This window comes from Musca vetustissima, unplaced genomic scaffold (genome assembly GCF_032173495.1).
Source record: "Musca vetustissima isolate MV318-11 ecotype Yass unplaced genomic scaffold, APGP_CSIRO_Mvet_v1 utg79426, whole genome shotgun sequence".
In the NCBI taxonomy this organism is placed as follows: Eukaryota; Metazoa; Arthropoda; class Insecta; order Diptera; family Muscidae; genus Musca; species Musca vetustissima.
Genome location: NW_026885604.1, coordinates 1 through 68,315, shown reverse-complemented (window position 1 = coordinate 68,315; position 68,315 = coordinate 1). Strand labels below are relative to the sequence as shown.

Here is a 68,315-nt window from a genome sequence, read left to right as displayed (position 1 = left end):
CCCAAAATTAAAATGTGTTAGTATGTGTGAGAGAAAACAGAACAGTACTGAACAAAATTGTGTGTACATTTTTGTGGTCGGAAAAAATTATTGATGAATTTAATTTTTGTTATTATATAAAATAAAAGCATTATTAAAAATGTTTTTATATGAATTACAAAGTGTATATGTCATAAAAATCTAATAAAGTTTATAAAGTAGCATATACCGAGATAATAATCATATTATAATATTAAATACTACGATAATTATCAAATATTTAATTCTTTTAAAAAAAAGAAATTGTTCTGTTGTTTTTAAAATTTTTTAAACATACAAAACGCATTTTGAATAATAAAATAAAAATCCAAATATACTGAAACACTTTTATCCCTAAGTGTTATTTCGTTGATTTTCTAGTTCTGCGGACACGACGTCGTGCGCGCACCCCAGCATGTGTTCATTCGTTGCCTGTCAAACAACGACTGACTGAAAGAGCATAACAATGCGTGTGAGTAGGCAGCTACTTTAAAGTATACTGATGGGCACCTATGGCTTGTGCGTCTCAAAGAATATTCTTGTTCTTACCTTTTGATCATGTCCACTTTGCATAAAGGGCTTGACTTCTTTAACAAAAAAGGGACATACACACACGCATGGACGTTTAATGAAAAATAATTAAATTTTTAGAAAAGCCGACAATATAGAACCCCGAAAACATCGAAAAACAATCTTACATTGAATATTTAGCGCACGGTTTCGACAAGGAAACGAAAAGGAAAACAGAAGGATGCTGAAGAACACGGTTATGACAAAGCGACACACAATTTGTTTTCTTTATAAATACGAAACATTATTTGTTTCTAAATTCACTCGCGAAAGACGACCCACGAACTTGTTCCGACACAATTATAAAATAATTTTGAAAAACTATTATTCCTATTCAAACGAATTTTAAATGCTAGAAGAAAGTCCCGCAACCGCACTACACGACATTTAAAGAAGAACTGAAGTCGAGTAAATGCCGAGCACAATCAATGGGGCAAACGAATGGAGAGTTACCCCACTCTACCTAGGAAGAGAGCCAATTGGCAAACTCCATTGCATTACGCACTCATGCACACAGAGCTGTTGGTGCGTAGGATGCCATGAAATGTCACGTAAAAGTATAGTTCCAATTAGAACTCCCAAAATTAAGGTATTGCAATTTACTACAACAGCAGTAATGATAATTTAGTGATTTTTTGTACGATTTGACTTTTTAACATTCTTAAGAATAAACCGCTGGCTTGTATTCTTTAAAATTATTTTGCTAAGGGGCACCAATAGTCCTGGATTTTTTATAACGATTATTTTCAAGGCTAATTATAATAGGCGTGTATTTTTCAAAGCATTTTTGTAAAAAGCGTGGATTTAAAATTATTTATTTAGGCTTATAATAGGAGGCGCGTTTTTTAATCAATTTTTCAAGGCTTACATGAGGCGTGTATTTTTTAATGCGTGAACTTTTTTGAATTGCTTTTACAGGGTTTATATGAGGTGTGGGTTTTTTTAATGCGTGCATTTTTGTAATCAATTTTCAAGGTTTATATTAAGAGGCGTTTAGAAATAGGCGTGGGTTTTTGTAAATAATTTTTCAAGGCTTTTAGAAATAGGCGTGGGTTTTTGTAAATAATTTTTCAAGGCTTTTAGAAATAGGCGTGGGTTTTTGTAAATAATTTTTCAAGGTTTTTAGTAAGAGGCGTAGAGTTTTTTTTTATTAATTTTTCAAGATTTCGTGGGTTTTTTGAAATTAATTTTTCATAGCTTATAATAATTTTTTAATTAATTGATGGAGTTTGTTAATTAATGCGTGTTTTTAATATATTTTTTTATTTTAAATTAATTTTTCAAGGTGTGCATTTGTTCAAATTAAATTTTCACGGCTTATATTAATTTTTAAAATTTCTCTAATTATTTTAAATTAATCTTTTAATTATTATTATATTGATTTTGTTAATATTTATTTTTTATTGTTTTTCAATTATTTATAGATTTTATTATTTATGTATTCCAAAATACATTGTCATGGAAATCGCTGAATTGACATCACTGTAAACTGCAATAGGCTGGTAATTCTAATTAGAATTCTAATATGGCAACAGGTTGCTGTTGAATTGATTCTTTAAATTGCTGTAATATTGGTAATTATGGTCTTATTGATGTGAAATAAAAAGCATTTGAAAGGATAAAAAAGAAACCGCATTTTTTTGGATGATAAGCAAAAATATTATTTAAATTTATCGAAACAGGAAGCGATTTTTTTTAAACCTAATATTTTAACGATACTTATATAATGTTGTAGGATGGGACTTTTTCTGTAGCTTCCACACAAGGGGTCATCATTTTGAAAACTTGTAAATCTCATATGTAGCAAACTGAATATACGATTGCATCGAAACTTTTAACATCGTATTGGGCCTTGAAAAAATATTCTTAAAAAATCTACGTTTGCATTGGACCTTGAAAATTTTTCATAAAAAATCGACGCCTTTATTGAACCGTGAAAAATATTCTTTAAAAAATCAACGTATCTATTTTTCGTTGATAAAAAATATCCTTAAAAAATACACTCCTTTATAAAAATCCACAATTTTCGAAAACATACAAAATTCTTAAAAATGCACATATTCTATTTTAAAATCAGTGAGCGAAGCAGTATAATCGGACGGGGCCGACCATATGATACCCTGCACAACTTCCATGAACATCTAACTTTTTGTGGCACCACATTCTACGCATGGGCAATATTTCCGATGTTTGCACCCTCTTGACCCACTAGAGGTCAACAAATATTACTACTATTCAGTACAGTCCTTCTAATTACTTGTCCAGATTCCGCTCAACGTGGGTTGTTTTGTGATCGAAAAAATACGTTTTCGGTACACTTCATCCCAATATTATTATCTGATCATCACCAAAAATTATAGGCGTTGTCCTTGACAATACCTGGATACAAGTGAAAAATTTCAAAGCGATGAGCGCTATATTTCCGGCCTCTAGTGCGGTAATGAGTTACTAAATAATATCTGAGTACGTAAGCACCTGTAAACATTTAAGTGAAACTCCCACATCCGAGTACATACGACAATAAAATTGGTATCAATTTAAAGGTCAACCACTCCTCTTGGGTATACTATCAACTTCACGGGTGTATATGCTTCAGGGGTAAATCTATACGCTATAGGATACAAATTTTGTCATATTTTACACAAAAGTCAGGGTCCATTTGACCGGCTAAATATTGACCGATCTTTATCAAGACAAGCATGCTTATCCTTTGGCCCAATCCCCTTCTACATGCAAAAATTCACGGTGTTTGGGCCATAATTGCGGCCTCTGGAGCGACCAGAAAAACCGACAAAAATTAAGTTTTTGGTCCATTTTATCCCATAAATATTTACCGATCTTTTCCAAAAACAATAGGGGTCTTCATTGGCCACAACCCATTCTACATGCAAAATTTCGTGAATATTGATCCATAACGGTGGCTTGTATCGTGTGTACAAATTATAATGGACAGACGGACGGACGGGCACACATGTCTAGATCGACTCAGCTAGTCCAGATATGACGATCGGTATACTTAAATTAGTATATGTTTTGGAAATAGTTTAAATATATATCATAATAAATTCAAAACATTTTAAATTCCTCCATTTTGTTATTTTCTATTGAAGATGTGATGAACTTACCTTTTTAACAGTTATTTTTCTGTTCCTATTACACTCTTCATAAAGTCCAATAAGAATAGCAAGAACTGCAGTTTAATTTGCATTGGATGAGAATCCCATACGACTCTCTTTGATTGACAAACTCTTCAACACTTGCTTTCAAAGAAAATTTAATGAACCGAATTTACAAAACACATTTTTTTAGCAATAGACGAAACAATTGTCAACAATTTAAACGAATGATCACTTTCAAACCGACGAATAATAACCGAACGACAACAAAAACAGTACAATTATGCTCTATCATTGAACACACACACGCGAACTCGTAAGCAAAGGAATAAACAAAAACAAACACAAACAATTGAAGTTTCATTTGCAAGGCTCAAAAATATAACAAATTTTCAATGAATTACGAAAGGAAACACTTTTATTTGACAATTATATGGATTATAATTACTGGGACTACTATAATTTACACTTTTTTCTCAGTTAGAAATTAATTGTGTACTTTAATTTAAATATTAAAGTTTAACGAGTAAAATTCGCGACCGGCCACCGTTTTAAATGTTTGACAACTGAAGGGAGAGAACGAAATGACAGAAACAGTGGTGTCAATGCTATGAAAAATGTGAAGTGTCATTGTTAGTAAAAACGCCAACAAGACATATTTATGCGGTAGAACAAAGCGAAAAGTAATGGAATACAAATAAGTATTGGTAAAAAATAATACAACTTGTAAATTTATAAAAAGAAAATTCAAAAATACATTAGATTAACAGAATATTCTTGTATTTGGGTAGTTTCAAAAATTTCTACTTATGTATACGAAAAGTACTTAATGGTACTAAATTTGGTGCAAGTTGGATTTAGGTGAACATATAGAGCTGGAGGCTGCAAATTGGAAATTAAAATACCAACAGTGTCGAATTGATTTAATTTAGGAAATTCGTACTTATTGGTACGAACAGTACTAAATTTGGTAGAACTTGGATTCGTTGCTAATTTGTTGCGAATGGGTGCCATTCCTGGTAAGCTGTGATGTCTTTACATGAATCAATTTGAAAATAATATTATACTAACAAGTGATTTTCAAAAAAGTCAAGGTATTGTGGTATAGTATAATTTTTGTTCTAATTGATTATCTATATGAATTTATTGCTTTTATTGAATGTGAATTAGCTGGAGATGTATGCCTGTTAACATTTTCAACGTTCACGTTGAGTGAAACTTTAATTTTTAATATACAGTAAAAACTCGCTAATCCGGATAATTGATTGCAGACCCCAATCCGGATTAACGAGATTTCCGGATTATCGAGTTTTATTAATTGCTTTAAATTTATATTAATTTGGTGATAATTTAATTATTTGTATGTTTTTATTAAAAATGCAAATTATTCATTTCAAAAATATGAACTTTGAATATAATAGGTACCATTTTCAATTAAATTTGCAACGATTTTTTTCTTAAAATAAAAAGTAACGTATCTTTACAATCCGGACTTTTGAGTCAAATAGGTCAATCAATCCGGATTATAGGATACGCAATGGGTTGTGAAATGCAGTCCGGATTACCGAATAATCCGGATTGTCGAGGTCCGGATTATCAAGTTTATACTGTATTATAATGGAGAAGTTACTAAAATTCGCAGGCATCGTTTTTATCCCTTGTGATTTCGTAGAGGACAGATGTAGAAAAGAATAATGAGGTTTTGTCTTGTGGTGGCTTTTTTCTATACAGACTCAATGTATACCACATTACCTGTACTTGTGTTTAATGAACAATTTCTAGTTTTTTCCTAAATAGGTGAATATGTGGTGCAATCGCGTATATTATTTTTAGTACTTACTAATTATTTTAATGCTTTGGTAAAAAGATTAAAAAACATCTGCAAAAGAACATTTTTTGTTTTTTCTTTCAACCGAAAAAATTAATGTCATGAACATTTCAAATTTTGCTACTGATTCTCAACGTGATTTACATTACTTAAACATATCATCTTATTGTTTTGAGAACAGCGAACTACTGAGCATGTATCAGTTATTTCAAAAATTTCAGTTTACAAAAACAGTGTATCACTTACTCTATATTATATTTGACTTCATCTGTTGCCCAATATTTACCAATGCAATAATTTGAATTAATTTGTATTAAAGTTGATAAAATTTACAATTAGGTAAAATAGTACATTTTTTGCCAATTGTCGGCACCTTTTCCAATTGGAGGCATTAAACAAAAATTATATATTTAATTGATTTTTCTTGATAAATTATTATTTTTGAACGTTTCCATCAGTGTTGCATTGAAAAAGTTCTATGAAATAATTTAATTTTTGTTTTGTTTCATAATTGTTTAATAAAACAATTATGAAACATGATACTTATACTATTTGGGAACATGTTACGAATTTCAGATGTTAAAGGAGTTTAGGATTAATACCATGTCTTCTATTATGTAAAAAAAGATTTTTTTATGAATGAGTGGGTATTTAGAGGAATTATTTATTTTTTTTCTAATTTTGAGCCAAAATGATTGAAAAGGTGCTTATTAATCACACATATGACTACTATAGGAAAACCTTAAACAATGTTTGTTCCTACGGATAAAAATATAATACATAATTACAAATATTTTTTAATTATTTTATATTCTAAAGTGTTCTCCAGTTTGTCCTTTAAAATTACGTAAAAGATATATTTTATTATATTTACAAGTCTTTTAAAATCGACATGAAAACTATTTTTTTTTCTTATAAAACAATCATATGTTTTGAAAAAAAAAATGAAGAATATTGCCTGAATATATGTACTTAGCTCGATGAGATTTTACACCGACATAGGTTGCAATATTATTGGTAAGGTATTTTCCATATTTGGTTATAAGATATTTTAGTTATTTCAAGACGCCGCACAGGAAAGCCGCAATTTTAAAATATTGTTATTTTTTATTGATGGATATTCATAAATACATAAAAAAACATAATTAGAAAAACAAAAAAATAAAACAATTTTGTTTCAATATTTTATGGCCTCTTTTGTATTTTGGAAAAAGTGGTCTTATATCACAATTTTCGCTATAACTAATCAAAGAAAAATGATAAATTAGGAAATGCAATTAAAAACCAGTGAGCGGAGCAGTATAGTCGGACGGGGCCGACCATACGATACCCTACACAACTACCACGGAACTCAAATTAGAGGTAAACAGCACCTCTTCCTCACACTTTTCCGAATATTACGAGTATTCAGTACAGCTATTGTCCAGATTCCCTTCACCGTGGGTTGTGTTGTGATGTTCGGCTTTCATTTGTGGTCTATAGATCGACTCGAAAATAACACAAAAAATTAAGTTTTCGGTCCACTTCATTCCAAAATTATTATCTGGTCATCACCGAAAATTATAGGCGTTGTCCTTGACCATAACTGGAACCTCATGGAACATTTCAAAGCGATCAGCGCTATAGTTCAGCTCTCCAGAGTGATAATGGGTTACTAAATAATATACAAATACGGAGATACCTGTAAATATTTAGGTGTAACTCTTTCATCCGAGCACATACAACAATATAATTGGTCTTAATTTAAAGGTCAACCACTCCTCTTGGATATAATATCAACTTCTCGGGTATATGTCCTTCAGGGGTAAATATATATGCCATATAATACACATTTTGTCATTTTTCACACAAAAGTCAGGGTCCATTTGACCCGCTAAATATAGACCGATCTTTATCAAAACATGCATGCTTATTCTTTGGCTTGATCCCCTTCTCCATGCAAAATTTCAAGATGTTCGAGCCATTATTGCGGCCTCTGGAGCGACCAGAAAAACCGACAAAAATTTAGTATTTGGTCCATTTCATCCCCTAAATATTAACCGATCTTTCCCAAAAACAATACGGGTCTTCATTGGCCAGAACCCATCCTACATGCAAAATTTCGTGAAGATTGGTCCATAACTGTGACCTGTATCGTGTTTACAAATTATAATGGACAGACGGACGGACGGACGGACACACATGTCTAGATCGACTCAGCTAGTCGAGATATGACGATCGGTATACTTAAAGGTGGGTCTAGGACCAATATTTCGCGGCGTTGCAAACTTTTGGGGCTGCACAAAGCTATAATACCCTGACAACATAGTTGTGTAGGGTATAATTAGAGCATACTTAATGTGCTTTTAGGAAAAAAGAATTGTTCATAAAAAATAAAAATAAATATTTAATCTGTATTTATATACCCAAAATTTTAAATTAAAATCCGATTTTTTCTTCAAATTCCATAATTCCACATATTTAAAAAAGATACATTAGAAAATATTATTATATCTTATTGATCAATATTCATAAACAAAAACTTGTTAGCCATCATTCAATTCGTTAAAATAATCTTCATCTTCGTCACCATTATCATTTTCCTTTTGGGTAACTAAGTCCAAAGCAGTCTGAGACATTTGCTGTATTTTCCTTTTACAACTCTTCCTCTTGCTCGAAATAAATGGATCTGAACTTAAAAGAAATCCATTAAAGACGTCTTCTATTGTATTTTCCCCGACTGAATTTACTGGAAAAGTATTCCCAAAGTGTTTTGAAGTCCTTATTTCTGGCTTCCTGAGATTCTTCATTTAGCTGGGTTATTTTACAAATTCTTTAATAAGTCAAAAAATGCACCAAATCGGCAAAAAGTTTTTCTGGAATTTATAAGCTTAAAATTCATATTTTAAGAAAATATAAGCAGTTTTACTAAGTTTCACTGATAATTCAGTTGAAATCCAATACAAACATCAAAAATACCTCAATTTTGGAGCAATTTCCTTATTATTTTTTTATATTTCCAAAACATTTATCTAAACAAACAAATATTTTTCATATGCTCAAACTCCTGAAGTAGACGGCTCCATAATAAAATTTTCACTTTTAGAAGTCTTTATTAAAAAAATTATTACTGGAAATATGCAATTTTTTACTTTTAACCAATGCGCGCAAAAATAATAATAATTACTGAACTTTGAAGACACACTACAAATAAAGTAAACAACTAAGAACTTTTATTTTCGCAATTAGTGATGTAGAATTTTATCTTCTTTCATTCGGCATCAAAACGGTTATTAAAGTTAATTTTTGAATTCATATACATATAGACAAGCTTAATGTGTATTTATATAAAGGGTCCCACATACTATACATCATGTCTGTATGCCGATGAACCCCTTTGTATATGTATGAGATTGACACGTGTGTGGCCAACTCTTCAATCATTATTCCAAAAAATGGTTTTTTCTTAAAAAAATAAATTATTTTTATATTTTATCAAATTATATTTTATCAATATCAATCTGTATATTTTATAAAAATGTGCATTTTAAAAACACAAATTTTAATTTTATAAACATGAAAAATTTATTAACAAATTTCTATATGGAATATAGTTATCAAAACAAATTTTAGAATACCAATTGCTAGAAAACTTTTCAAATCGTCGATTCTAATAAGAGCTTAACTAAATTTTCAAAATCACAATTATATACTAAAAATCATGTTAGATCATTGTTTTTATTAATTAGGAAAATATATATCGCCATTGTCATATTTCAAATACATAGAAATTAAATGAATATATCGTTAGCTAAAATACAAAAAGGCGTAACTAACAAAAGCATAATTGTGTAGGAGAAGCAAAAAACTGTTTTGAATGAAAACTTTAAAAATTGCAAAAAAAAAAGAAGTATGCCCGGCAGGGTGATATTGCATATGACGAATAATAGGCTATAATTTTTTTACAAATTTAGTTATTTAGCTTAATGGCAGTCATAACAATTAAGTACAAATTTGAATTTTTAGTTTGTTACGCCTTTTTGTTGTTTGTTAATAGAAGCTTCTTTTTTGACCGCAGACGTGTTAAACTTTGTCAACACATGTATTTTATTGACATTCACAATATTCATTCAAAAAGTCAATTTTCAATTTTTTGTTAGTTATATATATATATATATAAATATATAGATTTTTGAACGAAATCAGTTATCTTAGATTGAGTTTTATTTCGCGTTAACCCATTATAATCTTCCCTGTAAGATGCCATTAATGATTTCAGTTCACGTTGAAATTTGGCAGCTCGTTCCTCGTCATGATCATGTTGTTCAAAATGACTACCTAATTTTGTAGCGAGATCAAGACCTTCTTTAATTAGAGATGCTTTCAAAATTGGACGATCTCTTTCGTCACTGTCACTATGTTCTTTATCATAACGAGTCTCAAGGGTGAGATCTATAATTTCATTTTCGCTCAAGCTTTCATCTACCAACAATTCTTCTACATCTGCTAACGATAGGTCATCGAATCCATACATAGACATAACTCAGAACACACACCAGAATTATATAAAATGTTGCCATATCAGAAATTCATGCCATGCAGGGTTGTTACTCTAATTAAGGCAGGGATGTTTGAGCAAAAGCATTCCAGAATTTTCTTCAATAAATAAATAGTTCATGTAAAAAAAGTAATTTTGTTTTTTTTTTTTGTATTCGTGTTATTTCAAATTATGTCGTGTAAAAATAGAAATATTTTTTCGTATTTACTCGTGTTATTTCAAATCCGTGTAAAAACAGAATTAGGTGTATATAGTCATTGAAAACAAATTCTTAAGAAAGTTGTATTGCTTCAAAAATTTTATTTAATAATTGTTCTTAAAAACAGAGATAAATTCGGCCTGTCCGAACTTTTTATAACCCTTTCCAAAATACATCTAGCTTTTGTGTAAGGAAAAAGTAAAAATGCCATATTTTATATTTTAGAGCCACCAACTCCGGATATGATGTTGCGGCTACCAACAAATTTAAAAGGAATCGACAGCATTGGAATTGAAAACCTTATAAAATCTATTCCAACAAATCTGAGGATTGAAGATGCCAGCATTCCCAAACAACAAAATAATACACAATTTAGCCAACAAAGCACCCCCATTAGGTGCTACGAAAGAAAGGGCTTCAATGTTGAGTATAAAAATATAACAATTGAGAAGGATGAAATTGCATGCATTTGCAATTGCCACAAAGATGGCAAATTAGATGAAATACTTTCAAGATTAAATCAATTGCAAACATCAAAATAAGGCTCTACGCAAAGAAGTGGATCGTCTCCAAATGGAGGCAGAGAGGGAGAAGAGTCAAAAGGAAATAATGGAAGAGCGACAAACGAAGAATGAATTAAGATTGAAGCAAGAAGTTGATGAATTATGCACCTCCCTAAAGACTCTTCACCAAAATTCTCTATACATGAAGGATGTGGAAGATAAGAAGGCGATTCATTTCTCTAAAATGATTTGTACAAATAGCACAAATTAAAGTACAATGCAAAAAACATTGCACAAAGTATTTACATAACATCACGAAAGTGCTACACCTTTTTGAGGAATGATTTGAATTTTAATCTTCCACATCCTTCATCATTGATGAACTGGCGTCCAATAAAAAGAGTTGAAATGGGCATCGACACCTCGGTTGTCGAAAACCTAAAAAATGTGGTGGCAACTTTTCCAAAAAGGCAGCGGCAAGTTGTAATTGCGTTCGATGAAATGAAGCTTAGAAAGGAATTAGAATATAACAAGGCCGAAGATATTGTGGATGGGTTCGAGGACTTGGGAGATGGACAGCGCACGCCAAAAATGGCATCGAAGGCTTTAGTATTTATGGTGAAACGCTTCTGTAGTAATTGGAAGTATATTATGAGCTTTTATGCCGAGTTTTATTTGATAATATTGACGTGCTGCATGACCTTGGATTGGACGTGCGAGCAATTGTATGCGACCAAGGTTCCGGAAATCAAAATTTGAACAACCTCCTGAAGTTAGACCCTAATTCCCATTTCCTTCATAAAAACAAAAAGATTGCGTTTCTATGGGACTACCCTCATTTGTTCAAGTCAATGAGGAACAATCTTTTCGGTAACCGTTTCATGGTGAACGGAAATAAAATACAAAAGGGGCCGATTGAAGCAGTATATGAGCATGACAAACGTAATTTCAATGTGAAGCTTTGTCCAAAGTTGACGGAGAGACATATTCATTTGTCCACATGGGACAAAATGAATGTAGCAAGGGCCATTCACATATTCAGTAACACCCTAGCATGTGCAATAGAAACCCTCATCCAAAACACAATCCTTCCACCCGAAGCAAAACCAACCAGCGAATTCCTCCGTTCTGTAAACATCATTTTTGATGAAATGAATGCCAAAAATGTCTTCTCCCCGAATCCCCACAATCAACCTATCCTAAGAGGATGCTCCAAAAAAATAGAAAGCATGAACCATGCAATAAATTTCCTTTCCTCTATTCAACACAGCGGCGATATAAAGTGCGTCAGAGGAATGATTAACAATATTAAAGCTCTTTTAGTCCTGGCGGAAGATGTTTTCAAAGAATGCGACGACGTAAACTTCATTCTTCCGGGGAAGCTGAGCCAGGATGCACTAGAAAATTCCTTTTCAAGATTCAGAGCACAGGGGAATAACAGTCATCCTTCGGTGAGAGAGCTCCGATGCCATATTGCCAAGTATAGTTCGCAAAAAATATTAAGTAGCGCACGTGGCAGCGCAGTGAAAAACTGCGAAAATGACGATGAAGAAGTTGTTCAATGGAACTTGTCTAATACAAATAAAAAAATATTGAAATAGAATATGAGGAAATTGGCAAAATGATTTCATTTTTAGACGAAATAGACGGTATTACAACAAACGTCATTGAAATACAAGCCGAAAGATACGTTGTTGGATTTTCAATTTTAAAAACTATCATAAGAAAAAATAAATGCCAGAAATGCACGGAATGCTTAATGAAAACTGATATAGGAAATAAATCATCGGAATATTTCCTCAAACTAAAAAACTACAGTGACTCAAAAACACTGCTCATAAATCCGGCCGAAGATGTTTTTATAATATATCAACTGATTCTATGCTGATATAAACAAATTAGCGTTTTTTTTTACTACCAATGACAATCTGCTATGTATTTTGTAAGTATAGGCAACACTGTTTCTTGCATGTCACTTTGCCTTTAGTTGTCAAGGATTTCAAAAGGCGGCAATAAGGCCTATGTAAGGTCGGACAGTAAGCACAGCTGAGTATAAAGTTTGCTGTCAAATCATATTTTGAAACCTATACATACAAAATTATATTAGACGTCAAAACGAAAATATTAATATTCAATTCAATTTTAATTTATATCGCCTTTTTAAAAAAACATTTGGACTATTTTAAGATCATAAGAAACATTTTCAAGTAAATTATCTTACAAAAATAAAAATTGTGTTGTGTTTTTTATTTAAAGGCGAAACAAATAGTTTTCGCCTCGCCAAAAATTGATGTTAAATTTAAGTTTTTTTCTATGAATTTTCTTAATGGCCGACCTTATATAGACCTTGGACGGAAGGCCGTGTATTCTTCTCAAAAAAAAATTCACTAAATTAAAGAAAATTATTAGTTAAAAAAATAATGGAAATGTGCAAATTTAAAGAAATTTCTTTAATCTAAAACAATTTGTTTTAATTTGTTAGCATCCTTGTTTTAGAATACTATTGTCTACTAACATATTCAGGGAGACTTTAGTCTATAAATATCTCGTGAAAATCATCTGGATTTCGGGAAACTTCAGTAGGTGTTCGGTTCATAGGACCCTCCAGAATGATTTCAAAGTACAGTATAAACTCGATAATCCGGACCTCGCTAATCCGGATTATTCGGTAATCCGGACTGCATTTCACAATTCATTGCGTATCCTATAATCCGGATTGTTTGCAACTTGATAATCCGGATTGTGCTTTTTTATTGAAGTCGTAGCAAATGAAACACTTGTTTCAGCATGTGGGAATTATAAAACCGTTTTTCTGCCACTAAACACGGCAAGCCTTGTACAACCAATGGATCATAATCCAATAAGAGTGACAAAAATGTACTATAAAAACGAAGATTACACGCAATTTTTGAAGAATTTCAATATTAAAATGTGCTGCATTTTGCTAAAAAAAACTCTTGGGGGAAAGTGAGTGAGAGGTTAGTAAGATCCAGCTGGAAAATCTGTTCAAGGAAGAATGGGTTCTGAAGATAATTTGCCGTTGTCTGTGCTGCAGGAAAGACCTAATTCTGATGAAAATATTGAGGAGACCAATACGACTTTTATATCACAACTAATTCAAAACTCATTTCAAATAAACATTAACAACGAAGAAGTTGACGCATTGATTAACGATAATAACTCGACAGTGTCGGATATTCAAATTTCCTCAGAGAATGAAGAGGCTGATACTATAATTGAAACTCAACCCGTGAAAGCAAAAAATGCTGTTCAAAGTTTAGAAACGTCAATAAAATGGCCTGAAGAAAATAATGTCGGCATAGAAAAAGTTTTTGTTCTTCATGAATTTCGGGAACAGGCATTAGAAAAATGTTTATCTAATTCGCGGCAAACAACTCTACTTAATTACTATTCCAAAAAAAAAAAATAATGCCGATTTATGTTAACTTTGAAATGTATATTTAATTTGCCTGTACTTATTATAGTTTCGAAATTAAGTTATTTTTTATTAAAAACCAAAAACAATTAAAAATAATACAAATTTAATACGTATTTATACGCAATCAATTATCCGGATTAACGAGTTTTTACTGTATATTTTCAAGGTCAATAGAAAACCTTTAAAGTAATCCTGGTCTCAATTTAGAAATTTAAATTCGAAAAGTATTTAAAATTGTCGCTACTTCCAATTAACGGTCAAACTAAATTATGTTATCTATAAAATTCTACAAACACTAGGCAACACTGTTCTGGGTACTAAAATGCAAGCCGAACAGATATTGCAATCGAACGATAATTGCTTCACGAACAAGGAAATGTACAAAACACAGAGAGCAAACATATGAGTGCGCGCATTGAGAGTCATACATTCCCTCTCGCCCCTACCCCACCAACAAAACATGTTGGCAGTGCTGCCAGTTAAATTTCATGAAAAATCGTCAATTTTTCAGAAAAAAATCGGCATTTGTATTTTTAAAAATCGGCAGAAAATCGGCAGCATATAATTTATAAATAAATTCATATTTTTTTGGTTTATAACAGGTCAATATTGTTTATTACATTAAAAAAAAGATAAAAAATTCAATTCTGTATAAAAAATAAAAGATTCATTTTTCTACAAAAAATGTAGATTTTTCTAAAATATAGTAATTATTATGTACACTAGTAAGTTCTTTCAGATTTACGTATAACACAGTGTGGTATTAAGGTCATAAAAATAACTTACAAACTAGTACATATTTTTATTACACATTTTTAGTAATTCATTATCAATTTTGATATTAAAACAATTTGAATTATTTAGTTTGAGGTAATCTTTAGAATAAAGAATCCCTTCCAATGAATCATTCTCAAGTGAGCTTCTAATTTTAGTTTTGTTAAGGTTTACCTGACTAAAAATTCGTTCCACATTTGCTGTGGAGTGTGGAAGAACCATAATTCTTTGTACAAATTTAGACAAAACTGGAAAAGCTAAATTGGAGTCCCCACGTTTAATTTCGGAAATTTTTTTCCAAAAACTTTTTAAATTATATTCTGCATTTCCAAAAATTTCTTCAAAATTCAGAAAGTTTAACTCCCTTAACTCGGAGTCTAAAGATTGCCTCTCAGATTCAAAAATAAAATCGGGGAATTCTTTTAAAATATCTAGAAAAGAATTATTGCCCTTCTTCACTACTCTTCCAGGATCAATAATTTTTAAGCATTTAAATGAATTTAAATTAAAATCAAAACGTTTTAATATTTGGTTTGCAAGTTCTATATAAAAATTAATGCAAGTGCTAACTATTTTGTCTATGTCATTTTTGGGAAGTTTTGTTTCTGAAACAATATATTTTGCATATAAACCCAAATATACTTCATCATATTCTAAAAAATTGTTCGTGTCCATGAAGTCGGTTAAATGAATATCATCTCTTATGACATCAGATTTTATGAAATTACTTAAAACGCATCTAAAAAGTAACTCCATTTCATTATGCAAATTATGAATTTCAGTTGATTATTTTTGAAATAATTTGTTAGTGTTATTAATAATGTTGAGAATATACTTCAAAAAAGACAAGTATATTTTATTTGTTTCGTTTAGATTTTCTAAAACGACTTTGGCTGTATCTATTTGATCAACATTGGCAGCAAAGGAGAAATATATTTTTAGTGGTTCATACATATCAAGTATTCTTACAACGACTGATTCGAGTGATAGCCATCTTGTTTGGCTAGGATGTAACATTTTTCTTGGATTTAGATCCAGCAATTGTTGTATGTCTTCAAATTGGCCAAAGCGTTTTGGAATATACCCAATGTAATTGTAAATGTTTCGTGCCAATGTTTCTATTTCGGATGGCAATTGAAGACAAGCATAGGAAGAACATAATGCTAATGAGTGGCAAACACATTTCATTATGAACAAATTAGGAATCTCTTTTTTAAAAAGTTGAGCAACAGAATTGTACTTTCCCGTCATTACGGCGGCACCATCAGCAGCAAAGCCAATCATGTTACATTTATAATTTATATTATTTTTTGTAAAATGATCCAAAATTAATGCATGTAAACTTTCTGCGTTACATTCTGAATGAACTTTTAGCAAGCCAAAGAAAAAATCATGAATTTCAAAATGTAAACAAACGCGAACGATCTATACATAAATCTATACATAAATAAAATTTGTTGGTTTCTAAAAGTTTACAAACATTTAAAAAATGTCGTTTACCCACAACATTATTTATAATGGCAGTTGCCTTTGTTCTCCCCAATGCCATATTTTGTGCACATTCTTCAGAAAATGAATTTTGACAAACCTTCGTCATATGGTCAGCAACAGAAAAGGCAAGGTTATTAAATGATTCTGAAATTTTCTTTTGCATCAATATAGCATTTGCAGCAGTTAAATGTTTTTTGTTTTTGAATGGGCCAGTAAGTCGCATTTTCCCGAACTAGCTTTCAACTGCACGTTGCACAATTTACAAAAGAAAAAATTGTTCCTCATTTCTGCCCAACACTCCGTATCAGAGTCAATCCATTGTGATTTCTGCTTACGTCTTGTGTGTTGTTCCTGCTGGACACTTGATGCACAACTATTTTCCTCGTCTGTGTTGTTTTCTATGAAAAATCAACAAATCAACACATGTATCTTAGACACAATTTAAGTAAATACTTTTTCGTTTTGTCAGGTATTTATCCATGTTTATAATTAAATAAATTAACTTGATAGAATACACCACCAATTTGATACGTGTGCGCACTTTTTATTCGTTTAATTTAAATTTTGCCTTATTCGATGTAAAATGTAAACAAGACAGAGTACAATGCTGACAAAAAATGCAGATATCTAAGCCATTGAAAACGGCTGCGGCGAGTCGCCGATAGTTATAATGATTTAAAGCTGCCAATTTTATATGTTTGTATGGTAACGCCATATTAAATTAAAAAGTTAAGCGGTGTACACACTATCATTTTTGACTGTCAACATGTGAGGCCACACTATCAAACAAGCAAAATTTGGGCAAGAGTGTCATTCAAAAATGCTAGTGTGTACACCGCATTAGACAATTTGTGTCGATTGTTGAAATATCGGCATTTCTGAGGCAAAAATCGGAAAATCGGCATTTTCCATTTTTAGAGTGAAAAATCGTCAAAATGCCGATAAATCGGCAAATATGGCAGCCCTGATTGAGAGTCATACATTCCCTCTCACCCCTACCCAACAAACAGCATGTTGTGGATATGATATGACGACGACAGTACTCAACGAAATTCTCCAGTCAGTGTGCGGTTGGATGTCAACTGAAATGGTTGCATTTGTCGAGGGTAACGAGACGACATTCGATTCGCAAAAGAAGCACAGCACAGCGCGATACTAGAAAAAGAAATATAGTGGGGAACGACAAAATCGGTGTGTATTTTATTTAATTCTAATTCGTTTGTGTTGCTGTTGTCGTCGTACAATTAACAACAAAAAAGTATTCATTAAAGTGAAAAACAACAGCAACAAAAAAATCAAAATGTGCAAATGAATTGAAAGAAATTGTGTATTGGTGAATTAGAGTAAATGCCGTGGTTCGAACGTTCTTCGAAAACGCATTAAAGTAAAAACGAAAGAAAGAAGAAAAAAGATTGTCGTCGCTGTCTCTGTCGCTGCCGTGCACGTTATCATCGTTTAACAATACTCGTTGTACACACGCTAGACACTACCTCCACTACATACAACAACAGTACATACGAAGCAAAAAATTAAAATTATACTACCAGACCAACAGCAGCAAGTAGTACTTGTAGTAGGCAGACAGACCGACAAACGGCAAACAGTTCGATCGTCAGACAGTCAATCGGAAATTTTGATTGGCATTATTGCAAAAACAAAAAAAGAATAAATTAATTGATTCGCGAACATTTACAAAAGTCTACACATCGTTCGTCGTGTCTTCAATTACAGCTAAAAAAACAAAAAGAAACAGAAAAAATCATAACCGAACAAGTAGAAGAAACTGAACTGCGATAGCAGCCATCACTACTCGACCGCCCGCCTGCCCTTCCATCTATGGATAATAACAACAGGAGCTGCAGCAACAACAACAACCGCAATAGCAGTGACGACAAATAACGCAACAAAAAGTAAGTGGAAAAAAAGAATCATAATCTGCATACAACCCCCACATGCATACACGCAAACAGACAATCACACATATAGTACATAGTAGTAGTAGCAGAGAAAACGAACGACTTTAAGGTGCTGCTGCTACTGCGACAGCAGTGACAGAGATGTTGACAGCAGCAGCATAGATAACAGTGTTGCTTATTTGGTAGTTTTTATTATTGAAAACGACCTAGGAACATTTTGTTGATAAAAATAATTAAGTGTGGATTTAAAAGTAAAATTAGGTTAGTTAGCGTGGCATATATGAGGAATTAATTAGACGTTTTAAAGAAAAAATAAATCGAGTATTTTTTTAATATTTTTTGAGGGAAATATGAAATTAAGTGTAGATTTTTTTCTAAATATTTTTGAGCAACAATTAAAATATTTTTTTAGAATTTTTTTTGATAAAAAAATTGTTTTTAAAGCACTTTTCTTAAAAATATTATTGAAGAAATTTAAATGCGGAAAGTTGAATTAAAAACGTGGCAAACGTAAATTTTTGAAGCAGATTTTAGATACTATTTGAAGCAGATTTTTTTTAAACTATATTTTTTGAAGCAGCGGGGATTTAAAAAAAAAATATTTTCTGAAGAAGCATGGATTTTTTAACACATTATGTTTTGAAGAAGAAAGAATTTTCAAGATCCGACCAGTGAGCGGAGCAGTATAGGCGGACGATAGCCTACACAACTACCACAAAACTCTATCTTTCTGTCGGAAAAAAACAATCCACACATTAATATTGACTATAAATTAAATTTGAGTACCATTTAGTACCCAATTTCATGATTCGAGCTTTAAAGGTTCACCCAAATCCAAATTTTCTATTTAGTACACATTATATCCATAAATACCCTCCTCAACCATCTAATTAACCTCCTCAACATTCCAACTCCATAGGTACAAATTGTACCAAATTTAGTACACAATAGTACCAATTTCCAAAACTTCCTACATACCCAAATCCTACACCCCCACACTGATACTAAATTCTAGTTGTAGGATTCCAACTCTATCGGTTCACCCACAATTCAAATTGTAATAAATTTAGTACATAGTAGTCCAGATATCCAAATCTTCCTGCATATCCCAATCCTACACCTCCACAGTGTTCATAAATCATAATTTCAGGATTCCAACTCTTTCGTTTCATCCAAAACTCAATTCGTACTAAATTTGGTACATAAAACTACCAATTTCCAAACCCTCCTACATATCCCAATCCTACACCCCCACAGTGATCCTAAATCCAAATTTCAGGATTCCATCTATCGGTGAACCGATAGAAATTCAAATTGTACCAAACTCAGTACACAGTAGTACGAATTTCCAAAACTTCCTACTTACCCCAACCCTTCACCCCACAGTGATCCTAAATACAAGTTTCAGGATTCCAACTCTATCGGTTCACCCACAATTCAAATTGTACCAAATTTAGTACATAGTAGTACTAATTTTGAAAACTTCCTACATATCTCAATCTTACACCTTAAAATTGAACCTGATTCCAAATTTCATGATTCTAGCTCTATTGGTTCGCCTAAAATTCAAATTGTACAAAATTTAGTACCATTTAGCACACATGAATATAAATTGCTTAAACTGAATCATGACCCCAATCCTACACCCCTACAGTGATCCTGACTCCAAATTTCATTGTTTCCGCTCCATCGATTCATTCAAATCCAAATTGTACCAATTATAGTACGATTTAGTACTTTTCGTACACATTAGTAAAAAAATTTCCCATTCCTACACTCCGACGGTAATGTTAATTTCAAATTTCAGGATACCAACTCGATTTGTACCTCCAAATTACATTTGCACGAAATATAGTACCATATGGTACTTGTCGTACACACGAGCATACGCCTTCAAAACCATCTCCTTAAATGGAATCTACTTCTCAACCTTAATTCACTCTCCAAATTTCAAGTTTTTAGCGCTATCGGTTCACATGCTACGAAATCGTACCAAATTTAGTACATTTTACTAGTACTTTTCGGATAGTTACAGTTCGAATTTCCAAAAACTCTTTGGTACATCTATCCTACACCCCATCAACGACCACCAACCCAAATTTCAGAGTTCTAGCTCCACCGGTTCGCCAAATACGAATGGTACCACATTTAGTACTTTTCGTACGGTACTTTTCACATTTAGTACTTTTTAGTACTTTTCGTACCGTTCCAAAAAACCCTCACCCAAAATTTCAAGATGAATCGTTAAATGGGTCAGTCAGTTATTCTTTAATGAATTGGAATGGAGTTTAAGATCAAAGAATTTTAAGATCAGATTATCGGCCTAACAACGGCAACGCTATCAAAAATTCCATAAAAATATATTTTAATGGAAATGTTTCTTTAAATTTATAAAAAAAATCAACTATAATATAAGATTTTTGGGGTCACAAATAATTTTTATTTTGAAATAAATTTAATAACAAGAATGCATTTATCAGTATTTTTTGTGAGTTTATTTTCCACAGAGTACTAATGAAATTATTGTCCCTGATCTACACCAAGATAATATAATTTACTATCTATACATAACATTTAGTAGGTCAAAGTATCAGAATATGTTATTATTGTTTTTTTTTTTTTTTTGTGACAATTTGACTATAAATTATTTTGAAAATTGTTGATAAGAAAATGTCATCTAATGAAAATGTCATCTTTGACTTTCAGTATTTTTATTTTTCAATATAAAGATTTTTTATGCGCCCATCATCTGGCAACTCTCTCTCTCTCTCTCTTGTATATTCTGTATTCTTGCTACTATTATTCCTGCTAATTTACCACATATTCTATTTTCATCGTATATTCGTTGGACTTTTTTAAACATTTACGTAGGACGTTCTGCCGTTTTGAGATCAGCTGAATTTTAGTATACATTGAATACTGACTGCTACTGATATGACAGACGTTGACGTCTCTGTTACAGCGAACAGTGACGCTAACACTTGTCTCAGCTTTTTGGTTGTAACAACATTTTCGCTGTTGCCGCCGTTCGTAGTAGTATTTTTTATAGTAAAACATTTTTGTGAATACTCAACGAACGCATGCACTTTTTACACACTCTCTCTCTCTCTCTTTATCGCATACTCTCATTACGAGTGTGGTAATGAGAAGATGTAGACCAGCATCAGACAAACCACGGCACGTGTGTTATCGGAAATACTCAATATTACTGTCCAAGAAATTATATTGAAGCCCAGAATCGAGAATCGAATTTGCAAGAAGCCGAAAACCAGCGAGAAAAGAATATTCAGTATAAGAGACGAACAGTAGTTGATCCGACAAGTGGCCAATAATCCAAAGCTAAGTGCATCTATACTTGCTGCAATCGCAAATAAGTATCTGAAAAAGAAATGTAACTCCTAAACTTACTTACTTAACTGGCTTGTGACAGAACTTCCGTTCCATAAGCCCTGCTTAAAAAGGGTTCTCAGGCGCGTCGGCCTTTTGTGCAGTTTTTCCAATTTGAAAGACCATGTTCGGCAATGTTGTCTTCCATTTAATCTTTCCATCTAATTCGTGGCCTTCCCCTTCTGCGTGAAACATTAACTGGTTCGCTTTTATATGCCTTTTGAGCCGGGGCATCTTCATCCATTCTCACAGCATGACCTAGCCAACGTAGTCGCTGTATCTCGATACGTTTAACAATGCCGATGTCCGAGAATAGCTGGTACAGCTCATGGTTCATTCGAAGGCGATATTTACCGTCAACGCACATCGGTGAGTTTGGTCTGGCCGGAGGTGGCCTTGTTTCCAAACTGCTTACTTAGACCATAGTAGCATCTGTTGGCCAACACTATGCTTCTCCGAATTTCAAAATCGATATCATTAGTTTTAGGCGAGTAGCATGTGTTGTTTGTTGTACAGAGTGTCATTTCGGTTCACCTTTGCCTCTCGTATGACCTTTTCCAGCAGGACCTTAAAAAGGTCAGGCGACAAACTGTCACCTTCTCTGAATCCTCGTTCGTGTTAAAGGGCTCCATTCCGACTTTAACGGCCGATCTTGTGCCAGTTAAAGTTATCCTGCATAGCCTAATTAATAACACCTCTGGACGGATAGGACTGTCGAATGCGGTTTTATAGTCGAGGAATAGGTGGAATGTGTCGATGTGTTTTTCGTGGGGTTTTCAGGATTTGGCGCAGAGTGAAAATCTGGTCAATGGTGGATTTGACCATTGGCTTCAATCCGTTTATACAGTACACTGGATAGCACTCTATATAAGATGGGGAGGAGACCCCCAAACAATTTGAAGAATTTGGCGTAAACATGTTAGGGTTACCCTGAAAACCCGTTTCATAAACACCAAAAACCGGAAAATCCGATTGGAGTTCAAGAATACGAAACAATGGATTTTGCATTTTGTAGAGTTGGACATTCGAGTTCCTTGAGCGGTTCAATCTTTTTCGATCTGCTCCGCAAAAGGTCGTCCCTTTAGTTCACTCGTTCACTGGTGCACGATAGTTCGGTCTATAATGTCGTTCGTGCTTATTATTCCTCTTTTTTACAACATTTAATTATTACACAGAATATTTCATTCATCCATAAAGGAAATAGACAACTAATGATTCACATATATGAGTTGGTGAGCGAACAAAATAAACTAGCTGAACGAGAGCAAGAGGTAAAGACTAGAGCAAAAGGAACTAGGTAACCGAAAGATCCGGACCTAAAATAAAATATTCAGACAGTCGCAGCTCGTCTGTACTCTAAAAAATGAGATATGGTGCAACCGGCAGTTCTTGTTAAGTGTTTGTAAGCCACTGATTTAATTTTAAAATATTTTTCCTTAGGTCCTACTTAAACTAATCTAGCTTAGCCTAATCTCAAACACAAAATATTTATCAATAAACTATTTGTTCCAATAATAGAATGTGATCTGTGGTGAAATTTCCCATCGTGTGCGTCATAAAATCTCAACGCCAACAACAACAGTCTTATAAACGTTACATGTGGCACTTTACACTCTTATCTTAAAACACTCCAACCATCAAATTTTCTGTAATACAAAATTCTGTTCCAAGTTTTTTTGGACAATTCCTTTGAACTATTTCGTTCCGGAAACGCAAAACTCTACAATTTTGAAAATCTGTTATTGTTGGCTGAAGGAAGCTAATTTAATTTATTTGGGTCGCATGGACGAATCGTGGTATGGAATAAAGCTGTGGACCCTAAGCACACAATTCCGACTGTAAAGCAGGGAAAATCTGTAATGGGATGGGGCTGTATGAGCCCTGACGGAGTATGAAATTTCGTTTTTATTAAAGGAATTATGGATAGAATTTATTATTTAAAAATTCTAAAATATATAGTAATATTTCTAAAAGAAAGTGGACCTGATAAGTGTCTTAGCTTACAGGTTGACATACTATTTGATAATCTGGCAACCCTATTGATTTTAACACTCATTAGTACACACAAAATGAGAGAGTTGAAATAATTCATTGCTAAAAGAGGATATGTGCTGCTTGCCGTTCTCTAGCAGTGATGCCAATAGATTGGTGCTATTAATTTTCTGTGTAAAAACGACATGTAATGGTACCTAAAAAATACGATGTAAGACTGCACGAGAATAAAAGACTTAATTGACATCACAGTTTTCTCTTATCTGTCAAAGGGGGAAGGGACAACAACAAACATAGTCAATAAGTACTCTTCGTATCAAACATTGACTGGTGATGATGATGATAGCGACGTTGTAGGCGGTTGGGAAACAAATAAAGGTGGAACATGAACAAAAATTAAAAAAAAAAAAAAAACAAAACCAAACATGTAGATAACATGAAGGAACAGAACAATGATTTTAAACATTTTTCCATCGAACATTTCCATGGAAGAAAATACAATAATACACAATGTTCGTTTTTGTGTCTGCGTAAAATTTGTAGAGGTGTCTGGAAATTCAAAATTGTTTCAAAAATATATAATATATTCACACACTAAATACATGAATGGAATGGAAAAATGCTTAAGAAGATTTGTCGATATGGCACAACACTGGAGAGAAAGAATTGTATTTTTGCTCATATTATTTAAAAAAGAAAAACAGCAACAATAAAATGCATTACCGTTTAACAGTATTGCATCGCCTGTTTTTGGTCTCAGTGGCGCTCTTTCTCTTTTGGAGAGTAATACTGGCAATAATATGCAGTGCGCATATATATGGTTGCCATAATTTTTTTGAAAAAAATATCAAACCAATTTATAAACAGTCATGATAAAAATGCCGCTTTTAATTTGTCCGACAACCCAAAAATCCGTCCAACACACATCAAATAACAAATAAAGTTGGGCAATCTACTCTACAGTGCGGATCAATCTTTCTCGTTCTTTTTTCAAACGAACTAGGTCCTATATATATATAGAATCGTTTGGAACGTTTCGTTGTGCCCCGGAAACTAGCGACAAATTGCCCAAAACGGTAATTTTGCCTGTGAACATTTCAGAATCGAGGAAATCGAAAGAAAATTGCTAAACTTCTAATGTTTATGTGCCAAAATGAAAGATAAAGGAAACAAATTCAAGCAAACTTGTGTGTATTTTAAGTGTTGTAAAATCGGATATTTCGCAAGGAATTGCATAACTCGTAGATCTCAAGAAGTGGAACGAAATAGAAAATCAGGATTGACATTGATGACCAGAGAAGCAAATTATTTGTGTCCGAAGTGAAATCCAAATTGTGTTTTGACAGTGGTTGGACGTCGCATATGAGTGCTGACATGGAGACTTTTACGAATATGTCAGTAATGGATCAGACTCTGAACTTGGCCAACAAGGATTGTATAAAACTTTTGTGGAATCGGAAATGTACAAATCTCTGTGAAAAATGCGGTTTCTGAAACAACTGTGAAAATAAATGATGTATGTACCAGACTTGAGAAAAATAAAGAAAAAAAGTGATATTAACTCCAGAAAGAATTGTAGACTTGTATTATATTACAAACGAAGAAAATTCAGAAATTGTAACTACTCAAAAGAAGGTTGGGGGATGTCGTCCAAAACTTTAAAGATTTGGAAGACGGGGAAGACGCCGAAAATTATTCTAAACAGTGGAAGATGAGGTTGAAGGTAATCAATCTGAAGATAATGAGGAGAGAAACTCTGAACAGTGTGAATATGTATGCGTTTCTAATGAAAGTGATTGAACGTAGGTAGATGAACTATTAAATGTGAAAAAAAACTCAGAGAGGTACTATTGTGGGATGTCGATTAGATGAGCGATTGTCTTGGATTGTAATTCTGGCAGATTTTGGAGCTGAATGTAACTTGGTCATCCATCATGTGAATGTTGTGACGGTAAATGGTTGTAGAGAAATTACCAGGAAATTTCAAGAATTAGATCTGAAACCAACTTCTCGAAGCGGTTGAATATAATGGCGAAGGTAATCAATCTGGAGATAATCAGAAGAAAAACTTTGGACAGTGTGAATATGTATACAGTAGATCACGGATATAAGAACATCTTATATAAGAAAAACAGTTTACTATATAAAATACATTCATATAAGAAAAACCTGCTTATAAGAACAAATGTCTCGATATTTTTTGATGTTCTTATATCCGTGGTCTACTGTACCTATCTAAGGAAAACGATCGAAAGAAGATAGATGAACCCTTAAAGGTGAAAAAAAAAACCTCAGGGAGGTACTATTGCGGGAAGTCGATTAGATGAGCGATTGTCTTGGATTGGAATTCTGGCAGCTTTTGGAGCTGAATGTTACTTGGTCATCCATCATGTGAATGTGGCAAATGGTTGTAGCGAAATTACAGAGTTTGGTCTGAAACCAACTGCTCAAGATTCACGAAGAGGACTTCAGGCATGGCCTGTTAAGTTGGCTTATTTTATTGTAAAAAAATAAAGGAGATGGGCGTCCAAAATCAAGTTTGACATTCAATTTAGAATTTCATTTCAAACAAAACTCATGGCAACCCTAAATGAGAAATGCATGTTGAGAATATGTTTCAGAGTATTTTTTTTTTCTTTACTTTAGTTTGAAAAGCTCACCTTTGCTTCCAACTCATCATCCCCAAGAAAGAAAATAAAAAAGGAAATAAATGCAGGGTATCTCAGACAACGGTGTTTTATTTTTCCATTGCTCTTGCTCTCTCTCTTTCTCTCTCTGTACTTAATCGTTAAGAACGAACGAATGGATGGGTGCATGAATGTGAGTGTGTGTGTCTGTGCATGCAAGCGCACACTTTGCCAGCAATACCAGCTAGCCAGTCAGTCGACAGTCATCATCACTACACTTTAGGGCATCTTTGACTTAGTGGTGCTTCAGTTATAATCTCGAGCCCCGTCAGTCAGTCAGCGAGCCAGTTAGTAGTCGAGCAGTGCAGAGTTGCATTTTCAGAATAAAGAATTGAAAAAAAACAAAATTGGAGAATACACGGTTTGGCGGATGACGACAAAAGACCACGGCGGTGGACCGACCGGTAGTTTCAGTTGTTAAACGATTAGTTGCTTTATTTTTTGGTTCGTTCCGTATTTATTTCTCAATTCTTCCAATTGTCTGTCAATGGCGTGAAAGTGTTGTGAAAATTGATTTTGTTGGACCAAGTTTTTAAGGTAGTTCCCGTTAGCTTTGACGCGTGTGTGCGTTTCGCGTGAGGGGGTGGTGTTACTTTCGGTCTCGTCTAGTAGCTGGCTTCCGTATTTGTGTGTGTGAATATTTTTTTTTTTTTTTTTGGCATATGCAAGTGTATTTGTGAAAAGAAAAATAAAGTATCTATGATGATGCACCACCAGCCAAAGTGAGTGTGTGAGCCAGCCACCTAACCAATCATCTATCCATCCATACCTCGATGTAAAGAATTAAAGCAAAAGAAAAAACAAATTCGCTTAGATTTTTAAACGACACGTGAATGACAAAAGAAAAAAAATCTGCATTTTTGTTGTTGTTGATTTTCTACAACAACAACAGCAGTACAACCAAATAAAAGTAAAGCTTTGTCGTGATGTTGCAATACTTATTCGCCGTCGTCTTGTTCTTCTTCTTGTTGGCATTTTATATGTAGTGTAGGCCCACTAGCGAGCTGAGCGAGTGATTGTGAATGTGATTGTCCCGAAACAGGGTAGTAAAAGCTAAAACCAAAAATAGTAGCAATAACAACAACAACAACGACAAAAAATTTGTAGTGCTGTCGTGTATGAGTGAAGCAAACATCGTCGGCTACAGCATCAATTTTTACTATAACTGCACATCGTACCCAACACGAACATTCATAGCCCCTCTTAGTGGGCAAATTGTTTGACGTCGTCGTCAATAAATAAACTGCAGTTGCTGCAGACATCGCTGCCACATTAGCAGCAGCAGAAGTAATAGAAGGAACAACGTAAGTAGTAATGTAAAATGTAACAGAAAAAAAAGAACACAAAATAAAAGTAAAACATAAAATGCATGAATAGACAACAAACAAATTGTTCTTCTTCTTCTCGTTGTTCCGCCACCCAAAACTTAATGTAGTGACCGCCACCTGACCTACCCCCCGCTTTCATAGTAATTTCATATGCCCGAAATTGGCCGGTTCAGTTCAGTTCTCCAAAAGATGCAGTTATACACATATTATATGTATGTATATGTGGCGGCAGCGGTGTATGTGGGTGGCGGAGCGGGAGGAGGAGGTATGAGTGGCATCAGTACTCTCACAAGAAAAGGTAGCAGACAGTTGAAGTAGAAACAATCAAAAGAATTTGATGGACAGACGTGAACAAGGAAGTAATCAAAAATATATAAGTAAATCGAAGTAAAGCTAAACTAAGAACTATTACAAAAGTTTACAGAAGACGAACAATATCTGATAGAAAACGGAAAATGGGTTTTTTTATGGGAGGGCCATTATAAAGGCACCTCAGAGCCAGGATAGCATAGACTTAGCATTAATTCCCAGGGGTATATGCTCTGAAAGTCCTTATTTCTGAAAGTCCTCTTGTAGAAGAACAGAATGTCTTCTTATGGGGGGCTGGACCAAATTCTCATAGAATCCAGTTAGTCTTCTATATAAAATACCTCAAAAGCAAAGTTTTATAGTAGACCTGAATATTCTTCAATGTCCACTTACAGAAGAGGCAAAATGTTCAGCATCGACAAGGTCAGAAATCAACCTTAAGACCCTAAGTCTTTTTTAAAGAGGTGTCCCTATTTAAAAAAGCGGTTCTTTTATAAAATTTGAAGGGCTGTAGGAGTACACTTTAGCCCAAATATACTTTTACTGTTCACAAGATTGTCACAACATAGAATGCTTTGACTTAAAAATATAAGTTTTAGAAAGTAAAAAAAAAATAAAGCAATTCAAATTCAGTTCAATAAATTGTCGGTTGTGTTTTAATAAATCATCCTCCGATAAATTGGTGACCCCGACGCTAATTTTCTTCAAGAAATATCGACAATACAAAAACAATCCTAAATAGTGAATGCTGCATTAACAGAATACAATTCAATATGTTAGTTCAATGTCACATTCCATAAAAATTCCTAGATTTTGGAGAGAAAATCCTTCGCTCTGGTTTGTTCAGCAACCAAACATCGGAAAACCAATAAAATGGTTACTAGAGGCGAGCAGTGATCGGTCTAGCCAAACGAATCGCCAATTTGTTTACGATAAAATGCTAGGAAATAATTTCCTAATTGACACAGGTGCTGACATTTCCATTATACCCGTGGATCATAAAAAAGGCAACCGTCGTCTCTTTTTACTGCAAATAGTAGACCAAAAACCACTGTGGAACAAGAATAATATCTCCAATCCGCTCAGAGGTGTTTAAAGCCATGTCTTTAAAGCGTTCGGAATTCCTGCAAATTTATACGGCTATGCAGGATAACTTTAACTGGTACAAGCAGTTAAAATTGGAAAGGTCCTCTCGTAGACCTTAAGTACCGAACGAGGATTCAGGCAAGGTGACAGTTTGTCGTGAGTAAGCACCTCAAAAGCATGGCCACTTCTCGCCAGGCCAAACTCACACTCTACAAGACGTCCTGTTGTATGGATCTTAAGCATGGGTACTTCGCAAACTGATGAGGCAGCTTACGATGTTTAGAGAACTTCCACGGAACTCTAACTTTCTGCGGATGTTTATATAAAAGCGAGCCAAAAGGGGAAGGCAATATTGATCAAGTGGAAGACAACATTTCGAAACATTGCAAATTGGAAGAGCTATTTTGAAGCCCCATTGCCCGATAAAATATTATAATATTATTACTAATATTTAGTATAGCCCTAATTACTTGTCCAGGTTCCTTTCACCGTGGGCTGAGTTGAGATGTTCGGCTTATAATTGTGGCCTACAGATCGACTCGAAAAACACACAAAAAATTAAGTTTTCGGTCCACTTCATCCCAAAATTATTATCTGATCATCACCGAATATTATAGGCGTTGTCCTTCACCATACCTGGACCCTCATGGAAATTTTCAAGCCGATCAGCGCTATATGTTCGCCCTCCAGTGTTGTAATTGGTTACTAAATAATATCTCAGTACGCAAGCACCTGTAAATATTTAAGTGTTACTCCCACATCTGAATACATACGATCATAAAATTGATATCAATTTAAAGGTCAACCACTCCTCTAGGATATGCTATCAACTTTTGGGGTCTTTGTTCTTCAGGGGTAAATATATACGCTATAGAATACAAATTTTGTCATTTTTCACACAAAAGTCAGGGTCAATTTGACCCGCTAAATATTGAACGATCTTTATCAAAATTTGCGGTGTTTGGGCCATAATTGCGGCCTCTGGAACGACCAGAAAAACCGACAAAAATAAAGTTTTTGGTCCATTTCATCGCCTAAATTTTAACAGATGTTTTCCAAAAACAATAGGGGTCTTCATTGGCCATAACCCATCGTACATGCAAAATTTCGTGAAGATTGGTCCATAACTGTGGCCTGCATCGTGTTTACAAATTATAATGAACAGACGGACGGACGGACACACATGTCTAGATCGACTCAGCTAGTCGAGATATATATTTCGCGACGTTACAAACTTTTGGGGCTGCACAAAGCTATAATACCCTGACAACATAGTTGTGTAGGGTATAAAAATATGTTTCTGATAAACCTACAAAATCATTCATGGAAATATATAATTTGGACCCGATAGGCTCGATTATCCTCCATGGAATCTTCTTACAAATATTCGTCGATTTTGGGGCCGTGGATTCCTAAAAGTTCTATTGAAAAGCTGGTGGCAAGAGAGATGGATGCCAGTTCCCCTATAGACCTGCGGAAGGCCAGAGAATCTTTTACACCTTTGGGGTCTAAAGTGTCTTTATAGACGAACTGCGGGTCAAAGAGAATATGACTCCAGGTAGTCTTATGGAGTTCAGAGAGTCTTTATATACAAGATGAAGGCCAGGAGGTCTCAATAGGCGAACTGAATGACTCCTAATAGACTTGCAGACTAGAGAGACATTAAAGACCAGATGAAGATCAGACATATTTTTATAGACAAGCTGAAGATGATTATTATTAAGAATCCGACAGAAATACATGCATTCTTTATGGACATTTTGTTGATCAGGGAAATGTTATACAACAGCTAGAGAGCAAAGTGTCGACATAGACGAGCTGATGGAGGGAGAGAAGAAAGTCTTATGAAGGCAAGAAAGTCAAGTCTAATGGCGAACTCCTTATAGACCACTTACAGACTAGATTATAGACAAGATGAAGGTCAGAGATTTTTTTATAGACGGGCTGGAATTTTGAAAAATCTTAATATCCATTATACCCTCAAGGTGGAGAACAAGGTTGCAAACATTTTTGTAGGACCATCAGACTCGAGGCTTTTAAAGAAAGTTTTTGTGGTGTTGGCGGGTTATTTGGGATACCATTTGTATTTTGTTTTTGCAAAATAGTCAGGCTTTTGCTATTTATTTTGTGGATTTTTTTCCTTTATACACGGTTTTTGAGAATACGTTTTGAACCACTATAAGGTTCAGCGGACAGGAAATAGATAAAGCTCCAGAAAGAAAACCTAAATGTCTATTAACAAAATGGCGCCCAACTTGGTACATTGGAATGACTTATAAGTATTATTTTGAATGTAGTATATGTTCGAAGCTTATAGTCATAGTAATTCTTCATCTAAAATTTCCCTACCTTAAACAGTAATGGAGGAAAGGTAAATCTTTAAATATTGTGTTTTTGTTTTTGCATACAAAAAAGTCTCATTTGCTATTTCTTTCTTAGCTTTCCTCTTTGACAAATACAGCAACAACGAAATGAAAGAAAACTAGCTCAGCTTATTTTTAGAAGAAAAAGAAATCGGGATATAAATATATATGTATGTATGGACGACGAGTGCATGTACCTTTTCCGTTGTCATCCTTCTGCCATGCTCCTCCATTCTTATCCATCCGTTCATCATTTATCCATAGCCAAACCAGCCAGCCAGTCATCCAGCGTGCAAAACAACAACCTACCAGGGGCCACCAAACCAACCAATCGTTAGTTATCTGTCCCACATATGTACGTACTATGAAAATACTACGAAATACGAGTATGTCGTATTTATTATACACTGAACGACTAGCCAACCCGACAAACATTCGTTCATACTCTTACGTTGTTCAGTGTCCGTCCGCCCATCCGTCCATTGTCGCTCGCTCGCTCGATATCGTGCTCCAAGTAGTAGTAAATTGCAAAAGCGCGTAGAGTGGCCAATTTTGTATAGTTGCAAAGAGGGTGCTGTGAGCTGTGTGCAGTGCTGAGCTGCATTTTGTGTGACGAGGTTTTATTCTTGAACCTCCTGCATTCGGTACGTTACACGATAACCCCCCAAACTATCACAAACCTATACTAGGAGAAAAGCTACTATAAATGTGTGAGTTTCTTTTTTATGAGTATTTGTGCATCACTGCTGAATTGACTAAAATGCATTCACATGTACACGAACACACACAAACATGCCCCAAACATCCAAATCGAATTCTCAGCGTCGTCAATAAAGTCAACTGCTGCAACTGAACGACAAAAAAAACAACTAAACTTGTTAGGCAACGACACGATGACGTCGACGTGAGTCTACAGTGACAGACCGTCGGGCAGACAGGAGGCAAGTCGTGACAATGTGTAAAACGTGCTTGGCACACGCTTACAGCTTAGTTTGTAATAAATAATACTACATACATACATAAATAGTATATAGATTGTGTGCACTCAGTTCAGTTTTCTTCGCCCGATTAAATTTGGCAACTTTTTTTTCGGAACTTCTACAGTTGGAAGAAAATTTTAAAGGTGAGCTTGAGCTTCTTTAAATGTGACCTAAAAGGCAAAGGGACAGAGAATCCTTATATATAGATGAGCTGAAATGGACATGTGAATATATTTGAACCAGGGACGTACGCAGGGGGGCGGCCCGGGGGGCCCGGCCCCCCCCCCCCCCCCCCGAAACAAATTTTTTTACAGTAAATTTATGTTTGGAACAGCGATTTTTTTCATTTTGTACTACCGGGCCCCCCCCGAAATGAAATCCTGTGTACGTTGCTGATTTTAACTGAAGTGACAGTGGGTCTTTATAGACGGGCTAAGTGAACAGGCGGGCCAGAAAATCTTTATTCAAGAGCTAATGGTGCTAGGAGTTTTTAAAGCCGAGAATTCTTAATAGTTCCAAGGCCAAGAGTCTTTGTAGACCTACGGAAGGAAGAACAACGTCCTTACAGAGTAACTGCAGGACACAGAGAGAGAGAGAGAATATGAACTCTAGGTCAGGTGGTCTCAATAGATGAAACGGAGGACTCCTTATAGACTTGGAGACCAGAGAGTGATTATAGACCAGATGAGTTTTTATAGACGAGCTAAAAATTGTGATTATTAGGAATCCGACTGAAATCCATGCCGTCTTTATGGACAAACTTTTGATCAGGAGATGTTACACCAGTGGCGCCTAAATAGCCTTTATAGATGAACTGGAGGCCAGAGAAAAGATGAGTTCCAGGAAGTCTTATGGAGACTCTAGAGTGGTAGTAGACCACTTGAAGGTCAGAAGGTCTCTACAGAAGAACTGGATGTAGCAGACCCTTATAGACCATTTGGAGACCAGAAAGTCATTATAAACCAGATGAAGGTCAGAGGGTTTTTATAGACAAACTAAAGGTAATTTTTTTTAAGAATATTTTTTAATGAGAATCTCTCCGAAGACCCGGAAGTCTTCATGTACGAATTGATGGTCAGAAAGCCTTTATATACCAGCTAGAAACAAAATGCAGGGAGTCTTAATAAATCAGGTGAAGCCCAGGAGGTCTATATTGACAAATTGAAGGTCAGAGACTGATTATATACCAATTAAAGATCACAGGAGTCATTATAGACAAGATGAAGGTCGGCCAGAATGTCTTTATAGACGATCTGAAGGCGATGATTATTAAGAATCTGACTGAAGGTTATGCAGTCTTTATGAACGATCTGTTGGTCAGGGAGATTTCATATACCAAGCTGAAAGCCAGAGAGTTTTTATAGTCCATATGAAGGCCAGGAGGTCTATATTGATGAGCTGGAGGTCAGAGAACCCTATAGACAACTTGAATAGCAGAAAGTCATTATTAACCAGATTAAGGCCGGTGAGTTTTTATAGACGAACTGAAGTTACAATATTTTGAATGAAAATCACTCCGAAGGCCTGAATTTATGTTTAAGAAGTCTTTACACACCAGCTGGATACCAAAAATGAGTCCCAAAGAGTATTCATGGACGAATTTATGTTTAAGAAGTCTTTACACACCAGCTGGATACCAAAAATGAGTCCCAAAGAGACTTATTGAGTCTTTATAGGCCTGCTGAAGACCAGGAGTTCTCTATAGACGAACTGAAGGTCAAAGACTTGGAGACCAGAGAGTCATTAAAGAGCAGATAAGAAGAGCTGAAGGCGATGATTTTTTGTTTAAGAAAATCACACGGAAAGCCTGATGGTCCTTATGGACGAATTGGAGGGTAGAGGAAAGAAGAGTCCCAAGAAGCCTTATGGAGGGGAGACAGTATGTATAGACGAACTGGATGTCAGGGAGTCCTTATAGACCACCTGAAGACTGAAGAGTATTTATAGATGAGCTTGATGTTTTAAGAATATTTTAATGAACATCACACTAAAGGCCAAGGAGTTCTTATGGACGAATTGGTGGTCAGGGAGTATTTATAGATCCTCTTGAAACCAAAGAGATGAGTCCCAGAAAGTAATATGGAGGGGAGAGAGTCTTTAAAAACTGGATGTCATGGAGTCCTTACAGACCATTTGGAGACTATAGAGTCTTTATAAACGAGCTTTAGTTCCGAGAGTTTTTATTGACGAGCTGAAGGCTAAGATTTTTTAAGAATGCATTTTAATGAACATCAGAGTGAGCATTTATAGATCCGCTGAAGACCAAAGTGTCTTTTAAGACAATCTGAAGACCAGATCGCCTCCCAGGGAGTTTTATCAAGGCCAGAGTGTCTTTATAGACAACGTGGAGGCCGGGTAATCTTTATAGACCACCTGCAGATCATGAAGTCTTGAGGTCAGAGTGTTTTTATAGAGCAGAAGGCGATAATTGGTGGCAAGGAGAGAATAGAGTCTTCATAGGCGAACTGGATTTCAGGGAGTTCTTAAAAACCGCCTGGAGACCCAGATTCTTTTTAGGCGAGCCCAAGGTCCTAAAGTTTTTATAGACGAGCTGAAGGTGGAGATTTTTTAAGAATACTTTTAAAATGGACCTCAGTCTGAATGTCATGTACTTTCTATGGACGAATTATTGGTCAGGGGGTCGTTATACACCAGCTGTAGACCAAAATGTCTTTGTAGACGAACTGAGGAAAGATGAGTCCCAGAGAGTCTTATGGATAGAGTCTTTTGAGTCGGGTAATCTTTATAGACCACCTTGGCGACGAGCTTGAGGTAAAAGAGTTTTTATAGAGCAGAAGGCGATAATTGGTGGTCAGGGAGACCTTTTCAACAGCCAAAAAACAACGTGCCTTTATAAACGAGAAAATGTGACACCCAATAAGTCTTATGAAGTTCAGAGAGTTTTTATAGAACAGATGAAGGCCCAGAGGTCTCAGAGATTCATTATATAAGATAAAGGCTAAAGAGTATTTATAGCCGTGTTGAAGGCTGCGATTTTAAGAATGTTTTAACATTAGATCCGTAGGTTTGACATTTTTAGAAACATGTTTTTGGAGTACCAGGTTGTCTTAAGAAGAGGAGAGAGTCTGTAAAGGCGAGCTGGATGCCAGGGAGTGTTTTTTATAGAGCAGAGAGCGATATTTGGTGGTCAGGTAGGCCTTTTACAACAACCAACGTGTCTTTATAAACGAGAAAATAGAACAGATGAACCAGGAGGTCTTTGTAGTTTGGAAGGTCGGGGAATCTTTATAGACCACCTGGGGACCAGACAAGATTAGGACCATGCTAACGCCTTTGATTTATGAGTGTGGATTTTTAAAGATATTTTTGAGAGAACCTTCAGGTTAAAACGGGCGAACTTTTATGAATATTTTTTAGAGCAACCGACACGATTTATAGGAGTGCGATTTTAAGAGTATTTGAGATCCATCTGTAGGTTTGAATATGCTAAGAATAATTTTTCTCGAACCATCAGATTTTTGAGTGAGGATTTTTAAGAATAATCTTTGTCGGACCATCAGAATTTTTTGGGCGTGGATTTTTGAGATAAACATCAGATAAATGCGCGCGGATTTTTATGAATATTCTTGGTAGAACCAGTTAGGTATATAATTGTGGATTTCTTTACAATCATCATATAATGAGCGTAAATTTTATTTTTGAGGGACCGATCAGAATCAATACGAATAGATTTTTAGAATTTTTAAGAATAATTTTATAACAATTCCTCAGATCTGTAAGAGCGATTTTTTTAAGTATTTTTGTGTTGGACTATCACTACCGAACGTGTCGATTTTTAAGAATATTTTTGTAGGACCATAATACCCCATAGTGAGAATATTTTAAGAATGGTTTTTATGCGACCATCAGATTTTTATGCGTGAATTTTTTTTAATTTTGTGGATTTTTCAATGAATATTTTATGAAGAAAAATGAGATCCATAAAAATATACCCATAAATTGACCCGTTAAAAAACCTTTTTTGTAGGTCATCAGACTCGTAAATTTTGTTTTTTTTTTAAGAATATTTTGTTTTGTTAACCCATCAGCCACTTAATAGTGGATTTTTTAAATTTTTGGAAAAATATCAGATCCATAAAACTGGCGGGCTTATTAAGGAATGATTTTTGTGAGACCCTTAAGGGTTGAATTTTAAGACAAATTGTTGTAGGTTCATCGAACTGGTAAATGTGGCTTCTAAAGAAACACTTGTTTACGAGTCTTTTTTAGATTCAAAACATTTGAAATTGTCTTTCAATAAGACTCATATGGGTCTGATGGTCCAAAAAAGGACCGAATGTCATTCGAAGGACCATTAGGCCCATGGGAGTAGATTTCTAAGAAAATTATTTGAGGTTTTATCAGACAATTTTTTACAAACCAATTTTTTTTTTAATTTTTCTGTCAATCCTCCTCAAATCACCTGGCAACACTCTACCTCCCAGAGTGTGTATACAAACAACTCAACAAATTGTTTTGGTTTTTTTCACAAAATCTCTCCTCAATAGACTCTTGTTTGTTGTTGTACGAGTACGTAGTACGTCACACGTCTGCTGTTGTCGCATTAAAGGAAGACAAACTTAAGAAGTTATGTTGTGACACCCTCATATAACAAAAGCTCATGGCTGTTTACACAAATGGCGGGTTGACTAACTCGCTATAGGTGGGTGGGCAGCCGGTCGGTTGGCTTTCTGGCTTGTGAATACTCCTGCATGTGTCGTTTCGTTTCTGCTGGTGTGTGACAGTAATTATTTTAACAAAAACAAGTAACAAATTCAAAACATTTGTTACTTTGTGTTTTTCACGCTCACCAGAGTAGGGATGTCGAAAGGGGAAACAATAAAATCACTCAAAAAATACTTAAAGATCGCCTCTCTCCTCAATTCTGACTAGAAATTGAAAATATTTTTTGGAGACGGCGGAACCAGAACTTTATTTATTGGAAATCTCTTAGAATACAAATTAATGGGAGAACTCTAGGTCCTGCAGATCCTCATTGACATATGGTTTTACTTATAGTAGATCAGAGTCCCCTTTTATGGGGGGTCACAAGGTCTTCCTATCATCCTGCCAAATATGTGATTTTGGTCTTCCTGTCTATTAAAAAAACTATAGAACTTCCCCGTTATTTCTACATATTGCCATTACTGACATCCCTACACATCCCGGTATGTACTTGTAGGTGTAAACATTCGATGCGATTGCATGCATGCTGGCATACACAAAGTGCACGCAAGCTCACATGGCGCATGTATGCAGATTAAGGGTTGCCAAATCTATAGCAAATCTAATTTATTGTGTCGAATTTTTGGTAATACAAGAGGCAAGCCAAGCTCATCTGCTGAAGGGCAGATGGTCTTTATTGCCGAATTTAACACTAAGTAGTCTTTATAGGTGTTATGAGGATTTTATAGGCGATCGGAAGTCACTGGAAGTCTCTATATAAAAGCGCTAAACGGTCTAACTCTATCTAAAGTTCAGTTAGAGTGAGTGCTTATAAATGATTTGAATGTTAGGTAGACTTTTTAAAATAATGGATTTTTTAAAAATATTTTTTGTAGACTTACCAAAGTCGTGGATTTTTTTTAAATAATTTTTGTAGACCCTTCACCACACTGTGGTACAGGGTATTATGTCTTTGTGCATATGTTTGTAACAGGCAAAAAGGAAACGAGATAGACACAGGGTTCCTTTTGAGAATATGCATAGAATCACTTTCTGAGTCGATTTACGCATGTCCGTCCGTCCATGTATTTTTGTGAACAAAGTACAGGTCGAAATGATGAAATTAGGCATACGTCACTTATTTTGCCCAAGGACGAACCCTATTGAAATTGGGAAAAATCGGTTTATATATAGCTCTCATATATATTTTCGTCCGATTTAATGTAAATGGTGCACCAAAGTCCCTTAATAACTTTCGATTTGCACGAAATTTGGCATAGCGTACTTAGTTACGTCTATAATGATGTGTGTTAAGTTTCCCGAAAATCGGTTCAGATTTAGATATAGCTCTCATATATATTTTCTTCCGATTTAATGTAAATGGTGCACCAAAGTCCATATATATCTTTCGATTTGCACGAAATTTGGCACAGCGTAATGAATTAAGTCTACAATAATGTGTGTTAAGTTTCGCGAAAATCGGTTCAGATTTAGATATAGTTCCTATATATATTTTCATCCGATTTAAGGTAAATGGTGTACCAAAGTCCCTTAATATCTTTCGATTCGCACAAAATTTGGCATAGCGTAATGGACTAGGTCTAGAATGATGTGTGTTAATTTTCCTGAAAATCGGTTTAGATTTAGATATGGCTCCTATATATATTTTCGTCCGATTTAAAGTAAATGGTCCACCAAAGTCCCTGTATATCTTTCGAGTTGCACGAAATTTGGAATAGTGTACCTAGTTAGGTCTAGGATGATATGTGTTAAGTTGCCTGAAAATCGGTTTAGATTTAGATATAGGTCCCATATATATTTTCGTCCGATTTAAGGTAAATGGTGTACCAAAGTCCCTTAATATCTTTCGATTTGCACGAATTTTGGCTCAGCGTAATGAATTAGGTATAGAATGATGTGTATTAAGTTTCCTAAAAATCGTTTCAGATTTAGATATAGCTTCCATGACCAAATGAAAAATTTACTATCGATTGCAGAATGACATGTTTATGGATCCAATTTAATTTTACTGGTCCTTTAAAAATGCTACGCCTGTTCATCTGTCGGCCCCGTCCGATTTTACTACTTTTCTTACTGGTTTAAAAATAATTTGGTAGATTTACCAAAGTCGTGAATTTTTTAAAAATATTTTTTTGTTTTTGTTTTTTGATCCATAGAAGGTCCTCTGAAATAACAATTAGGGCGTAATTTGGATATTGTATATCTTTAATATATGGTATTCTACTTATTGAAGTCTCCTTATTCAAGACCTATTAAACCTTTCGCATAGTTGCAATCAACTACAACAAACAATACAAACATGAAATTATGACGTTACAATACATACAATATACATCCTAGCTCAAGTTGATTGTAAACCCTTTTTTGGTTTGTGTTGTCCTTATTAATATTGCTATTGTTGGTTTTCTCCTTTTTCCGTCCTCGTCTTCTTCTTCTCCTAGTTCTTCTCAAAAGCTTGCCCATTTAAATCCATAGCTTAGTAAAGAAAATACTACAACAACAACAAAAGAGGAAAAAACCGACAGCAAACTCCTTTTTACTACAAACACTTATCTTGCCATTCCGTCTAACGTAAACGCCAGCCATACTCAACGTCCGTCACCGTCATCATCATCGTGGCGGTGGTGGTACGAACATGGAACCACCATAAAATCAAAATATCTACTAGCAAATATGTATTCACGAATACATGCACCAATAAATGTATGCGCGCATACTATAACACAACTCCTTCACACACATACACACGCAGACACTTCAAATAAGAATAGAACAACAACAGCTACAACAAAAAAGTCATTTGAATATATCAAAACAGCAACAACAACAAGAATACAAATATTCTAAAAAAGAAAGCTGCTGCATTCATGTGAAATGGCTGAGAACCTGAGACAATTGGGGGCGGTAGTCGGCAGGGGGCTGGGTAGCCTCATGTCTTTACTTGGACAACAAACAAACGCAATTCACCAGCCAAGCGTTAAATGCTGCTAAGGGACGAGATGACGATGCCGGCTGGGGTGGGGTGGCCTGACATGTGAGGCATGGACAAATCTGACTGTCAGGCCAGGATAAAGATGTCGTCTATTTTTATACACATAACCTGACTGAGTGCCCGCTTGCGCCTGCTTGGTCATGGTGTAGTTTTCCTTTATTTAAGCTACATTTTTTTGGGGGAAATCAACTCACGAACGATGGTAACCCAAAATAAAAACAACGACAAGGAGAAGATGAAGAAGAAAACAACAAAATGTACTGGTAATAAAAATCATAAACACTGAAGCTTAACATGGCTTATGCTCCACAGGACTGTGCTTGCACACCCCTTTCTTTTGCATTGTGGTCGTCCTGGAAGTCCAGTCTCCTCTCACTCCATCTCTTTGGTAAAGGAGGATGTAAAGTTCCAAGTGTAGTCAACAACATGACCATACAATTTTCCTACTAAAATTGAGATTTTGTTGTTGTTGTTGCTGCCGTTGTTCTTGTTGTAACTGTTGTTTTTGGCGTTCGTGCATCATCATCGTTTAACTTTATTTACTATACAACAACACGCGACACAATACCTTTAAATATTTACTATAAGCTAACATATACCAGCACTTGAACACGCACGTACACCTATCGATACACAGACATACACACGCACACACACACACACGTACACTTACATTGTGCCAGGATACAGAAACAAACACTATACGTATGTACTATATAGCAGTAGACTAGTACAACATACGAACATGCATACACACGCAAGACCCCTCAGCACACACCCCCTCACAGAGAGGCTCGCACTCACACAGGATAAAAAGCAACAACGACAATAAAATCTTGCCAAAGGGAAATCTATCCAACCAATTTATACTTCGTCGTCGTTGTCGTCTCTATGCTATGGCAATGTGTGTGTGTGTGTGTTTTCGTCCTTTACATCGTCGTCGTCAATGTTGCCTTGCATTCTTCGTTTTTAACGCCTCCGCATGCAAATCGTTCGGTGGCTCGTTCGTTTCGGCCAAACTAACGACAACGTCTTCTAGCCTTTGAACGAGTTTTGCAGCTGCACACCCACGCTTGTTTTGGTTTGCTGCTGCACTATGTCTGCTTCTTGTTCTTCTTCATCTTCTTCTTACTGTTGTATCTTTTGCAAGCGTCCCATGTTTGTATCCTTGTTTTCGTAAATTAACGTAAATCGTAGAGCGCATGTTCTAGCTCTCGCTCTCTCCCAAACATTGCACATCTCTTTTTCTCTCTCGCTCGTTGCATTTCACTTCGCTTGGGAGAATATTTGGGAAACCGAAGAGAGAATGTTGCATTTTGGGACCTACGAGAGACTAGAGATGCGGAACTTGGTTAAAAGTGTACAATTGGGGAAAAAATTTACCCAATGTTTGGGAAAGAAAATATTTGCAGGATAATCAAAGTCGAAATCGCTTATAACGAGATGTTGAGTTTTCGTAGAGAATACTACAGATTAGAAAGTCATATGGAACGTCGAAATATTATTCATATATATGAAAGGCTATGTAGGTAACCTTTTGAAGGTATTTTTTCTATAATAGGCCTTTAGAAGGTGTTCGAACTATAGAAGTCTAGCAGAAGACCTATGTCGAGAGGATACCTTCAAAAAATCTATCTTGAGGAGGCTTTCAATATATAGAATGACTTCTCCAGAAGAGCGGGTTTTCTTAGAGAATACTACATTGTTTTCTAGATTAGAAGGCCTAGGAGAATTTCTGAAGATCCCCCATATCTAGGAAAGGCTCTGCAGGTAACCTTTTGAAGGTATTATTTCTATAACAGACCTTTAGAAGGTGTTCTAACTATAGAAGACTATCGGAAGGACTCTGTTCTGCTTTTATGAGACCTGCGTGCTGAAGCCCAATAGTATTTGAAGACGTGTTGGAGATTGGAGCTGGAGAAATAAGGAGACTCTACAGCCTTTTTAGAGCAGGTTTTCTTAGAGAATACTACAACGGTTTCTAGATTAGAAAGTCTATGGTATCTTCGGAAGATCCTCCAGGGAAGACTCTGTAGGTAACATTTTGAAGGTTACACACAGAGCTATAGAAGACTACCTATAGAGCTTTTGTTGATAGAATACCTCGAAAAAGGTCTCGGTAGGAGGCTTTCTTATCTGTGTATAGGTCTTCAATCTATAGTAAGCCTTCTTCAGATGTTCCTGAGGATTTTCTACCTTCATGCTGAAGCCCAAGAGTTGGAGATTAGGCAGGAAAAATAAGAAGATTCTAAAGTATTTGTACAGAGGGATTTTTAAGATGTTTTCTGAGAGAAGGCTGAACAATTTGAAGAAATCTATATCAAACCTTTAGAAGGTGTTCTGACTATAGAAGAATATCAAAAGGGCCTCTGTCGAAAAGATACCTCAAAAAAGTCGTATTTAAAAAGTTTCCAATCTTTTTCAAAAGATTTGTCTCCTTATAGATGGGAGAGGGAGGAGCTGGGGGTCTTCCTCTTATAGAAGAACTGGAGGTTTTCTTCTTATAGAAGAGCTAGATGTCTTATATGGGACATTTTGAAGGTCTTGTGTCGATAAAATATCATCAAAAAGACTTTTGTGGAAATACAATCTGCCAAGCGTCTAGTTTTCTATACGATGTCTTAAAAAAACGCCTTTGATCTATAGAACAATTTCTGATAGTCTACACATCGTCAACTAGATTAAAATACACTTTGCTTCCATTTTTTCCTCGCTAAAGAAATATATTTAGGCCTTTTTTGTTGAAATTTGCAACACCATTAGGAGAATAAATTCCTGTAATGAAAATAACGAGAGAGCGAGAGACGCAAAGAGAAAGAGAGCGTGTGTACGTTACAAGTGCAGCAAGTGTGTGACGTAGGTATATTCATTTGACTTACCGTAATATTTTTCCTCGTCCTTTTTCAAGGTACATAATTCGTATACACCGCAATTGAGAAGGGTGAGGGTATATGTAGTAATTTTTTACGTGCTACAACTTTGTTTTGTGTGTGATGAGATTTTCGATAATTTGTTATCGATTACTCAAATATCGTTGCAATTTTGTTTCATTCAATAGACATTTATTATCGGCTTGTTTTGTAGAAAACCGAAAATTCTTGACCCAAACATACAATTTAAAATCACTTTATGGCAAATATTAAAATAACGGAAACATTTACTTTTACAATAAACCAGTGAGCGGAGCAGTATAGTCGGACGGGCCGCCATAGAATACAAATTTTGTCACTTTTTTACACAAAAATCAGGGTATTGACCGACCGATCCGTATCAAAACAGGCATACATATTCTTTGGCCAGATTCTCTTCTCCATGTAAAAATTCGCGATGTTTGGGACACAATTGCGGCCTCTGGAGCGACCAGAAAATCAGACAAAAATAAAGTTTTGGGTCCATTTCATCCCCTAAATATTAACCGATGTTTACCAAAAACAATAGGGGTTTTCATTTACCAGAACCCATCTTTCATGCAAAATTTCGCGAAGATTGTTCCATAACTATGGCATGTATCGTGTTTACAAATTAAAATGGACAGACGTACACACATCGACTCAGCTAGTCGAGATATGACGATCGGTATACTTAAAGGTGGGTCTAGGACCAATATTTCGCGGCGTTACAAACTCTTGGGGCTGCACAAAGCTATAATACCCTGACAACATAGTTGTGATGGGTATAAAAATGGCATATTGGTATTTTTGAAAAAAAAATATTTTAACAAAAAATTCTACGCCTTGACATTTTTGAAAATAAAATTTAAAAAAATCTACACGTTGGTTTTGTTTTCAAAAAAAAAAAAAAAAAAAAAAAAAATCTAACAAGATTTTTGAAAAAAGTATTTAAAAGAAAAAGTTATTTAAAAAAAACCAGCAAGGAAAGTAGTAAAGTCGGACGGGGCTGACTATTGATACCCTTCACCACTTTGGGTATATTCAACAGATGAATCCTAATAGACCTCGCATTTTTAAAGGACCAGTAAAATGAAATTGGATCCATAATCATGTCATTCTGCAACCGACACTAAATTTTTCATTTGGTCAGATATAGAAGCTATATCTAAATCTGAACCGATTTTCACGAAACTTAACACAAATCATTCTAGACTTAATTCATTATGCTGTGCCAAATTTCGTGCAAATCGAAAGATATATGGGGACTTTGGTGCACCATTTACATTAAATCGGACGAAAATATATATGGAGCTATATCTAAATCTGAACCGATTTTCAGGAAACTTAACACACATCATTCTACACCTAATTCATTACGCTGTGCAAAATTTCGTGCAAGTCGAGAGATATACAGGGACTTTGGTGCACCATTTACATTAAATCGGACGAAAATATATATGGGAGCTATATCTAAATCTGAACCGATTTTCACGAAACTTAACACACACAATTCTAGACCTAATTCATTACGCTGTGTCAAATTTCGTGCAAATCGAGAGATATATAGGGACTTTGGTGCACCATTTACATTAAATCGGAAGAAAATATAAATGGGAGCTATATCTAAATCTGAACCGATTTTTTCCAATTTCAATAGGGTTCGTCCTTGGGTCAAATAAGTGACCTATGCCAAATTTCATCCAAATCGGATGATAAATGTGACCTGTACTTTGTTCACAAAAATACATAGACGGACATGCGTAAATCGACTCAGAAAGTGATTTTATGCACATTCTCAAAAGGAACTATGGGTCTATCTCGATTCCTTTTGCCTGTTACAAACATATGCACAAAGACATAATACCCTGTACCACAGTGTAGTGAAGGATATAAATATTGATCTGAAAATTTTTGTCAAAAAATATTCCACTAATCCAAAAATGTAAATTAAATAAATAACGTTTTTAATATAACTACCTCTGAGCTATTTTTCTCAATTTCTCCTCCAGACAATTTGTCTCCATTAACTAACCGTTTGTTTGTAGTACCATTTCGAAACATTCATAAAATTGTGTTTCACAACAATAAAACCTCTGCAAGTCTTCATTCAAAAAAACAAAATGTTTGAAAAATAAAAACAACAGCAACAACAACAACATACAAAAACAAAATATTGTTGGTTGACTGGCTAACAGAGCTAGCAGCTACCCAATGCCGATGATGAAGGTCGTTATCATTAAGAATAGTAATAATGATATGTTCTTAACCTTGCATTTCGATTGAAAACTCATTCAAGGCAGCCAAACAGCGACGAGAGTTGTAGTGGTGATGGTGGTGGTCGTTCTGGTGGCGGCAGCGCCATCAGCAGCAGAAGTCAACGTGTGAAACACCACAGCTCCGCCATAATACCAAACAAACTTGCATGCAGTCAGGCTGCCAGCCTTTCAGCACGCCAGCCAACCAACCAACCAACCATCGAACCAGCCATTCATTGAATATCCCGAACAAACTTTTTGGCGAAATATAAATCCCCCTAACCTCACCGAACCGATGTCATTTCTGCAACAACAACAACAGGCAGCACAATCAAACATAACCCGCCGCGTCAATTTCTTCATTCTGTGTTTGTAAATTGTGCTAGGACCTGGCGGGTTTTCAATTCGCCTCCCATTGTTGTTGTTGTTGTGCTTGTCCTCCATGTGATATGGTGGAGCAACATTTTATTTTTTGGCGCTCATTCTCTGGGTCTGATTTTTTTACTACTACAACTACTACTACTCAATTAATAGTGTATTGGTATCGGTAATGGTTGAAAGGATTCTGCGCATTAGGAATATTCAAAGACCGGAGACCATAACATGTTGGGGAGAGTGTGAGAGAGAGAGACTTTATTTGGAGAGTGCGCATAAAATTTTACTATAAATAACGGTAGATATTTTTTTGTTTAGCAATTGTGAAGTGAGAGATTGGTAATAAGAGAGTTGGGTAAAACAGAGAGAGAGCTGGGGTTATTTTGTAATGCTTATTCGTATGTTGCTGATAATGAAGTTATTGCTTAAAGAAATTTATTAAAAAAATTGTCTGGAATATTTTAAATATTGGAATTATTTTAATTTGCTGTTGAAATGTTTCAAAATCCTTTTGTTGTCTGGTTAAATTTCGCTATATTATATCGCAAGTCAAGTCGTCTCAATTCTATGCAATAATAGTGATGGTAATTATTTTTTTTAGGAATATCTGAACAATTAATGGTACAATTTCGTACACCCAATGTACCCATATAACTCTGGTGGTCCTTCCAAAAAATATGTTTAACAAATCCAGGCGTATAAATACATCTAAAATATTCTAAACAAATCAGCGATTATACATTTGGTGGTCTCTCAATTTTTTTTTAAATCAATGCTGTTGGCCCTTCTCTGAATTTTCTTCAAAATTCTTGAGTTTTTCATACATTTTTTTTAAAAATGTTCAATAACAAATTTTAAAAATAATATCCTACATTTTTTTGTCTTTGAAAAAAAAAATCGATTCGAAAAACAAAACAATCTTAAAAATCCACACTTGGGATCGGATGGCGCTTCGAAAAATATTCTTTAAAAGTACAACCTTATGGATATCTGAGGAAAATATTCTTAAAAAATTGAATAAAAAATATCCAAAAACCAGTGAGCGGAGCAGTATAGTCTGACGGGGCCGACGATACGATGCCCTACACAACTACCACGGAACTCTAACCTCTTGACCGATTAGAGATCAACAGCACATCTTCCTTACACTCACATATTTTCCGAATATTCCCAATATTCAGTACAGCCCTTCTTCCAGATTGCCTTCAACGTGGGTTTTGTTGTGATGTTCGGCTTGTGGCCTATAGATCGTCTTGAAAAAAAAAACACAAATAATTAAGTTTTCGGTTCATCATCACCATAACTGGAACCTCTTGGACAATTTTAAAGTGATTTTTTTTTATTTCTGAATACGTAAGTACATATAAATATTTAAGTTTAACTCCCACATCCGAGTACATACGAACATATAATTGGTATCAATTTAAAGGCCAACCACTCAGAGTCCATTTGACTCGCTTTGGCCCGATCCTTCATAATTGCGGCCTCTGTAGCGACCAGAAAAACCGACAAAAATAAACTTTTTGATCCATTTCATCCCCTAAATATTAAAAGATTATTTTCAATAGGGGTCTTCATTGGCCAGAACCCATCCCACATACAATTTTGTGAAGACTGGTCCATAACTGTGGCCTGTATCATGTTTACAAATTATAATGGACGGACGGACACACATGTCTAGATCGACTCAGCTAGTCGAGATATGATAATCGGTACACTTAAAGGTGGGTCTAGGACCAATATTTCGCGGCGTTACAAACTCTTGGGGCTGCACAAAGCTATAATATCCTGACAACATACAAAGACATAGAAACCGTAAAGACTCGACAAAATGCATTTTGACAAAATAGTTTATAATAAAATATCCAGGGGGAATCAGGTGTAACAGAGGCATGTTAACAATAAAAACGCCAATACGCGATAATGTGCGTATAAAATGCAAATAAAATCAGAGATCTGCACTCAAAAAATATTTTTTTATTTAATAAGCTTAAGATATAGCATTAGCAACGTTTAATATTGTTCTCTCTGTTGTTACGATATCGTAACAACAGAGGAAAATTTGTTGGAAATTGTTTACGTATCAATTGTCCTATCTTTATACTTTTATGTCTTTGCAACATGGTTGTGTAGGGTATAACAATCGGATTGATCTCCGAAAAATATTTAAAAAAACAAAACTATGAATAGATCGAAAGAGCTTTGAAGAATATTCTTAAAACATTCATGTTTATGGGCCGGATGGTTCTTCAAGCTAAATTCTTAAAATTTTAAAGAGTCTTATGTTTTTTTTTTTATATATTCTTAAAAAATTCTCTCGTATGAGTCCGATGAGTCTTGAAAAAATATTCTTAAAAAAAAATAGTCATAAAAATTCTCAGTATTGATTCGGAATATTCTTGAATGTTTTACTTATAAATCGGATGGCCCTTAAAAGATCCAAATTATGGTTCAGATGGTTCTTCAAGAAATATTTTAAAATATGTACGCATATTTATCAAAAAAAAGGGGATATGTAAAAACATGAGTTATATTTAAAATCGACTGTTAAGATAAATTTTTATGCAAGATAAATCCGGAGTGTCAAATTAAAACAGCCATGGTGGGAAATGCCAACCTTCAAAATATCTACGGGCGCCGAGACTTTTATATTCAGCGCTTTATCAAAAAATGAACCGATATCGAAATTTACCTGCAAGGAATTGCAAAACCCTCCAGGAATCCGGAAATTGGGATAGGACCAGGGTGGTACTGTAACAAAACGTGTATCCACGGTCCTTAACAAATTCGTTTAGGAAATCCAGACCAGCTTCTTGAAAAATATTAACTAAAACAGGCCCCACGCTGGGCGCCAATAAAGCAACTCGTGAACGAAGCTGGTATGGCTTAATTTAAGAATAACCTGGTCCGCTGGTCTTGTGAAAAAACGCTTAAAAAATTCACGCTTCTGGTCGGAAAAATATTTTAAAAAATCGTAAAAATATTTAAGAAATCTTCGTTTATTGGCCCGCTGGACCTTAAAAAAAATATTTTTAAGAGATATACGCTAATTGGTCTGAAGGCCCTTGAAACAATACGTTTAAAAAATCCCCGCTTATTGGTATGCTGGTCCTCCAAAAAATATACGTAAATTGGTCTACTGCACCTCAAAAAATACGATTAAAAAAATCCACGTTAATTGGTCCACTGGACCTCAAAAAATACGATTAAAAAAATCTACGTTAATTGGTCTGCTAGTTCTTGAAAAAAATTCGTTTAAAAATCCATGCTTCTTGGTCTGCAAGTCCTTGAAAAAATACGTTCAAAAAATCCAAGCTTCTTGGTCTGCAGGTCCTTGCAAAAAAAAAAAATGTTTAAAAAAACCACGCTTACAGGTCTACTGGTCGTTGAAAAAATATGTGTAAAAAATCCACGCCTATTGTTCTACTGGTCCTTGAAAAAATATGTTTAAAAAAATCACACTTATTGGTCTGCTGCAGGTTTGAAAAATCCAACCTTATTGGTCTCCTGGACCTCAAGTGTTATAGAAGCCTTTGGTACACTTTTAAAATTGCAATGCCTGTGTGCCATCTCCGACACGTGTGTATTTAGTTAGCATTGCTGCTACTGCTCCTGCCCATTCTGTTGGTGATTGAGACGTTGTGTTGCTGTGTTACTCACGGTCGTGTCGTGTGAAATATTTCACCGAGAGAGAGTGTCATTAGTTTGTGTGAAACGTTTGCCGGTGACAGGCGAAGTTTAGTAGTATTTTTAGACAAGCGAACAAAAAAAAAGAAGAAGAAGGAAAAAAGGCAAAGAAACAGGAAAGAAAAATTGTGTGTGGATACAACTAAAAGAATATCAGAAAAGGATTTTTCCAAAGAAAAAATAAATAAAATTATGAATTTTAAAGTAGTTCGGCTAATATAAATTTATGTGTTCGCTGGCGAATATGTCACGGCGGTATCGATACCCATGATAATAATACAATAAAAATACAAAAAATTCGTCCAACTGGAAACCAAAAAAAAAAATGTCTGCAAATAAAATCTGCTGCCTAAAACTTCTTAAAAATTTGCCAAATTTGTAAGTGTAGCCGAATTCGATTTAGTAATGGATTTATGCGGATTACAGTGAATTAAAACGGAAAATTTCGTTTCATTTCGTTTTTTGTTGTTTGTGTTGTTGTAGAATTTTGACTGCCAAGTAAAAAGAAAATCGATAATTCAGTACTGTATCTTACGGTAAAGGTGATCTGAGGCTGCCTTCCAGCCAGTCAGTCAGCCATTCAGCCTGCTGCTTGCATTCAACAACACAAAATACGAGAGGACGAGAGGTTCTACGACAACCAAGTACACCACCAGCAACAACAGCAATTAGTGACGGCAGCAACAGCAATCTGCAATAATCGCATAGTTACACACACACACACCTATCCTAACATACAACCCGATACGTCGGCGGTAAACATTGTCGAAAAAATTGCTGTGAAAATAAAGTGAAGAAAAAACATGTCGTCGTAGTATATCTCATTCGCTTCGTTAGTTTTAAACCGCCTCGGTTTAGTATTTTTAAGATTTGTTCCTCCTGCTGCTGGTGCTGCCACTGAATATCCAATTACTGTGTATTGGTGTTCCTTTAGCTGCCCTTGTGTCGTCGCCTCTGCGTGTGGGAGAGTGCGTGTGAGTTTTATCATATATATTTTTTTCCTGTTTGGGAGAGAAATTGTTATCCTCTTGGCCCATTCTGCAGAAGAGAGGTGCATTAAAGGATTTTTGCACCTCTTTGTCATTCATCACCATTACAGCAGCCAGCAAACATCATCACTACTACTGTCACCACAAACATCACTTGTTAGTTTTACTTTGCACTCTTGGGAGAGAGATAAAAAGGGGAGAGAGACATAGGCATTTTTAACATTGAGAGTGAAAATCTAATAGAGAGATAGCCCAATCATTATTCACACTGAGAGTTCCACTAGAAGAGACTGTTAACGAGATAGAGAGAGAGAGAGAGAGAGTGAGAGCACAAGGTGTCAGTGGATTAATTTATGATGCCCACACAATGATGACAATTCATTGTGGATGAGAGAGCGTAAGCAACAACAACAGCAGCAGCAACAAAAATACTACGAGAATACTCACTCAACGTCGTACTCTGTTTTTGTTGTTACTCGCTGTGTCGTATTGCCCGTTACTACTATCGGCAATTGGACATCGTCGGCAACATTTACTCCCGGTATTGGGCTTTAATTCCTACTTCAGCTCTTCTTCTTCTTAATCGTCATCAGTATCATCGTTATCGCCCTCATCATCAACACAACATCATCGTCATTATAATCCAACCAACCAAGCTGCCTGCCAGCCAGCCAACCAACCAACCTATCAACCAAAAAACGACGACAAAGAAGAAGCAGCAAAAGCGAAAAAGCCGAAATAGAGATACAAGAAATTGTCATAGACAAAAGTGTCTGGCTTTTTCCAGGATGTGTATTTAAGAAGAAAAAAATACAGGATTTTCATTTGTAAAATATCCTTAAAAATATAATTTTTTTCTAAAAATCATAACCACAACAACATTTGAAAGAAAATCCTAAACGAAAAAGAAATTAAAAAAAGGTTTGTCTCTCTCTCTAACCGGAAAACAAAAAATCCATTCATTTAATAAAAAAATTCTTTTCCAACGTTGGCCAATAATGATAAAGTTTGTTAAACATAAGCAGCAGCATAATCAGCCACAACAACAAAAACTACACCACCACCAGAACCAGGACCAACAATTAATTTCGTCACAACAGGAGTCGCTTTCTACCATCTTGTCATACTCTTCCTCATACAAATCGGCTAAGAATTTTTTCAAGAAAAAGGTTGTGTTTTATTAACAAAATTGAATAGATTTGTATACCCACCTCCATAACCCCCCCTCATTTTCATCACTAGTGTATATATTCCTATTTTATTGAATTTTTGCGTCTATATTTTATATTAACCGGTGTGTTATTTTGTTTTATTCTCTTCCAGGGCGAATCAAATGACTCGGGTACTGAATCTGATGGCGATATCTTAGATGTGGATACAAAACATCATCAACATCACTTAGAGTTGGATATGGAAACTAGTAAGTAAGCAATTATGAAGGTTAAAGTACCCAAATCCTGGACCCAAAATTCACATAGTCCGCACTATATGTCAAACTTTGTTCAAATTTTCATTTTATAAAGTCAAATAGATCCTCTTGAAAAAATGCGTCGATTTTTTAAACGCTTTGTAGTCTACTGGTCCTTAAAAATCGTTAAAAAATCCAACCTTCTTGTTCTACTCGCCCTTGGAAAAATACGTTAAAAATTCCAAGGCTTCCTGGTCTACTGGTCCTTGAAAAAATACGTTAAAAAATCCAAGGCTTCCTGGTCTACTGGTCCTTGAAAAATACATTTGAAAAATGGGCAATTACTGGTCTAAGGGCCCTGGAAAAATAAATTTAAAAAATCCAAGCTCTTTGATCTACTTGCCCTTGAAAAAATGCGTTTAAAAAATCCAAGCTACTTGGTCTACTGGTCCTTGAAAAAAATACATTAAAAAAATCCACACGTCTTAATCTACTGGTCCTTAAAATCCACTCTGCTTGGTCTACTGGTACTTTAAAAATTAGTTTAAAACCCCACGTTTTTCGTCCCTGGAAAAAATACGTTTAAAAATCCAAGCTACTTGGTCTACTGGTCCTTAAGAATCATTTAAAAATCCAGGCTTCTTGGTCTAAGGTCCTTAAAAAATACGTTTAAAAAATCGACGCTTCCTGTCTTCTAGACCTTGAAAAAATACGTTTAAAAAAATCGACGCTTCTTGTTTTCTGGACCTTGAAAAAATACATATAAAAAATCCACGCTTCTTGGTCTAATGGTCCTTTTAAAAATTTGTTCAAACAATCCACGCTTCTTGGTCTACAAGCCCTTGAAAAAATCATTTTAAAAAATCCACAAAATATTTACTTAGATGGCTTGTGACAGAACATTTGTTCAATAAAGATTTCGAATCGCGTCGGTCTTGTGCGCATCTCATCATTCATTCGCACAACATGGTCTAGCCACCGTAGTTGCTGCAGCTCGATACGTCTGACTATGTCGATGTTCGAGAATAGATGGTATAGCTCATGGTTCAATCGACGGCGATATTCACCGTCGACGCAGATCGGCTCATAGATCTTCCGGAGAATTTTTCTCTCAAACACTTCAAAGAGCTGCCACATCTGCTTGCGCAAGTATCCATGCTTCAGATCCATACAACAGCACGGATAATATCAGCGTCTTGTAGAGTGTGAGTTTGGTCTGACGAGAGATGGTCTTGCTTTTGAGTTGCTTACTATGCCCATAGTAGCATCTGTTGGCCAACACTATTATCCTCCGGAGTTCAAAGTTGATGTTATTAGTTTTATTTATGGCGGTACCAAGATATATAAAATCTTTAACTACCTCGAAACTGTAGTTCTCAAGATCCACAGTTGATCCAAGTCTACTGGACGTCTTGAGCGTTGATACCATCAGCTTGGACTTGTCGCCATTTACTGCCAGTCACTCTTTGGCAGACTCCTTCTCAATTTGTTCAAAGGTGGTTGTTACCGCTCGCAATGTTCGATCCATCATATCGATGTCATCAGCGTAGGCGAAGTTATCAGCGTAGGACAGAATGTCACCCTGTTTGGTGTACAGGGTGACATTTCTGTCCACCTTTGCGTCCCGTTTGCCTTTCCCAGATCCACCACAAACTGTCACCTTGTCTAAAACCTCGTTCGGTATTAAAGGGCTCCGAGAGGTCCTTTCCGACTTTAACTGCTGACCTTGTGCTAGTTAAAGTTATCCTGCATAGCCATATTAATTTTGCAGGAATGCCGAACGCAGACTTGGCTTTAAACACCTCTGAACGGATAGGGCTGTCGAATGCGGCTTTATAGTCGACGAATTGATGGAATGTATTCGCCAGGATTGGCGCAGAGTGAAAATCTGTTCAATGGTGGATTTGCCAGGTCTAAAGCCGAATTGGTATGGTGCAATAATGTTATTGACCATTGGCTTTAGTCGTTCACACAGCACGCTGGATAGCACTTTATATGCGATGGGAAGTAGACTAATTTCTAATTGTTTGCACCTATCGTTTAGTCACATTTTTTGTGCACGGGACACAGGATTCTAAGGTTCCAATCATTGGACATCCATTCATCTAGCCAAATTGTACTAATCAGCTGATGCATGCTCCTGACCAGCATCTGACCACCGGTCTTGAATAGTTCGTCTGGTAATCGGCATCAGCATCTTCTGCTTTATTGTTCTTAAGCCGGTTAATTAAAAAAACGATTATTGGTCTGTTGGTCCTCGAAAAAAAATACTTTTAATATATTATAGCTTTCTGTCGACCCATAAGTTTGTAACACAATGAAATATTGGTCCTTGATCCAATTTTTTAGCATACCAATCAACTAGCTGAATTAATTATGCCATGTGTGTCTGTCCTTATATAATTTGTGATTTGCGACCTGTACAGTTATCGACGGACCTTACAAAGAAATGGACCAAACACAGGATTTTATAGTCTCTCTAAAAGTAGCAAATATAACCAGAGACAAAAGAATCAACACGACTGTTTTGATAAATCAATTAGAAGACCCATTATGGAATTTTTTGCTACTGGAAGACATAGTTCGGACAAGGGAGAGAGGAGTTTTTGGGCTTTAATTTCAATTGTTTATCAATTGGATTTATTTGGTGCACCATTTATAGAAATCGGGCGAACATTTATGTGGGATCTTTATATACATCTGTACCGATTTCAACAATTCTTAATACAATTAATTCCAGTCTTAATTCCGTACGTTATTCGTTTCGATCAGACAAACCTTGAGGCACAATTTTAATGAAAACTAATTTCAGTAGAGTCGTTGGGCCAAATAAATGAGCTGTGACAAAAATTTCATCTCATTCCGATCATAAATGCGATCTATACCTTGTTTACAATAATACATAGACAAACAGGCGAATTCTTAGTAAAACCTCAAAAGTAACATTGGATCTCTCTCGTCTTACTCCAGTACCACGGGTATCAAAACTATATAAGAAGAAAAAGGGAAAGAAAATATTAAAATTTCATATACAATTATTTCCCCATATTCTTACGATGTCCTCAAAATTGTTTTCCCTCATTCCTACGATGTCCTTATAGTTAATTACTTTTATCGAATTTAATCGGATTAATTATTAAATTTCTTCTTTCCCCTTCTACTTCCCTTTAGGTTTTAGTTCCTGCACCGATGCAAACTCTCCGACCGATACAATTTGTTCATCAGAATCTTCTGCGATGATGTGTAAATCCCACCTTCAGTACGATCAGCACAGTTCCGAAGAAGAACTTGAAGTTATTAATGGACCCTCATCTGTAGCGGCGGCTGAAGCGGCCCATGCCGCCAGTAATGTATTAACGGTGCGTGGCACATCATCACTGATATCAGAACGTGGGACATCATCATTGGATCCCGATGAGTTGCAGGGAGAAGCAGCGGCCTTAAAAAGGTCCAGTTCAACATTAGTAGAGAATCGTAAACGATCACTGGCACACAGTTCCGATGACGATGTGAGTATTTACATGTGGTTCCTTGTGATTAGCATAATAATTTGATTTTTTTAAATTTGTCTATTGCAGTTACGAAATTTCTTGGAACCGATTTTAACGCCTGTCAACTTTCGCACATCACCGCCTTTGGAGGCTTTCAAGCCGAATCGTAGCCACATGTATCGTTCGACAACGCCACTCATACTGCAGGAGGCACGTTGCGGCATTGAAAATATTAAGTTATGTGATAATAGTGTTAATGATGAAAACGGCGGCTCAGCCGTTGGCAACAATGGCGACTCGTCCTCGTCACACTGTGCCATGGGCACCGAGGAGGAGAATGCCGAAAATAATGAGGGTGGTGGCGGCAGTAGCATTATCAAAATGAAAATGAGCGGTTCGACCAGCAGTCATCACATTTATCAACCTCAAGCCAAGCATAATTTTCATTTTAATAGTTCGCGCAGTAGTCCTGCCTCCACGACTGGTCTCGATGTTGAGGTACGGTCGGTTAGTCCACCGGCGAAACTCTTCCATTGTGCAATATCACCTAGACGCCGACCCATGCGCACACCACACAATTCACAGCGGCTGCAGAGGCCGCACAGGCCATGTTTAGATTTTGATAAAATGCAGCAGGTTAGTTTGTAATGTAGCGCCAAATCAAAGACAAAATTTCAGAACAGCAGCATCATCAGCAACAACAACAACAGCAGCAGCAACAAAAACTATCACTATCACTATCATCATCATCGTCGCCACCACCACCATCATCATCAAAATCACCAACAACAACACCACCACAACAATCATCACAACCACAGTAATAATAATAATACCAACAACAACAATAGCAACTACCACCAGCAGCATTACTATCAACAGCAGCAACAACAAACAATAACAAGCGGGAGAATTTCTTCTTCGTCTAATTTTCATGCTAATAATATCAGTATGACTGAAATAGCAACAACAATAGTACCGGATAACAACTACAACAACTATAATCATAACTATTACTCTTTCTACAATACAACAACATCGTTATCATCAGCAGCAGCTACAGCAACAACAACAGCAATGGAATCAGCAGCAAAGCAATTTGTGGCCACCCATAAAATATCAATAGCTAAACCCACAACAACAACAGCAGAAGTAAGCGAATGTGTACCTAAAATTCTGCAAATGCATATAGATGCAACATCGTCATCGCCATCACCATCGTTATCCACTTCTACACGAACAACAGCAACAACATTTTTTGGAACAATCAAAGAAGAGGTTGGTGTTTGACAACAACAACAGCTCGAAGCAAAAACGGAAAGAAAATCCTCGTATGTAAATGACTTCAATTCAAATCAGCAACAATAGGATCATTCGAAGTAACATAACCTCAAACTAAATCTCATTGTAAATGTTCATGTGGTAGTTTCAAAATTTTTAAGACTACATCCTGATCTCATTATTTACCATTGGATATTATTACCAAAAAAGTTGGTATACTTTATTTTAAGTATCCCAAAGTCGAGCATCATCTCCCCGCCGCATGTTGATAAATTTGATGGTGAGCGGATTCTGTAATATGTATGAAAATATTACTGAGTAATATTGTTTCAAAACTTTTTACAAACCTTAGGTTTGTATAATAATGAAGATAACATATTTAAACACAGGAACACACAAAATGCTCTGCTAACGAACAGTCGAATAGTATTCTAAGCCAATTTTTGACTGTAAATTTCTCTCAATTATCCTTTTTTATATAAATTATGAATTCTCTTTGAATTAATTTTATTTTTCTTTTCAAAACACTACAATTGTTATTGTTTTTTTATAAAATGATAAGGAATACTTATTTCAATATTTAAGCTAAAAAAATATGGATTATAAATCTAATATACATATATGTTGTATAAACAAATACACTCACACTTAATAAGGCACTAAAATGTTAATTTAAAAATCCATTATGAATTTCAAAACTTTTCGTAAAAAAACAAATCACTGTGATTTATAAAGCGAAACTAAACTGTGACAAATTAAAAAAAAAAATTAGAAATTTGAAGAGGTGGTTGAATGGAAACATAAAGAGATTTTTTTTGAAATCAAAATCCCGGCAAGGGAGTTATGTCTTTATACAAATAATTTAAATAATTAGGGTTTGAATAGGAAGAAAAACTAAATATTGAAGGAGGCATATAAAATTAAATTAGTTTGATAGTGAATATAAAATGTGGAGAGTTTCTGAACATACTTGGCGCCTCTAACAATTTCAGGATAACAGCAAAATAATGTATGTTATATATTTGAAATTCAAGAAATGTGTCCTCTAATAAACGGCCTCAATATAAATAAAATTGAAAAGTAAAAAATATATTCAAGTTACATTTTACAAGTGTTATCTTGAGCCAAGTGTATTCTATATTTATACCCTCAGCCTTAAAGCTAATGCCTCATCGAAATATTAGTTTTAGACCCCAATTTGGAGCCGATTTACAAATAACCGTCTGTCTGGCTGGCTGGTGCCGATTATTCCCTTCGATAACTCTCGAAGGGAATAACCGATTTAATCAAAACTTTGTCCATCATAATATTTCTTCCAAACTTAGTTTAAGTTGGAATATGGGGAATATCAGCCCATTCCTTCTGGTATCTCCCACATAAAATGGTCAAAATTGTGCCTGTATTCTATATTTATACCCGCAGCCTGATGGCAAATGAGGGTATATACACTTTGATACGGTGAACATGTGCCTCATCGAAATTTTGTTTTGCAGACCCCATATTTCTTTGTACCAAATCCGTTTCAGAAAATTTGAAGCCGATTTACAATTGTCCGTCCGTTGTTCGTCTGTCTGGCTGGCTGGCTGATGCGCACGATAACTCTCGAAGAGAATAATCGATTTCATTCAAACTTTGCACATCTTGCACTAACAATCGTACATCCCTAACCTAACCTTGCACATCTTATTATTTCTTCCAAACTTACTTCAAGTTCGAAGATGGGGAATATCGGTCCACTCCTTCTGGTAGTTCCCCACAAAATTGTGCCAAAATTAATTTTATAATAACCTGCGAAAGGACTATCCTATTTGAACCAAACTTTGTGCAACCAATGGTCTTTACCAACCCTATGTTAAGTCCGAAGATGGTACCCATTAGTCCACTCCTTCTGGTACCTCCCCCAAAAAGGGTTCAGGCGATGGGACCAATCCTGTATCAGGCGAATGCAATGTCCGATTTGAACCAAATCTTTGCACAACCTATTGTCTTTAAGAGTTTAGATTAAATCTGAGGATAAGACCCATTAGTCCACTCCTTTTGGTACCTATCTCCCCCACAATGGGTCCAAATTTTCAATATTTATAAATTTAATATTGAGCGAATGAAATGTCCGATTAAAACCAACTTTGCACAACCTAACTATATTTATAAATCCAACTCCAGGTATATTCAGAAAATATGTCAGTGTAAGGAAGAGGTGCTGTTGATCTCTAATCGGTCAAGAGGGTGCAAATATCACGAAATATTGTCCAGGCTCGAAATAAACATCCGCAGAAAGTAAGAGTTCCGTGGTAGTTGTGTTGGGTATCGTATGGTCGGCCCGTCCGTCTTTACTTCTCCGCTAACTGGTTTTAATATAACAAAAGTTTCTCCAAGCTACACAATATAGAGATACTGACCTGCAGTACCATGTCTAGCCATATTATTTTTATATGCTTTATCATATAGATGCAATTAATTTGCAGATCTAAACGGCATTGCAGAATGTAATTTAGATTTGTAATAATTCCTTGATCTATGAAGGCTACTGGGTCCCACATTTTAATTTGTTTAATTCTAAACAATACCCACTAGGACTACCAACCAAACCAGAACACTATTTATTTATAATGCTTTCTATAACATATTTGAATGCCTCTTTTGTATATACAAATAATGATAAAACATGTTAAAAATACAAAATTATTCCATTCAAGCTCACTCTCTTTACTATTGCCAAAAATGTGATTTAAAATAATAATAAGAATAATATTAATTGTGATATAAATACATACATTTTCCAATTGAAATTCACTCGATATATTTTTTTAAAATAACATTTTAATGCCTTTATTTGTTTTAAGTAAGATTTAACAAATTTGATCTCAATTTATAATATTATTTTAATGTATTTTTTTTTGTTTGTGTATTGTGTGTACAAAACGTTTAAATGTTGTTTAAAAAAAAAAAAAAAGAAAACTTCCCATTAGTAATGGACATTATGAAAAACACTATTCGAATATGTAGGGAAATGGAGGTTTGCTTATTTGAAATACCTAGAAAAATTTAATATTTTTCAAGACTTTGTAAATTTTTAAAGGCACTTAAATTTGAATTTTTGAAGTATTGTATTTTTCTTTTTAAATTGATTTATTCAGAATGACCGTTACAAACAGACAATCACAGTCAAATTGTTATTCAGTATTTTTAGACTATGGGTTATTTTTGACGGATCAGAAAATACTTCGAAATCCGTCTCTAATTTCCATTTCAAGTTGACTCTTTCTTGTCTTAAAAATTTGAAACAAAGTTATATCTTTAAAGTATTTGAAATACAATATGCCTACATTTTCCAAATTATATCGAATAGTGTTTGATCAAAAAAAACAATTTTCACAATGAGTTCTTCGGTGTCAATGCTATAAAATGATAATAACAATTACAATGGTACATATAAAAATGCGAACATTTGTTAATCACAAAAAACTACGCCTCCAACCCTTTCTCACATTGCATTCAAAACCAAACAACCATATACCACTACATATATACATACATAAATATTATTACATACAACTGAACAGAACTGGCCAACTAAACTGCAACAATAACAAAAAATTCAAAATCTAAACCGATAACCAAAAAATAAAATAAAACAAAACAAACAATGGAAACAAATATGGAAACCGAATCCAATAACGAAAAGAATGAAATATTTTCAAAATGAAACATTTTAAAATAAAACAAAAAGAAAAAAGCAACAAAAAATAAAATTTTTACTTAAGAAAGCATAAGGAATGAAGAAAGCATGGAAGACGAAATAAGATATAAACAAAAAACCAAACACCTCTATTCATAAAAAAATAAATAATTTTATAAAAAACAAAAACAAGAAAACAAAAAAAAAAACTGATATGAGGAAGAATGGATGAAAAGGAAACAAATCATTATTTAAACAAAACAAAAAACTCTTTAAGATGACAGTCGACAACCAAAACCAACCAACCAACCGATATTTAACGGAACAAGGAATGCAAAAAACAAACAAACCATAATTACAACAACAATAATAATAACACAAAACAAATGAAATCAATAATAATAATAAAAAAATATGCAAAAAACCAAACAATACAAATAAAAATATTTAAAGAAAAAAAATACTAAAAACAAAAAAAGTAACATACAATACAACCAACAACAAATTTGTTTTTACACAGGAAAAAGAAGAAACAAAATAAAAAAAAATAAAAATAACTCATACCAACAACAAACTAAAAATAAAAAATAAAACATATTTTTTCACCATTATATAAAATAACAATAAAAACAACAACAAAAATATAATCAATAACAATAAACATATATTTCACATACCGACCACCACCACCCATATTCAAAAAAATAAAAAAAAAACAACAAAAAATATAACAAATACAATAATATCATCTTTATAAACCAAAATCCAAAATCATCATCAATAACCAAACACACACACTCACAAACATACTACAAAAATATCCTTTAATTTGATTTGTTTAATCCTTGGATGAAAATAAGAGGAGCCACAGCTATTTCAGTTTCTTAGATTTCTTTTACATGTTTTTTTTTTTAACACAAGGACTAAAATGTACAATAAATATGATTGGAAGAATTGCATTAAAAAATTTTGTGAGCTGAATTTTTTATTATCTGATTGGAAAATTTAAATTATTTTATTTTTAATTGTATTACAAAATTCTTAAACTGGATTTTTATTTATCTCTTCTGTGATTATTAAAACAAAACGTCACTCAATATTTTACAAGTATCTAAAATCGTAGATATTGTTTGCCCTCAACTCTTTTCAGCCCTTGTGTTTAAAAAACATTAACCCTCCCCCAAGGAATAGCTTTTGATTTGTCCTTTTTCTTTTGAAATACAAAAACAAATATACTAAACCAAAAAAGTCTGTGGTGTCATGCTGATGAACAAAAAATAAAAATAAAAAAAAATACAAATGAAAAATATGCCAGAAACTGAGGATGAAAAAAAGGGAAGGGCCTTAAATCTAGCCCATTTTCCCTCCAAAAAATAATATGAGGAAGAATTAAAAAAAAAAAACAAATTATATTTAAATTTTAAGTAGTTGTAAATATTTGTGAAAACAAAATAAAATAAAAAACAAATCGAAATAAATAAATATTCAATAATGGAAACAAAACAACAAACAGTAAAATTTAAAAAAAGAAAACACACACACAAAAGAAAATCAATGTAATATTAATTTGTATTAAACAAAAAAACAATATCAAAGAAAATTAATTTCCTTTAAAAGCCCACAAAAAACCAAACCCCTTCCCAAAATTACAATTTCATATTCAGTTTAAATATTTTAATTAGCTTTACAATATTATATTTTTTCACTAACAAAATGTATTTTTTTAATTATTAACATTTTTTGGCAAAATAATATAATTTTACAAAAAATCCCTTTCAAGCACAGTGGGAATCAAATATGATCATATCATTTAAGTTACACAGACTCTACCAACATTAAGACCCTAACATTGTAATATATGTATAACTGAATTTATCTCAATTTGTGTATATCCAATATGTGTATAGTTAAGCAACTATATATTACAACATTACATGTCAAAATCGATGTGTCATGTCAAATTGTATCCTCCTATAACCCTCAAGTACACCGGAAATTGATTAATGTAAAATATTGCTTCATAATGGACTGAGTACAGACAAGTATATATCTTTATTAGATTTTCTTCAAATTTTCAATCTACCCATCTATATTACTTTGTATAAAAATTAAATTGCGCACAGATGCGTAGTCGAGAACAAAAGTCGACTTTTCGATTTTTGCCTCTGACCAAAAAGTCGATTTTTAGACTTTTCGATTTTTGCCTTTGACTAGGAAGTCGACTTTTCGATCTTTCAATTTTGTTAAACCTATTCAAAATCAATTTTCGAGTTATATCGTCTAATGCAAAATCAGAATATTCGGGTAAAACCCAGACAGATCTGTTGTAAAGACTATTGCTCGGATAAATAAGGTTTTGCAATATTTCTCTTTATTTTTTTATGATTTGCTTCCTTACCCAAATATTTTGTTCCTTATTGGGATTTCCCCTTTGGTTATTATACTTTGCTTTATTTCAATAGTGAAATATTGTTTATTCACCATCTGAGAATATTTCTCGATGAGTTTTTTTCTTCTAGATTTAAAATTTCAATTCTAATTTTGTTCATTATAGAATTTGAGTTGCGATCTCGCCTAACCAATTTTTAAGTGTCTTTTTCGTATCTTTTTTTGTTTTGTTCTCGAAAATTACTTTTTTCGCATATTTAATGGTGACGGCATTGTATTAATATTATTAATGTAATATCTTATATAATGCCTATTTAAATACCAAATTTCTTTATTGAGTCTTGCGATTTTTTCCTATGGAAATAAGAAAAATTTAATGTCATTAGCCTTTCAAATATTTATTCCGGTTTTGCTCTAATTAGCATTACGGCATATTTAAATGAATAATATGAGTTTTTATCAATGTTTCGATATACATATTTATGAATTCTTCCAATGATACCATTCAATGTCCTTTGCTTCCTTCTCATTATTATATGCGCCGGATCACCAGCATTGCCACTATATTTTCCTAATACTTTTGATGTTATATTTCTCCGATCCATTTCCGATTTGAAAGCCATCATAAAGGGCATAATGACTGTAGTTCTGTCAATATAGGTGTTGCTTTAATTAGCATTTCGGCATATTTGAATGAGTAAGAAATCTTTTTACGGTATATTTAAATGAATAATATGAGTTTTTATCAACGTTTCGATATACATATTTATGAATTCTTTGCTTTATTTCAATAGTGAAATATTGTTTATTCACCATCTGAGAATATTTCTCGATGAGTTTTTTCTTCTAGATTTAAAATTTCAATTCTAATTTTTTTCATTATAGAATTTGTGTTGCGATCTCGCCTAAACCAAGTTTTAAGTGTCTTTTTCGTATCTTTTTTTGTTTTGTTCTCGAAAATTACTCTTTTCGCATATTTAATGGTGATGGCATTGTATTAATATTATTAATGTAATATCTTATATAATGCCTTTTCAAATACCAAATTTCTTTATTGAGTCTTGCATTTTTTTCTATAGAAATAACAAAAATTTAATGTCATTAGCCTTTCAAATATTTATTCCGGTTTTGCTCTAATTAGCATTACGGCATATTTAAATGAATAATATGAGTTTTTATCAATGTTTCGATATACATATTTATGAATTCTTCCAATGATACCATTCAATGTCCTTTGCTTCCTCCTCATTATTATATGCGCCGGATCACCAGCATTGCCACTATATTTTCCTAATACTTTTGATGTTATATTTCTCCGCTCAATTTCCGATTTGAAAGCCATCATAAAGGGCATAATGACAGTAGTTCTGTCAATATAGGTGTTGCTTTAATTAGCATTTCGGCATATTTGAATGAGTAAGAAATCTTTTTACGGTATATTTAAATGAATAATATGAGTTTTTATCAACGTTTCGATATACATATTTATGAATTCTTTCAATGATACCATTCAATGTCCTTTGCTTCCTTCTCATTATTATATGCGCCGGATCACCAGCATTGCCACTATATTTTCCTAATACTTTTGATGTTATATTTCTCCGCTCAATTTCCGATTTGAAAGCCATCATAAAGGGCATAATGACAGTAGTTCTGTCAATATAGGTGTTGCTTTAATTAGCATTTCGGCATATTTGAATGAGTAAGAAATCTTTTTTATAACGTTTTATGAAATAATACAATTTAATGTCTTTTGTTTTCTTCTCATTTTTATATGGCCCAAGTCTCCAGCCTTACCACTATATTTTCCCAATACTTTTAATTTTATATTTCTCCGCTTCATTTCCGATTTGAAAGCCATCATAAAGGGCATAATGCAAATTGTTCTGTCAATATATTTTTCCTTCAATTAGCATTTCGGCATATTTGAATGTAAGTTCCTAGATAATCTCATTCGCCTTTTGAAAATGCCAAATTTCTTTATTGAGTCTTAAGATTTTTTCCTATAGAAATAACTTATATTTAATGTCATTCGCCTTTCAAAATTTTAAAGCAGTCAATTATTTTATTGAGACTTGAAATGTTTCCTTTAGAAATAACTAACAAATATTTATGCCGGTTTTGCTCTAATTAGCATTACGGCATATTTAAATGAATAATATAACTTTTTATCAACATTTCGATATACCTAATTATGGCTTTTTCCAATAATACCATTCAATGTCTTTTGCTTCCTTCTCATCGTTATATGCGCCGGATCACCACCATTGCCACTATATTTTCCTAATACTTTTGATTTGATATTTCTCCGCTTCATTTCCGATTTGAAAGCCATCATAAAGGGCATAATATTATTAGTTCTGTGAATATAGGTTTTGCTTTATTTAGCATTTCGGCATATTTAAATGTGTAAGAAAACTTTCTGTAAGGTTTTGCTGTTATCAACATTTTTATATATCTTATTATGGATTCTTCCAATACCATTTAATGTCTTGCTTCCTTCTCATTTTTATATGGTCCAAATCTCCAGCCTTACCACTATATTTTCCTAATACTTTTGATTTGATATTTCTCCTTTGAATGTCTTTATATCCTTCTCATTTTTATATGGTCCAAATATCCTGCATGTCCATGTCATGCATGTCCTACTTTTGAGTTTATATTTCTCCGCTTCATTTCCGATTTGAAACCCATCATAAAGGGCATAATGCCATTAGTTTTGTCAGTATATGTTTTGCTTTAATTAGCATTTTGGCATATTTAAATGAATAAGATTACTTTTGGTCATTTTTTCTATAAAAATAAGAAAAATTTAATGTCATTCGCCCTTCAAATTTTCAAAACACCCAATTATTTTATTTAGCCTGAGATTCTTTTAGAAATAACTAACAACTATTTATTCCGGTTTTGCTCTAATTAGCTTTTCGGCATATTTAAATGAATAATATAAGTTTTTATCAAAATTTCGATATTAGATTTTTCCAATAATACCATTCAATGTCTTTTTGCTTCCTTCTCATTTGTATATGGTCCAAATGTCCTACTTTTGAGTTTATATTTCTTCGCATCATTTCTAATTTGAAACCCATGATAAAGGGCATGATGTCATTAGTTTTGTCAGTTTTGCTTCAATTTGGATATATTTGAATGAATAAGAATCCTTTTTCTATAAGAATAACAAAAAATAGTTTTTAAAGGTTTTACTTCAATCAACATTTCGGCGTGTTTGAATGAATAAGAAAAGTTCATATAACGTTTTGCTTTTATCTACATACTTGATATGGAAATATGAATTCTTCCAATAATACCATTGAATATCTTTTGCTTCCTTCTTATTTTTATATGATCGAAGTCTCCAGCATTACCACTATATTTGCCTTATACTTTTGATTTTATATTTCTCCGCTTCATTTCAAATTTGAAAACCTTCATATATGGTCATAATGTCATTAGATCTGTCATATTTAATTGAGTAAAAAAGCTTTTTAAATCTTTTTGATTTTCAAAATACCAATTTTCTTTATTGAGTCTTGAGATTTTTCAAGCTTCCCTTTAATTAGCATTTCGGCATATTTGAATGAATTTCCATATTCCTAAATATGTATTCTTCCAATGATACCATTGAATGTCTTTTGCTTTCTTCTCATTTTTATATGGTCCAAATGGCCTGCATGTCCTACTTTTGAGTGTATATATCTCTGCATCATTTCCGATTTGAAAGCCATCATAGAGGGCATAATGTCATTAGTCCAACCCTTTCCTTTATTTGGAAAGGGTTTAATATAAAGTCAATAATTGCTCTAATCAACATTTCGGCATACTTGAATGAATAAGAAAATGTTTTATAACGTTTTGCTTCTATCAACATTTATAATACTATACATTCTAATAATACCATTGAATGTCTTTTTGGTTCCTTCTCATTTGTATATGGTCCTAATGTCCTGTATGTCCTACTTTTGAGTTTATATTTCTCTGCTTCATTTCCGATTTGAAACCCATTATAAAGGGCATAATGTCATTATTTTTGTCAGTATGGGGTTTGCTTTAATTGGCATTTCGGCATATTTGAATGAATAAGAATATTTTTCCTGCATGTCATACCATTAATTTTATATTCCTCCGCTTCGTTTCCGATTTGAAAGCCATCATAAAGGGCATAATGCCATTAGTCTATATCTTTTCTTTATTTGGAAAGAGTCTAATATAAAATTAAAATTTTTTTGTTAATAGGTTTATTTTTTATTTATATCAACCTTTGGATTTTTATATGATTGGTTCATATTCTTTTTTTTTCTGAGTATGGACGTTTTGTCTTTAGTTATTTTAATACCAATTTTTTAATTTTTTTGTTTCCTCGGTTATGAAACCCATAGGAGCTTCCACGCACCATTTATTTTCTTTGTCTATTTTTAAGGGCTGACACGTAAAGGTTTTTCTGCATGCTTCTTTAAGTTGCCCGTAAAATATATACAAATAAAGTCCCGTCCCGTTAGGCGGTCTTAGATCGAGTTCCCCACTCCAATAATTAAAAAAGATTGTTCAGCTGAGGAACTCGGATAATAACCCTTACTTTCATATAATTCGCTCTATGAAATCACTTTAGTAGGAATTTAGTCAAAAGAGGACAGATTTGACTTCGGTTTTTCTTTATAATTTGAATTGAATTAATAATAATATGATTTTTTTTTACTTTAATTTTGTTAGTTTTGTTTTGAAACCCACTGTGCTTTCCTTCTTACATAATAATATTTGTCATCACTTGAAATATTTATTATTTTGCCAAAAAATAATAACCCCCCAAAATTTCCCCCAGCAGAAAAAATACATTTCCCACACATAGACCCACCACCATATTTTGCAAAAAAAAAAAACCCCCCAAACAAAAACAAAAAAAATAAATAAATAATAAAAAACCCAACAACAAAAAATCAACCCCTCACCAGAGTACGAGTATATCATTGTAACATTTTCTTTTAAATTTAAGTGTAACGGAACAAAAATCCAAAACAAAACTAAAAAGGACTCTCTATATGAAAACAAAAAATAACATAAATCCCAAAAAATAAAACAACAAAAAACTATTCATTATAACATTTATTCCATATGTCAGCAGCAGAATGTCACCCCCTCAGAAAAAGAAATACCCAACCTAATATTATTCTTACAATAACCAGGCATAAATAATTTGCAAATTAAAAAAAAAAGAAAACATATTTTTAATAATAAAAATATATATCAGAAGAAAATATTTTTTCTATTTGGTTCAGATTTTCAGTTGACAACCACAAACAAGAACAAAAAAAAAAACAGGCTAACACCACCACCACCCCCCATTTTTCTTCATCCTCCAGATAAAACAAACTCAAACACACATGATGAAACGCCCACAAACAGAAAACAACAACAACAAAAACATTGAATTTCATTGACTGAATTAACAAAAATAAAATAAAAATAATAAAAAATCAAGAAAAAAACAAAGACGAAACCAACAACAAGTTTAAAACGTAGATTTTAAGTCTTAACAAAAAAATCAGGATGATAAGAAGAGGAAAAGAAAAACAAAAAAATTATATATAAAAATAAAAAAATAAATTATAATAATAATAATAATTGTAAAACAAACAAAAAATAATGTGTGAAGAAACAAAGAAGAAAAAAATAATA

General features: G+C 34.2%; 1 protein-coding gene across 1 annotated transcript; it reads left to right on the top strand.

Annotated features, from left to right (window-relative positions):
* The first annotated feature begins 18,311 nt into the window (after positions 1-18,311).
* Positions 18,312-56,070, top strand: LOC133332834 (uncharacterized). Its single transcript, XM_061541205.1, has 4 exons — positions 18,312-18,385; positions 51,722-51,818; positions 54,978-55,315; positions 55,385-56,070. Exons 2-4 carry the CDS (start codon positions 51,809-51,811, stop codon positions 55,943-55,945), a joined length of 909 nt encoding a protein of 302 aa, XP_061397189.1. The 5' UTR covers positions 18,312-18,385; positions 51,722-51,808; the 3' UTR covers positions 55,946-56,070.
* Positions 56,071-68,315: the final 12,245 nt, after the last annotated feature.

Excerpts from the sequence above, each read along its gene's own strand:
- LOC133332834 (XM_061541205.1), top strand. Across the intron at positions 55,316-55,384 it reads CACACAGTTCCGATGACGAT|TTACGAAATTTCTTGGAACC; the intron begins GTGAGTATTTAC and ends TGTCTATTGCAG.